The sequence below is a fragment of the Xenopus laevis genome, chromosome 8L (genome assembly GCF_017654675.1).
Source record: "Xenopus laevis strain J_2021 chromosome 8L, Xenopus_laevis_v10.1, whole genome shotgun sequence".
NCBI classification, from domain to species: domain Eukaryota; kingdom Metazoa; phylum Chordata; class Amphibia; order Anura; family Pipidae; genus Xenopus; species Xenopus laevis.
The window spans coordinates 130,805,546-130,877,634 of NC_054385.1; the positions used below are offsets into that span (position 1 = coordinate 130,805,546).

At 41.1% G+C, this 72,089-nt stretch overlaps 2 protein-coding genes across 3 annotated transcripts in view; both read left to right on the forward strand.

Moving 5' to 3' along the window:
• The first annotated feature begins 250 nt into the window (after nt 1-250).
• LOC108699447 (erythroid membrane-associated protein) lies at nt 251-37,380 on the forward strand. Of its 2 annotated transcripts, XM_018231532.2 has the most exons (9): nt 254-416; nt 2,820-3,059; nt 10,483-10,574; nt 12,366-12,467; nt 19,376-19,660; nt 28,542-28,646; nt 34,220-34,260; nt 36,680-36,742; nt 37,025-37,380. In XM_018231532.2, exons 3-9 carry the CDS (start codon nt 10,502-10,504, stop codon nt 37,031-37,033), a joined length of 678 nt encoding a protein of 225 aa, XP_018087021.1. In that variant the 5' UTR covers nt 254-416; nt 2,820-3,059; nt 10,483-10,501; the 3' UTR covers nt 37,034-37,380. The 2 variants fall into 2 exon arrangements, with proteins under 2 accessions (XP_041429656.1, XP_018087021.1); XM_041573722.1 differs by lacking the exon at nt 36,680-36,742 and having other exon boundaries at nt 251-416.
• A 31,244-nt stretch (nt 37,381-68,624) lies between these two features.
• LOC121397250 (butyrophilin subfamily 3 member A2-like) overlaps nt 68,625-72,089 on the forward strand; it is an 11,740-nt gene continuing 8,275 nt past the window's right edge. Inside the window, exons 1-2 of the mRNA XM_041573727.1 lie at nt 68,625-68,716; nt 69,871-70,203. Of these exons, the coding sequence (XP_041429661.1) occupies nt 68,635-68,716; nt 69,871-70,203 (415 nt within the window). The 5' untranslated portion in view covers nt 68,625-68,634. The remainder of the gene's footprint in view (nt 68,717-69,870; nt 70,204-72,089) is intronic.

The window sequence follows — 72,089 nt, forward strand, 5'->3', positions numbered from 1 at the left end:
AATATCGAGGGTTAATTAACCCTCGATATTCGACCCTTAATGAATCAGCCCCTAAATGTTGGCGCTATATAAATACATATTAATAATGTTAATAATAATGTATTTGTGTTCCTTTCCCCCCTTAATAGTACTGAGCAATATTTATATATTTACATATTTGTTATTGCCTGTATGTCTCTGTGCCTTTCTGCCCCTCTCCCTGACCCCCTCTCCCTGACCCCCTCTCCCTGACCCCCTCTCCCAGTTAAACTGCTCCCAATCCGCTTGTGCAGCAAATCAATTCTTGTATAATTAAATCACTGACATCCTTCATGTCTACCCCCAATTATTTGAAACGGCTGATATTACAGTGAAATGAAAGTAAAAGTATTCTTCTTGCTGCAACACAGAGAGGAGAGAGAAAACATCCGGACTGCGTAAGTAATAACATTGTAATTGATCTTTCTAAACCAAAAATGTATAATATACGTGTAATTCTTTTTAGTTTTTTGGAATGAGTTTGCTCCTAAGTTAGTGGGTGGATGTGAAAATAACATTGTTCTTAGAATCACATTCACAGCTTCAGAGACATCAAATCCCATGTCACGAGGATGAGAATGATCCACTCTGGACTTTTGTGAGACCTCATTTTATATTACCATTAAGGGGGCCGATTCAATATCTTCGAGTGAAGGATTCGAAGTAAAAAAACTTCGAATTTCGAAGGTTTTTTTGGGCTACTTCGACCATTGAATGGGCTACTACGACTACGACTTAGAATCGAAGGATTCGTAGTAAAAATCGTTCCACTATTCGACCATTCGATAGTCGAAGTACTGTCTCTTTAAAAAAAACTTTGCCCCCCCTAGTTCGCCATCTAAAAGCTACCGAAGTCAATGTTATCCTATGGGGAAGGTCCACATAGGCTTGGCTAACTTTTTTGGATCGAAGGATATTCCTTCGATCGTTGGATTAAAATCCTTCGAATCGAAGGATTTTATCGTTCGATCGAAGGAATAATCCTTTGATTGTTCGATCAAATTTTCTGCGCTAAATCCTTCGACTTCGATATTCGAAGTCGAAGGATTTCAATTCCTAGTCGAATATCGAGGGTTAATTAACCCTCGATATTCGACCCTTAGTGAATCAGCCCATAAATGTGAAGCAGAATCTGATTAACCTGTATTTCAATATTGTATTTCAATATTCAACGTTTTCCAATTGTTGAATTTAAAATACTCAAATTTCAAAATAAATTCTGTCTTGATTTATTTTTTTACTATCATTCAAAAACATTCTCAGATTGACAGAGTTGCCAGCTAAAAGTTGCCGATCTGTAGAAGTCAATGGGGTGTATTTATCAAAGAGTGAAGTTAGAGATCACCACAGTCCTCTAGAGTGAAATTCTCTTTTAAAAATACTCTTTTAAAAATCCCATAGAAATGAATGGAGAGTGGCTGAATTTCACTCTAGAAGACTGTGGAGATCTCTAACTTCACACTTTGATAAATACACCCCAATGTGAGGTGCTTTCAAGAGCTATTTTAAAATGTAAGTTTTTACAAAAAATATTTTATTTGCAGACTCTTTGGGGGGAAATCACAGAAGTGGAGAGAGAGACCATTTTTGGAATATAAAAAGTGGTGGTAAACTGGTGAAAAATATTTTATACAATTTTATGTGTAAAAAGTTTTTAACTCACACTTGTGTTATTTTACTTGTTTCAGCATAATGAATGAGGCAATATTAGCAACTTGAGTGAAAATATAATTTTAAGGAAAAGTAAAGCCTCCCAGACACTTAGGGGCAAATTCATTAAGCGTTGAATTTCGAGGGGTTAAATCATTCAAAATCCGACTGGGGAATAGAATCGAATCGGCAATTCGGGTGAATTTACGCGCTGGCGAATAGTCAAATTGGCGAATATTCGCCAGGCGAATAGGCGCTTGATCGAATATTCGCTCGAAGGATTTTCATTCGATCGAATGCCTTTTTATTCGATCAAAAACTGGGAAAACAAGCCTATGGGACTTTCCCATAGGCTTTTAAAGCAATTCGGTAGGTTTTAGGTGGGAAGTAGGCAGTCGAAGTATTTTTAAAAGAGACAGTACTTCGACTATCGAACGGGCGAATAGTCGCAGCGTTTTTACGCTCGATCCAGTACTTCGTCTATCGAATGGGGAATAGTCGCAGCGTTTTTGCGCTCGATCCAGTACTTCGACTATCGAACGGGCGAATAGTCGCAGCGTTTTTGCGCGCAATCTATTCGAATCATTCTACTCAGGCGAATTTACGCCAATTCGATAGTCGAGGAGCACAAAAAACTACTCGAAATTCGAAGTTTTTTTACTTCGAATCCTTCACTCGAAGTTAGTTAGTTAAACCCGGCGGGTCCTAGGCCCTCTAATTACATTAGTAGTTTTCTCAGGTTCCAGGGCCAGTCGATGCAGTATGTGCCGCATCACTCTACAGACTTATATCTAATAGAAGTGATTCTAAAACATTAAAGACGTCTCACTACTCCTTCAGTTCAACTAACTGGTGTGGGAAGCTCTTGGCAAATAAACTCTTCCACTAATCCATTCACAATGGCCCATTGTAACTCTTCAAAGAGGCGACACCTGAACTCACAGAGGTGTGATTCTACTGTGATAGGATTACCAATGTGTCATGTGACTCCTAGACACGGGTGTTACTTGTGAGAGTTACATCAATGGACGTGTGAAGTGTTCTGAAACCGCCGGGGTACAGATGTTAGCAATGACGTAGTGCAGTAGCAGCGACAGTCACCCAGCACTGAAGTTTTTCTCTCAATCCCTCTGTGTTTTTCTTCTCTGCAGCACGACTTGACTTTTTGCAGCTCCCCTGGCGCTCGCTCCTCCCTCGTCACATTCAATGCAAATTACTTTGTCTATGACAAGGAGAGAGCGTTAGCAGCAGCTGATTGCTGATTGGCCAGCACTGAAGCTTCCCGCCTCCTTCAGTTCACTGATTTTTTAAGCGCGGGAGAAAGTGAAGGACCTGATTATCACACTAAAGCCCTGCAGTCTACAGCTGATCATCATCCTCCCACCTACACGGTTAGTGGCTCTGTTTTTGTTTTATTCAAAACTGTGCCGACTACTGGTTCACTTTCCAGTCAAAGCCAGAGAGCAGTACAGGCAGTAAATCATGTAATAACTGTGCCAACCAGCTTTGAGTTCTGGGGGTATTTATACATGAACTTGCCACTGTGCCATCTTTTTGTGAGCTCTGGGGGTATTTATACATGAACTTGCCAATGTGCCAACTTTTTGTGAGCTCTGGGGGTATTTATACATGAACTTGCCAATGTGCCAACTTTTTGTGAGCTCTGGGGGTATTTATACATGAACTTGCCAATGTGCCAACTTTTTGTGAGCTCTGGGGGTATTTATACATGAACTTGCCAATGTGCCAACTTTTTGTGAGCTCTGGGGGTATTTATACATGTACTTGCCAATGTGCCAACTTTTTGTGAGCTCTGGGGGTATTTATACATGAACTTGCCAATGTGCCAACTTTTTGTGAGCTCTGGGGGTATTTATACATGTACTTGCCAATGTGCCAACTTTTTGTGAGCTCTGGGGGTATTTATACATGAACTTGCCAATGTGCCGTCTTTTTGTCAGCTCTGGGGGTATTTATACATGAACTTGCCACTGTGCCGTCTTTTTGTCAGCTCTGGGGGTATTTATACATGAACTTACCAATGTGCCATCTTTTTGTCAGCTCTGGGGGTATTTATACATGAACTTGCCACTGTGCTGTCTTTTTGTGAGCTCTGGGGGTATTTATACACAAACTTGCCACTGTGCAGTCTTTTTGTGAGCTCTGGGGGTATTTATACATGAACTTGCCAATGTGCCAACTTTTTGTGAGCTCTGGGGGTATTTATACATGAACTTGCCAATGTGCCAACTTTTTGTGAGCTCTGGGGGTATTTATACACAAACTTGCCACTGTGCCATCTTTTTGTGAGCTCTGGGGGTATTTATACATGTACTTGCCAATGTGCCAACTTTTTGTGAGCTCTGGGTGTATTTATACATGAACTTGCCAATGTGCCGTCTTTTTGTCAGCTCTGGGGGTATTTATACATGAACTTGCCACTGTGCCGTCTTTTGTCAGCTCTGGGGGTATTTATACATGAACTTACCAATGTGCCATCTTTTTGTGAGCTCTGGGGGTATTTATACATGAACTTGCCAATGTACCAACTTTTTGTGAGCTCTGGGGGTATTTATACATGAACTTGCCAATGTGCCAACTTTTTGTGAGCTCTGGGGGTATTTATACATGTACTTGCCAATGTGCCAACTTTTTGTGAGCTCTGGGGGTATTTATACGTGAACTTGCCAATGTGCCAACTTTTTGTGAGCTCTGGGGGTATTTATACGTGAACTTGCCACTGTGCCATCTTTTTGTGAGCTCTGGGGGTATTTATACATGAACTTGCCACTGTGCCATCTTTTTGTGAGCTCTGGGGGTATTTATACACAAACTTGCAACTGTGCCATCTTTTTGTGAGATCTGGGGGTATTTATACACAAACTTGCCACTGTGCCGTCTTTTTGTGAGCTCTGGGGGTATTTATACATTAAATTGCCAATGTGCCAACTTTTTGTGAGCTCTGTGGGTATTTATACACAAACTTGCCACTGGCCGTCTTTTTGTGAGCTCTGGGGGTATTTATACATGAACTTGCCACTGTGCCATCTTTTTGTGAGCTCTGGGGGTATTTATACATGTACTTGCCAATGTGCCAACTTTTTGTGAGCTCTGGGGGTATTTATACATGAACTTGCCAATGTGCCAACTTTTTGTGAGCTCTGGGGGTATTTATACATGAACTTGCCACTGTGCCATCTTTTTGTGAGCTCTGGAGGTATTTATACATGTACTTGCCAATGTGCCAACTTTTTGTGAGCTCTGGGGGTATTTATACATGAACTTGCCAATGTGCCAACTTTTTGTGAGCTCTGGGAGTATTTATACACAAACTTGCCACTGTGCCATCTTTTTGTGAGCTCTGGGGGTATTTATACATGAACTTGCCAATGTGCCAACTTTTTGTGAGCTCTGGGGGTATTTATACATGAACTTGCCACTGTGCCATCTTTTTGTGAGCTCTGGGGGTATTTATACATGAACTTGCCACTGTGCCATCTTTTTGTGAGCTCTGGGGGTGTTTATACATGAACTTGCCACTGTGCCATCTTTTTGTGAGCAATGGGGGTATTTATACATGTACTTGCCAATGTGCCAACTTTTTGTGAGCTCTGGGGGTATTTATACATGAACTTGCCAATGTGCCATCTTTTTGTGAGCTCTGGGGGTATTTATACATGAACTTACCACTGTGCCGTCTTTTTGTGAGCTCTGGGGGTATTTATACATGAACTTGCCACTGTGCTGTCTTTTTGTGAGCTCTGGGGGTATTTATACATGAACTTGCCAATGTGCCATCTTTTTGTGAGCTCTGGGGGTATTTATACATGAACTTGCCACTGTGCCATCTTTTTGTGAGCTCTGGGGGTATTTACACAAAAATTTGCCACTGTGCCAACTTTTTGTGAGCTCTGGGGTATTTATACATGAACTTGCCAATGTGCCATCTTTTTGTGAGTTCTGGGGGTATTTATACATGAACTTGCCACTGTGCCATCTTTTTGTGAGCTCTGGGGGTATTTATACACAAACTTGCCACTGTGCCATCTTTTTGTGAGCTCTGGGGGTATTTATACATGAACTTGCCAATGTGCCAACTTTTTGTGAGCTCTGGGGGTATTTATACATGAACTTGCCACTGTGCCATTTTTTTGTGAGCTCTGGGGGTATTTATACATGAACTTGCCAATGTGCCAACTTTTTGTGAGCTCTGGGGGTATTTATACACAAACTTGCCACTGTGCCGTCTTTTTGTGAGATCTGGGGGTATTTATACACAAACTTGCCACTGTGCCGTCTTTTTGTGAGCTCTGGGGGTATTTACACATGAACTTGCCAATGTGCCAACTTTTTGTGAGCTCTGGGGGTATTTACACATGAACTTGCCAATGTGCCAACTTTTTGTGAGCTCTGGGGGTATTTATACACAAACTTGCCACTGTGCCGTCTTTTTGTGAGCTCTGGGGGTATTTATACATGAACTTGCCAATGTGCCAACTTTTTGTGAGCTCTGGGGGTATTTATACATGCCAATGTGCCAACTTTTTGTGAGCTCTGGGGGTATTTATACATGAACTTGCCAATGTGCCATCTTTTTGTGAGCTCTGGGGGTATTTATACATGAACTTGCCACTGTGCCATCTTTTTGTGAGCTCTGGGGGTATTTATACATGAACTTGCCACTGTGCCATCTTTTTGTGAGCTCTGGGGGTATTTACACAAAAATTTGCCACTCTGCCAACTTTTTGTGAGCTCTGGGGTATTTATACATGAACTTGCCAATGTGCCATCTTTTTGTGAGTTCTGGGGGTATTTATACATGAACTTGCCACTGTGCCATCTTTTTGTGAGCTCTGGGGGTATTTATACATGAACTTGCCAATGTGCCAACTTTTTGTGAGCTCTGGGGATATTTATACATGAACTTGCCAATGTGCCAACTTTTTGTGAGCTCTGGGGGTATTTATACATGAACTTGCCACTGTGCCATTTTTTTGTGAGCTCTGGGGGTATTTATACATGAACTTGCCACTGTGCCATTTTTTTGTGAGCTCTGGGGGTATTTATACATGAACTTGCCAATGTGCCATCTTTTTGTGAGATCTGGGGGTATTTATACACAAACTTGCCACTGTGCCGTCTTTTTGTGAGCTCTGGGGGTATTTACACATGAACTTGCCAATGTGCCAACTTTTTGTGAGCTCTGGGGGTATTTACACATGAACTTGCCAATGTGCCAACTTTTTGTGAGCTCTGGGGGTATTTATACACAAACTTGCCACTGTGCCGTCTTTTTGTGAGCTCTGGGGGTATTTATACATGAACTTGCCAATGTGCCAACTTTTTGTGAGCTCTGGGGGTATTTACACATGAACTTGCCAATGTGCCAACTTTTTGTGAGCTCTGGGGGTATTTACACATGAACTTGCCAATGTGCCAACTTTTTGTGAGCTCTGGGGGTATTTATACACAAACTTGCCACTGTGCCGTCTTTTTGTGAGCTCTGGGGGTATTTATACACAAACTTGCCACTGTGCCGTCTTTTTGTGAGCTCTGGGGGTATTTATACATGAACTTGCCAATGTGCCAACTTTTTGTGAGCTCTGGGGGTATTTATACATGCCAATGTGCCAACTTTTTGTGAGCTCTGGGGGTATTTATACATGTACTTGCCAATGTGCCATCTTTTTGTGAGCTCTGGGGGTATTTATACATGAACTTGCCACTGTGCCATCTTTTTGTGAGCTCTGGGGGTATTTATACATGAACTTGCCAATGTGCCATCTTTTTGTGAGCTCTGGGGGTGTTTATACACGAACTTGCCACTGTGCTGTCTTTTTGTGAGCTCTGGGGGTGTTTATACATGAACTTGCCAATGTGCCATCTTTTTGTGAGCTCTGGGGGTATTTATACACAAACTTGCCACTGTGCCATCTTTTATATTTAAATGTTTCTTAAAAAATCAGTTTCAATGTCCAATCTGTTACTGGGGTGGTGAAAAGCAGACGAAAATATTGTTTTTTATCTCCTAAAACCAAGTTTCCCTGTAGTAATGAGTGAATCTGATCCGTTTCATTTCACCTAATATTTATTTATTACTGACTTAAGCAAAGGGATGTTTGTCTCCATATTACTGCTGTTTTATCTGCTTTCTGCCCCCCTCCTCCAACACAACTTTTATCTAGACTTATCCTGAGTGAATGAGTGATTCTTATAATTAAGATTACGAAATGACCAACGCCTTAAAGATGGCGCTGAAGTTAAAAGTATGTAAGAAACCACCTAATGCTGAATTTACCATTGGTACAGTGTGAAGGCTTGAATACGCAGTTTTACATCCTGTTTTGATAAATAAACCACTTCTTGGGTGTTGGCCAAGTGACTTCTCTCTAGACATGAAAGTGCCTGGTTATGTTGAAGGAAATATGAGGTTAGGCAATACCTTCTATTTCTAACCGAGTAAGTAAAAACTGCAAGCTTTCGAGATTAACGATGTTACATTATAGGAAACATGACATTTACATATACAAAGACAGAGTAGGGTGGGGGTTTACAAGGGTTGCAGAAGTGGGGCAAGAACAATTGAAAAGACAAGATAAGGGTCCACTAGGTGGGATAACAAATTTATCATACCAGACTGTAATAAATAAACTACAAATGGGAATGTGAATCGCCGGCGGGATGGCATTCGGATTGCTTCGATTTACCGAAGTCGCCCAAAGTTGCCTCATGAGTTAACTTTGGCAACTTTGGAAAAACGAAGCGATTCGAATGCCATCCCTCCAGCGATTCACATTCCTTCCTGTGTCGCTGGGCTACTAATCTCCCCATCTGCCACCACCCTTAGGCAATTTTCTGATAATTCTTAAAAACCACTAATGTTAGGAAAACTTTGCAAAAAATGGTAGTGTACTGATGGGAGCTTTGGATCTCCATAAAACTATACAAAATACATATCTGGTATTGGCACATTCAGGAGACACTGGGCTTTTCAAATCAGTTGGATTTGAGTGCATAAATTATTGGCAAAGTAAGAATCATCACTATCAGTGGTGGAACTACCGGGGGAGCAGGGGGTGCAAGCGGGCCAGGGCCCGCACCCCCTCAGGGCCCCCTGGCAGTCCGTGCGCTGCTGTACGGCGCATATTCCCGGCCAGTTTCCGGGTGTATGTAGGGGGGCTGGGGCCCGGCTGCGCATCCTGCTCCAGGGCCCGCCCCCCCTCTAGTTATGCTTCTGACCACTATATAGACAGAAGCCAACAGAACATCCTGCTGCAGGTTGGAAAGTGGAGTAGCTGGAGGCAGAACCAAGGGCCTTTGAATCACAGTCAAATATCTCAGATGCAAATTGGCATGGTAGAAATTCAAATTGAACAAGGAATTGTTAACAAAGCCATAAGCTTGAGGATCACTGCTACGGCATGGAGGAGGGAGTATTCAGGGTTCTTTATCTGAGGAGGCATCAGGTGTAAACAAATCACCAAATGTGGTGACAAAAGCTTGAAACACTTACCCAATGTCAATTTGCTGAACACTGTAAGCCTCCAAATATGCCATAAAGAGTATTTTTCCAGCTGTGAAGGTGGTTTCTCTGAAGAGACGGATTATATTGTCAGGACTTTAAGACTTGTATTTGGGATTTAAGAGGCTTAACACTGAAGAACCAGCCAAAGTCCAGCAGAATAGTATCCAAAGGCTAATAATCACATAGACACAATACAGGCAATGGTCAGGCCAAGCAGTAATCAGAGTAGAAACAGGAACCAATATATCAGACAGAGTGAGTGAGAACACGGGAACTTTACCAGTTGTGGGTCATGTCAATGTCCATGTGCAAAAGGAGAACCACCAAATATGGCACAACCTAACATTATAGAATAAGAATCAGCAGGTGAAAGTCTAGGTTCAATCATATTGTGTGAGTGGGATCTAGGTGGCTTAACCATCATACAGCAGACCTGTGGAAGACCTGCTTTATTGGTATGAGTAGTGGCACAGTGGGAAAGTAGGGTAGGGAGGGAGCTTGAGAGCCTAAGAATGGGGGGGCTGGCACATTGTTGTTATACTGCACTGGTTAAAAGGCTAAAGCTAAGGGGCAGATTTATCAAAGGTCGAATTTCGAAGTGAAATATACTTCGAAATTCGACCATCGAATAGCTATTCTTCGACTTCCAATATCGAAGTTTTTTTTACAGAATTTGGCCGTTTTGCATTCGAAGTAAAATCATTCGATCGAACGATTAAATCGTTCGAATTGAAAGATTCGAACGATTACAACAATCGATCGAACGATTTTACTTGGACTACAAAAAACTTAGGAAAATGCATTAGAAGGTCCCCATAGGCTAACATAGCACTTCGGCAGGTTTCATTTGGCGAACTATTGAAGTCGAAGTTTTTTTAAAGAGACAGTACTTCGATTATTGAACATTCGAATATTCGAACTATTTTACTTCGAATCGAATTCGAAGTAAATTCAAAATCGTAGTATCGTATTCGATGGTCAAAGTATCCAAAAAAATACTTTGAATTTCGAATTTTTTTACTTCGAAAATTCCCTCGAATTCACTTCGACCCTTGATAAAGCTGCCTCTAAATGTATACACTGCAGCATAAAATAAAAATCAACAATTAAAAATACAAGCAATCAATATAGTAGGTAAAATAAACTATACAAGAACTTAAAATAAGCCTCTAAATCTGAAGGTATATATTGGTTAAATCTAAAAGTACAGGTTAACCAAGAAATCATATTATGAGTCAGCCCCTATAAAGCATGTTTTTATACCAGTCCTATTGTACCTTGTGTTGCAGATATAAGTTGACAAGAGCCATGGCCAGGCTTAGACTGAACATCATCTTCAAATTAATGGTCATTTTAGCCACTCTTCACACTTCATTTGCAGGTAAGAATTGTGTTACTAATTTGTATTCTTTTATCAATATCTATGAATGTATTGTTCTGAATAATTTAATAATTTAGATGGTAAGCTCCTTGCAGGGAGCCCTTCATATCCATGGCATGTTGACATATCACGGGCAGAGCTCAACACAGTCCGGAAGCCCTGGCCAGGGGCAAAATAAATAGTAGAAAAATTACCGCTGCTGCAACTATTGGTTGCAAAAGTGAAAAGAAGTGTTTATTAGGTCAGAGAACACGCAACGTTTCGGGCTCAATCTCGCCCTTTTTAGAAAGGGCGAGATTGAGCCGAAACATTGCCTGTTTTTTTTTTCAAAACACATCAGTTAAGAGTGCTGCTCCAGCAGAATTCTGCACTGAAATCCATTTCTCAAAAGAGCAAACACATTGTTTTATATTTAATTTTTAAATCTGACATGGGGCTAGACAAATCAGTTTCCCAGGTGCCCCCAGTCATGTGACTTGTGCTCTGATAAACGTCAGTCACTCTTTACTGCTGTACTGCAAGTTGGAGTGATATCACCCCCCCAGCAGCCTAACAACAGAACAATGGGAAGGTAACCAGATAGCAGCTCCCTAACACAAGATAACAGCTGCCTGGTAGATCTAAGAACAGCACCCAATAGTAAAATCCAGGTCCCACTGAGACACATTCAGTTACATTGAGTAGGAGAAATAACCACCTGCCAGAATGCAGTTCCATCCTAAAGTGCTGGCACAAGTCACATGACTGGGGGCATCTAGGAAACTGACAATATGTTTAACCCCATGTCAGATTTCAAATTTATTTCAAAATTAAATATAAATAAATATATGAAAAGTAAGGCCTGGTAAACCTGACGAAGGATGCTGCTTGCCAAAGGACACTGCAAAAGAAAAGGCTTCTGGGACAATTATATCCAACACACATAAATGTTCTCATTACAAAGGGCCTTCCAAATCAAAAAAGAGCCATTCCAAATCGAAAAACTTGGAGGGGTATTCTGTTAATGTTTAGGCATTACTCAGTCCTTCAAGGCAATTGGAACAGTCAAATAAACCTCCAACACCCTCTTATAAAGATCATGCCTAGAGGCTGTGCCTATCCTTATGCCCAAACTCTTAAAGGGGACCCGTCACCCAAAAAAAATATAAAAAATTCTATTTTATCACATTAGTCAAGCAAAATGAACTTTAATTACACTATACAAATTATTTGAATCTTGTTTCCTTCAGTCTGGGAATTCATAATTATAACAAGCAGGCAGGAGCCATTTTGAGGACACTGTTATTAAGGCAAGTCTTGTATCATCTCAGAATCTTGTTTGTGCACCAGAATGGGGGACCTGATGTCCATCCCCATGTCCTGGTTATACAATTAAATGGTGAAGAGAATGGGGGAATGTGGGGAGAGCAGTGACATGTAGGAAGTGCTGAATGGAAAGTGAAAGTAATTGCCCATGGCATAGAGGAGGGGCAGACAATATTTGATTGACAGCTGAGATTTTTAAATGAGCTGACAACAGCTATGAACGCTTTAATAAAAAATAGAAATTGGATTTCATGTTTAATTTGAAAAGGACTTTTATTATACAGATTTTTGTGTCTGGGTGACAGGTCCACTTTAAGAGCTTCAGTGCAAGGTGCGGGACCTGACATCGCTTTCCCACAAAACATCTTTTCAAATTCAAAAAACTAAAATTCAAGTAAATATTGACAAAGAAGGCCACATGACATAACATGCTCAACCCAACTCTTTAGTCCACAGGTAAATAATCCCTCTTTTGACATGATTTAGATTGCTCCTCCAAAGATTTTGGAAGAAGAAGCTGTGGATATATAAGTAGAAAGCTTTTGGCAATGGATAAACGTAAGACAGATACAGAAGCACAGGCACCGGGTAAGTTTTGATTTCACTATTTATCCATAGGAGAGCGTCCAGTTATTTCCTTATCCTTAAGTCAGCACCATCCAGTTTTGACTCCCAATTTAACCTGGCATTATCACCCCTCCTGAATTTGACCCCTAGAATTGTTATTTTTTCGGCACATCGCAGCGCCGTCTGCGCATGCGTGCCAAGTGATGCAGAGCGGCGCTTCATTTCAAGAAGGTAGCGGGGGCCCTGCACAGGAGTCCTGGTTGGCCCCGGGCCCCCCAGTCCGCCCCTGTGAATTCGCATATGAAAATTAGGGGCGGGGCGGGAAATTGCGTGACTTTTTGTCACAAAACAAGGAAGTAAAAATGTTTTCCCCTTTCCACCCCTAATTTGCATATGCAAATTAGGATTCGGTTCGGTATTCGAATCTTTTGTGAAGGATTCGGGGGTTCAGCCAAATCCAAAATATTGGATTCGGTGCATCCCTAGTGAAAAGCCACTATTCCTCAGACCTGATCCTGAGGTTTCCTCCAGAAAAAATGTTATCGTTCCCCTAGGCAAAAACTTACTTCCAAACACACATATTAGGTTGAAAATACTCCCAGGATCCCACCCTTAGATTTTTTAACTATACTCTGAGAGTCCCTTAAACCAACAATCAAGGCAGATGTGAGCCTCTGTGCTGCCCTGTCTACATAGATCTAAAATCCCTTTTTCAATTAAAGGACTTCTGAGTTTATTTACAAATGCCCCCTGGAATGTAAATGAAAGAATGCAAGCTACGATACTTGTAGGAAGTGGGAGTTCTCTGGGGTAGACTCTCAGACCCCCTCATGAGGAAAAGGCACTTATAATGCAATGTCACCCACTATAACCTGCAGCTTTAAAGGGCACCTGTTGGGCAAAAATATTTTACTAGAGCCTGCAGTATTTTTTTTTTTTTTAATTTCCCCCCCCCCCCACCACTGCTAGGACAGTTGCACTGAGGGAGCTCCCGGCATATTGTGCAGAGCCCATAATGAGCTTCTGACGCGCAATTTGCTGCATTCGCTCATTATTCCACCATCTCCCACCATACCCACATCGAATATTGCATTAAACTTTGTTTCATACAATAATATCTGTACATTTATTGCCACCTTAAGTTTTCTTCCAATTTAGATTGTAGGCTCTATGGGACAGGGCCCTCCTTCGTCTTGTCCTGTAAGAATACCTGTCCTTGTACCTGTAAGACTACCTGGTGGTCTAGGGGGCTGGCGGGGATACCTGCCACATCCATTCTCCTCCAGGTCAAACTGCAAACTGCGCCACTTCCGGGTTTGATGCGCACTCGTGTCTGACGTCATTGCATTTGTCGCAAAAATTCAAATATTTAAAGGGGCCTCATCCAAATATTGACTGCCCATCGTAGGTCTATTTTCATAGTTCCTGGGTGCAATTTCCAGTTGTCTATTCTGCTCCTGATCTTGCCTGTCCCTGGCCATCCCTAGTTTGCAGCCTGTCCTGACCTTTGCCTGTTTATTGACTTCTCTCATTGATCCTGTTACTGTACTGCGATATTGGTGTTATTGACCTGTGACCTCGACTACGCTCTTGTCTCCTGATTTGGTACTGCGCTGCCCAACTGTTACCTGTCCCATGATCACACTCCTTCTTCCCCGTTCCTTCTGTAAAACATTTGGTTCCCTTGACTGCCCAGAACTCTCTCCTTGTTCCTCTCACTAGGGCTCCTCCCAAAGTGAAAGGCGGTTGTTATAGGCAGAAACATAGGCTGAGGCTGGGACCTTGGGGTTTGTTCTGGGTTTGGGACACCAATCGTAACATTACATTGGGCCAGAACATGCAGCTGTTTCCCCTGCCACCACGGAAGCAATCCTGCCAAGCCTGCTCCAGTGTCTCTGGAAAAAGAATCCAAACAGGACCAGATAGTCCAGTGTCTGCAAAGATTGTTGGTAAGGTTATACACAATTCAGCAATAACTAGTTGCTCCCATGCCAGCTCCGGCCTCCCCAAGCAGGTCACTACCTGCACCTCATTAATTCTACGGTAGAACCCAAACTCCCATTACCTGAAAGGTTCAGTGCTGGTTTTTAACTTTCCGGGAGGCCTGCAAGTTACATTTTAGGTTTCTACCTCAATCTCCATTCTTCCCCACTGAGGAGTCGAGGGCTAATTTTGTAATCACCCTATTAGAAGGGGATCCTTAGCTTTGGGCATTCAGCCTATCCCCTAACGATCCAGTCCATCTCACTCTTGAGGCCTTCTTCAAGGCTATGGCCATCATTTATGACAATCCCGACCACACTGCTTCTGCTGATGTTTCAGCAGATCTGATGTCAGTTACATCATATCCTGTCTGCCGAAAATGCCTTAAAGTTTGAAAAACACTGGTGACTTTTACTTTTTTTAAGTGGGAATGCCTGCAAAAATCCTAACAAACTTTTTTTGGCTTAACATTTTTCCCAGACATTTGAGAACATATGGAACATATGGATCATTCATTTTACAGTGGGCTCATGTGTAGGGCATAATATCAACTCTTTTGTCTTTATTAAGGTTCCTTGGACATTTGTAATAAAAATTGGTAACTTCAAGCATTTGCACCATCTCCATACGTCCATACAACTTTAATGTATCCGCCTTATTCAAATTGACCTAAGCGTAAGATCACTAGCGAATTTTCAATAGACACGAATGCTAGCGCATCTTCACTATGAAATGCTCGCACTGTAAAGTAAAGTAACGCTAGCGAAGAGGTCGCTGGCAACAATTCACCCCTTTAAGGAATCTGTCCCATAGAGAGAGACATCAGGAAGATTTCCCTATAGTCACCCCTCCTATTATTTCCTCAGGCTCTGGACCTAAACCTCTCTCTGAGCTCCTAGGCCCTCTGAGGAACCCATACAATTGGGATCTACCTGCTTGTCCTTTGAAGAAAAGGCTTGTAGGCTGATGGTTTATGCCTATATTGTGGGGATAAAGGGCACTTTCACAATACCTGTTCCAAGAGGCCGGGAAACGGTAGAACCTAAACAGGTCTGGGGAGCCCTGTTTGGGTTTTGCCATTTCTGATACCTAACAATTTTCTTCTCAAATACTAATCCTGGTCTACTTAAATTGGAATAAGGGTTGCATACTGTGTCCTGCCTTTTTGGATTCTGGGGTGGCTGGGAACTTCTTAGATATAAAGTTTGTGCATAGACACGGTATACCCATTAAACCGTAGTTCAAATTTTTGGCTATTGATGATAGTTCCCTTAGGAGTGGGTTGGTGTCTTCTATGTCTGAAAACCTCATTATGGCCTTGGGTAATCATTCCGAACAAATTTCCTTTTACATTATTGACTGCCCTCTTTCTGTAATTCTAGGCCTACCATGGTTGCAGAAACACAACCCCGAGTTGATTGGCTCACTAGTGGGATACAGCTTGTGAGCTCTCATATTTTAAATCTTTCCATACTCTGCTGCAGCTTCTCTAGAGGGGTTACCTCCTTCCTATTCTTCTTTCTCTGATGTATTTTCAAAAAAATCTGCCAAGACCCTTCCACCGCACAGGTCTATGACTTTGCTATTGATTTAATACCAGGTTCTTCTCCTTCGAGGGGTAGAACATACCATCTTTCTCTTCCAGAGTCTCAAGCCATGAGAGGTATATTAAGGAGAACCTGGAGGGGGGCTTCATAAGGCCTTCCTCTTCTCTGCAGGTGTCAGCTTCTTTTTTGTGTAGAAGAAAGATGAGGGCCTGAGGCCATGTATAGAGGTTTAAATAAGATCACGGTAAAGAATCATTACCCCCTTCCATTGATCACTGAACTATTCGAAAGAGTTAAGGGTGCCATGGTTTTTTCTAAACTCAATCTAAGGGGCGCATATAATCCAAATGAGGAAAGGGACGAATGGGAAGATGGTCTTTCACACTCGGGATGTACATTATGAATATTTAGCAATGCCTTTTGGCCAGGGGCAATCTTGGCCCATCTTGCAACTCTAACTTGGATACAGACCTGTAGTAAACATTTCAGAGCATGTTGGAATCCTCTAGTGACCAAACAGAGGTATAACTACATAACTTTCAAAAACTTCCAGAAACATGCTTATAGAATAAAAATACAAGTTTATTACCCCTAATGGCTCCTAATGCATTTCATGCTTACCTAGCACTTAGTCATAGGCAATCTCTGATTAATCAGCTTTTTTTCAATCCTTAAATAACAGCTCTCATAGACCCTCCCCACATTAAAACCAATCACAATCTTGCACATATGTTGTATATATTCTCAATGAGAACCAGGGCATCTTGTGACACCCTGTTACCAATAAAATTCATCCCTGTGCCTTCTATTCTAGGAAGTTCTCTCCTGCAGAGATTAACTATGATATTGGTAACAGAGAATTACTGGCCATAAAATGGGCTTTTGAGGAATGGAGACATCTTCATGTGGTTCCAGTTTTTACTGATCATAGGAATCTGTTATACGTTGAGTCCGCTTAACGCTTAAATCCCAGACAGGACAGGTAAACATTGTTTTTTACCCGCTTTAATTTTGTAATAACATATAGGCCTGGGATAAAGAATGCTAAAGCAGATGCCCTTTCTAGGAGTCTTGTCTACAGTCCTAAGGAGTAACCCAAACCTGATTCTATTCTCTCTAAGGAAGTGATTGTGGCAGCACTGAGTCCAGATCTGTATCCTCCTTGTCAGAAGCCCAGGTTAATCTAACTTCTAACGTACCTCCAAGCAAACTCTTTGTACCAGAAGGCCTTCGTAAAGCACACAAAACTATCAGCCCAATTAATTCCATCCAGGATGTGGCACTTGCAACAGGATCTTGACAAACTGGCAATCTGGGCAGCTAAGTGGCAAATGAGATTCAATGGTGATGTAACCCATTTTTGGCCACCCCCCTGGTGTCAAAGTGGTACATCACATTATTTACCGACTTACAGGTCCTGAGTCCCCTTTGCTAGGTGAAAGGGTACTGGGAATTCTTCTTTCTGGCAGTGCCTCCACCTAATGGGATCCGGGAATGCACCATTGGATGGTCCCATTAGGAAACAAATCACTCACACACTTTATTATATAACAATGTAACTTTACATGACATACTTTATATGATTGCACAGCACCACCTTGTGGTTCCTTTTGGGATCAGCCATGCTGCACCAATCCAAGAGCTCTGTCCCTGCAAAGTTCAGGGAGAAAACTTGTATCTCAGGCCATGAGGCTCCCAGGGAGGGAAATTAACACTTAGACCATAGGATTAACTCTACTGGTCCCTACATTGATAAATGTAAAGTCATGCACCTGGGATGTAAAAATATCCACTTATACCCTTAATGGGACTGCACTAGGCATAAGTACAAGTACAAGTTGATCCAGGGACTGGTCCATTTTGGAGTCAGGAAGGAATTTTTCCCCCTCTGAGGCAAATTGGTGAGGCTTCAAATGGTTTTTTTTTGCCTTCCTCTGGATCAACTGTCAGTAAGGCAGATTAAAATTGAGTTAAAAAGTTGAACTTGATGGATGTGTGTCTTTTTCTCAACCTAACTTACTATGTTACTATGATCATTTGTCTAAAGTTTGGCAGAAGGTGCTAAATTCTTTATCTTCTGCTGTAGCTGCCCAAAAGAGAGCTTTGTAGGGTATCTCCGAATTATCAGGTGGGAGACAGGGTTTGGTTATCTGCTAGTAACATTTCTTTTAAAGTCCCTTCCACCAATTTGGGGCCTAAATTCATTGGCCCTTTTCCTGTATCTGAGATCATCAATCCCAGTACTTTTCCTTTAGAACTTCCACCTGAACTTACAACTTCATACTCTTTCCATGTTCCTTGTTAAAGCCCGCCAGAGCTGTACAACAGTTTTCCTCTTTCTCCTCCAATTTCTATGGAAGGTCATTCTGAATATGAGGTACAGAGATTGGTGGATTCTTGCCTTTCCAGAGGTAGAGTACAATATTTTGTATACTGGGAAGGTTACGGTCCCGAGGAGAGGTTCTGGTCTCCTGTCTCTGATATTCGGGCTGAATGGTTCATAAGACAGTTCCATGCCCTGTTTCCTGATAAGTCTAGGGGTCTAGTGACCTGGGGGGGTAATGTCTTCCGCGTCAAACTGTAAATGATGTGCGCCTGCACCGCTTTCAGGTTTGACGCGCATCCGCATCTCACGTCTTTGCACTTCATCATACACGATTTTACTTTATTTATCATTAAAATAATCCCGAAAAAATCACATTGCAAAAAGACTCGATGAAATCGAGTGAAAACCCGAATCATACAAATATTTTGGACTTTACTCCCGAATCGCTCATTTTTTTCCGGTTTATCAACCGAAAACCGTTATTTTTTTGTATTATCAGGCAAAACCCAGCGGTGTCAGACTGGGACACCAGGGGCCCACCCAAAAACCTTAGACTAGGGGCCACTCTCAGTACTAATATTCTTCCTCTCCTCAATCAACCTCTATTCTTCTAGTTTGTTTTCTTTACATACTATAATCTATTATTCCAACTATTTAGACTTGTTGTTCTCATATAATAGGAAATGGCCAATGAAATAGGCCAAAAGTTTAGCCACTGACACTTTGGCCCACCGGGAGTTTTCCTGGAATCCCGGGGGCCAGTCCGACACTGAAACCCAGTGTAGACAACTACACTTCCAAATTGGGATAGGGACATTCTCGACAGGCTTGAGATGCTGGGTTTTCGGATTTGGGCTTTTTGCAGCATCAGGGTATGATACATCTCAAGTTTTCCATGAAAAATTCAAGTTTTTTACCCCAAAAACCCTGACCAGAAAAAATTGAGGTTTAATAAATAACCTCTTGTTAGTGTCTCTTTAATATCAGCTCCTTTTTAAGTAAAACTCTCTGGCTATTGTCACTTGACATTTATGTGATGAATATCAATCCAGATACAATCTGTTCTCTTTCAGCTTTTGGGAAAAAACCCACCATCCATACTCAAGAAAACAATGAAGCCCCAACTGGATACAAGACTAGGATCTGTGAATCTAGCGGCTGGTATCCTGAGCCCAAAATACAGTGGACAGACAGCGAGGAGAACACACTGAAATCTGAAGATTTTGTAAAATATATTGATAACATAACCCTGTACCGGGTATCATCTTCCATAAAACAAGATGACTGTTCCCCTGCGACCTGCCGGATAAGAAATGAGCGCCTGGATATAACGCGCCAGAAGTCTGTTGTTATATCAAGTAAGGAATCCAAAATCCCCACCCCCTCTTACCTCTTATGTGAATGAAAATCCCCTAAGAGTGACCGTTGCACATTCATGACAGACACACTGATCAATCAAAAATGAGGCAGTAAGTTATTGCCCTAGGAGGAAAGAGGTATAAATGAGAAGGGAACAAAACAAGGGGATGGAGGGTGAATAAAAGCAGCCAGATAGAAAGGGGTACAAGGGAACAGGAGAGAAATCAGGGAATGGAAAAACCAAGGCAACATCGGAAAGATTAAAAATGAAGTCATTACAAGAAACAATTACATTCGAATCAAATAAAAGTTGTGTTAAGATTAAAAATAAAGCAACATGGCTTAAAAGGCAGGTCAAGCTGCTTCTGCCTGCTATTATAGAGTTAAAGGAGAAAGACACCCTAAAAATGAATATGGCTAAAAATGTCTATTTTATATAGTGAACTTATTGCACGAGGCTAAAGTTTCAGCTTGTCAATAGCAGCAATGATCCAGGACTTCAAACTTGTCACAGGGGGTCACCATCTTGGAAAGTGTCTGTGACACTCACATGCTCAGTGGGCTCTGATTGGCTGTTGAAAAGCTAAGCTTAGGGCTCGTCACTAATTATCCAGCAGAAAATGAGCTTCCCTGGCTGTAATATAAGCTGATGCTACAGGTTTGCTGATTATTCAATTCTGATGCTAATTGCACTGGTTTCTGTGCTGCCATGTAGTAATTATGTGTGTAATATCTTTATTTAAGATTTTATCCATACAAAAGTATTCAAGAGGAGGGGGGGGGGGGTTACAGAAGGAAAGAAAAGGGGAGGGAAAAGGTGGGGTTTTGGGGGTAAATGCCACATAGCTTATCATATCAGTTATACAAAAAGTACTAGTCAGATGATCAAAGGGTCTGTCAAATTGATTCTTATTATACCATGTGGGTTTAACGATTCTCTAAATAGTCTATCCAAGGGCGCCAAATGTTCCAATAAATATTACTACTATTCTGTATAATATGGGACAATTCTTCCAACCTCCTGATTTCTTCTACTTTTGTTACCCATTCGGAGAACGTTGGAGGACTGGTAGATTTCCATTTTAGGGGTATCATTGCTTTAGCTGAGTGAAGTAAGTGAATGGTGAGAGAATCGGTTACTACCCTTTCAGAGCTGGGCATAATATTCAGCAGAATTAGCGCATAATTGTTAGATCTAAAATCACTTTTTGTAACCACATTTATTACATGAATAATTTCTTCCCAATATGTGGTTAAAATTGGACAAGTCAGCCAAATGTGTTCGTGTGTTCCCTTATGTTCCATACATCGCCAACAATTAATAATCAATTTCGAAGAAATTTTGTTCAATTTGGCCGGAGTAAGGTGCCATCTGGTGACCAATTTATACGAGGCCTCCCTAATCCTCGAAGCTCTTGATGATTTATGAATTGATTTAAATACTAATTCCCACGTATAATCGGATGTAGTAATGTTTAACTCTTTATCCCATGCGCTACAAAAAGTGTTTTTAGATAAAGGATAGGCCTGAGAGTTTAAGAGGATTTTATATGATTTTGCTAGAACTTTTTCGACCGCAGGTGATGTTATAAGTATTTGTTCCCAGCTAGTTGCCGGTCTGTTCCAATTTAATAACTTCTTTGGTGCTTTGTTTGCTTGAGTGTACCCAAGGAGTTGGTTATATCCCCAATTGTCTCTTGGATGACAACCCCATCGTTTTTGCATGTCAGATAATGGTATCAATTTATTAGTTATAAATAGGTCACCCATTCTTGTTTTTCTGTTATCCCACATATTCCACCTATTAAAGGAACCCCTTTCCATGCTTGGCACGAAGTTGGGGTTATACATTAAAGGTTGAAGATAGTATGGCCGGATAGTAAGTTGGTATTTATCTCTATTTCTTAACCAGACCCTCAAAGTTGCCCCTATAAGTGGGTGCTTTAACAGTTCTTTAAGGGAACTCTCGTTCTCAACCCACAAAGTGTTTTCGATAGGGTAAGGGATAAATGCCTGTTCCAGGGTGCACCAGTCCTTCTTTACTTTATCATTAGCCCAGCCATAGATCCGTTCTAAGTGAACTGCTATATAATATAGAAATATATCTGGTAATCCAAGCCCACCTTTGTTTTTGGGCTGGGTTAGGAGATGATATTTCAATCTAGGGTTTTTACCCCCCCATATGAATCTGATTAACATAGACTTTATGGATATAAAGAAGGACTGGGGCAAAAATATTGGTAGTACCTGGAAAAGGTACAAAATTTTTGGTAGTAAAATCATTTTAATTGCATGTATCCTACCAAACCAAGAAAGTTGCAATTTGTCCCATTTGTCTAATTGATTTTGAAGTGTTGTCACTAGAGGGTCATAGTTATCATGATATATTTTATTTAAGTCAGATTGAATTCGAACGCCTAAATATTTAATAGCGCTATTCGCCCATTTAAATGGGAAATTTTGTTGTATCAATGAGAATGATCTTACTGGAATATTAATATTTAAGATTTCCGATTTTGCATAGTTAACTTTAAAATTTGAAACTTCCCCAAATGTTTTCAATATGGCCACTATATTTGGGAGAGAAGTAAAGGGGTCCGAAATACACAATAACAAGTCATCCGCAAAAGCGATACACTTATGTTCTTTCCCTTCTATCTGTAACCCGTGTATGTTTGGGTTTCTCCTAATATGGGCAAGGAGAGATTCCATTACAAACACAAACAGAATTGGGGAAAGTGGGCACCCTTGTCTAGTCCCGTTGGATATTTGAACCTTAGATGATAGTGAACCATTTACCTTTAATTTTGCAGTAGGGTTGTCGTATAATGCCATAATTCTTTGTATAGTAATGTTTCCTAAACCCAGGCCCTTTAAGGTTTCTCCTAGGAAAGACCAAGAGACCCGATCAAAGGCCTTCTCCGCATCCATAGTCAGTAGAAGGGTTGGTATATTTCCTCTTGAGAGTACTTTATTAATGAGATGACCTTAGCAGTGTTCTCCTTTCCCTGTCTTTTGGGTATGAATCCAGTTTGGTCCTGATGAACTAATTCTGAAAGATATTCTTTTAATCTATTGCTTATGATTTTTGCATAAATTTTTAGATCCACATTTATTAAGGAAATAGGCCTGTAACTCGAGCATAATTGTGGGTCTTTATCTGGTTTCGGAATTAGGGTGATGTGGGCTTCTTGAGCCTGGGGGTGAAATTTCGTAACATTATTTATAGAATTAAAATATTCCAGTAGATGCGGAGAGATATCTTTTAAAAAAACTTTGTAGAATAGTACTGTATAACCATCAGGTCCAGGACTTTTCCCATTAGGCAGTGAGGTAATACAATTTTCTATCTCTGCTAAAGAGAAAGGTACATCTAGGGCTGCTGCTTGTTCCAAGGTTAATTTTGGGAGATTCGCCTCCTCCACAAACTTTTCAATTTTTCCCTTTGTTTGTTCAGAATTATATCGGGGTTTAAGTTTATAAAGTGCCTGATAATATGCTTGAAATGTTTCAGCAATACCCCTAGTGCTACATTGTGGAATATTATTTTTATCTACGATGGATGTAATATGTGTTTGTGGTTGTAACAATTTCAACGTTCTAGCAAAATGTTTGGTGCTCTTGTCGTTCAATTCGTAGTATTTTTGCTTACTACTTAAGTAGGCCTTCTGGGTTTTTTGGTCAAGGAGAGATTTTAGTTTGAGCCTTCTGCTCTCCAGGGTGGCAAAAGTTTTTTGGGCTAACGATTCTTTATGGGCCTGTTCTAAGGATGCTATTTCTTTTAGTAAGACAGTGATCTCATTTCTCTTTTCTCTTTTTAGATTAGCACCTAAAGAGATCAGATGTCCCCTTAAAACGCATTTAAGTGTCTCCCAAAGTGTGGTGGGAAGGATATCTGTACCCTTATTCAATTGAACAATATCACTTATCCAAGAACTAATAAGATCTCTTCTAGTTTTTGAATGCAGTAAATAATCGTTCAATCTCCAATTAAACTCAGGTTTCAAGGAATAGGGTATTATAAAATGTGTTATTACTGGGGAGTGATCCGAGTGTAAGGAGATCCCAATATCTGATCTAGAGAATAGATGTAGCCACTTCTGAGAAACAAAAACCAAATCTATTCTGGTATACACATTATAAACCTTGGAATAATATGTGTAGTCTCTCTTTAGGGGATTTAAAGCTTTCCATATGTCAACTAAGGACATCTCACTTAATCTCTGTTTTACTTCCCTAATTCCACTATAAGAGACACTACTCCTCTTAGAGGAAGAATCTGTCAGTGGATTTAGAGATAAATTAAAATCACCACCTAGGATTACAGTCCCATCTCTAAAATTATCCAAAACCTCTAAGAATTGTTTTATATATGCAACTTGCCCAGAATTTGGAACGTAAACGTTAGCGATGGTGTACACTTGGTTCAGTATTTTCCCTTTTATTATAATAAATCTACCCTCTGCATCTGAGATCGAATTTATGTACTTAAAGGGGAGATCCTTGTGGATAAGTATGAGCACCCCCCGTGATTTCTGTACTGGATTGTTACTTGCATAAACAAGGGGATAGAGCTTTGTTCTTAGAGATGGAACATGGTTCTCCTTAAAGTGCGATTCTTGTATCAATATTATTTTCGCTTGGTATTTTTTACATTCAGATAAAATGTGGGTTCTCTTCATCCTTTCATTGATCCCATTCACATTAAATGAGATCACTGCGCATTCTAAGCATTTTTTATCAGTCATGAAAACTTATTGTTTAAGCAGTTTGCTTTACTGCCTTCTACTGGATAGCTCCAATATATGTATACCTTTTGTAGCATTGTAAACCCGTTTATCTTATACAATATTGGCAGTGTTTTAGGCCCCCAGATATAGGGAAGAGGTTGTAGGGAGAGAAAGGGTATAAAGGAGATTTTAAGCCGCATTTGGATAGTGGGGTCTAGTTCCCCAGAATACAAATTTTTTGCGGCGGGAGAGGTGACTAGCACCTTCATGTGGGGGATAGTGGATTATTTGAGGTGGTGGATTGGTCTTCCCAGTATTTTTACCCCCCGAGAAAGAAAGAAAAGCCGTCAAGTATGGAATTTAAATATTGAGTGACAACCCTTCATCCTCTTTCCACAAGTTGAGCCTGATAGAGTCCCTGCTATGTTTCCCTTAGTTTTAAGCCTCTCTTAACCAGCAATATATCAAATAAACAGTATGCCACATATCATAATAAACCTATACCAGAAAAAAAAAAGAAAAAAAAAAAAAGGGAACAAAGAAAAAAATTCATTAAGCCCATGCTCTGCAGTTTTTTAAGTACTTATCAGTTCTTGAAGATTGCAGTCCTCCCGCTGCGATCACGAAGAGATATCATTGTCTAGTCCAGGTCTCAGCTATTTAAAGTTCTCTTCTAAAATGATCTTTAAGCTCGTTGACTCTCTTTAGCCCCGTGGACTGTTGAGATCTAAAGAGATGTTTCCAAGAATATTATGAAATCATTCTTTGGTTGATCTTGTTGTTCCTCGTGTAGATCTTGTGCTGTCCAAGGTTCTCTTGGGACCCTGTGCCCGACTCCACTCTTCTTGTAGATCAATAGTAGTCTCAGCTGCTGGATCCTCGTCGTTTGACCAACCAGGTAGATCAATCAAAGGTAACTTAAGTTTTCTCAGAAAATTTCCGGTATCGGCCGGTGACCTGATAGTTACTGTTGTCCCATCCTTGACCACCGTGAGAGAGAAGGGAAATCCCCATTTATAAAGTATATTTTTTCCTCTTAGTACATCAGTCAGTGGTTTCAGCTTTTTCCTTTTAAGTAAAGTTTGCCTTGATAGATCTTGAAAGAGTTTTATTGTATTGTCTTCATAGCAAATGTCGCTTGCTTCTCTGGCTTTCTGTAGGATCTCCTCTTTAATGGAAAAGTTGTGCAGACAACACAGGATATCACGAGGTGCATTTAGAGGGGCAGCTTTTGCTTTTTTCACCCGATGTGCTCTATCAATCTTTATCTCTGAAATTGGCTCTCTTTTCAAGAGATTGTTGAAGATATGAAGTATCACTGGTTGTATCCCGTCATTTGTTATTGACTCGGGAACCCCCCTTATTCTGATATTGTTTCGTCTGCTTCTATTTTCCTGATCCTCTAGCAGTCTATGCAATTCGGATATTTTATTATCTTGCTCTTTAATATGTTTTTGCATTGACTTTTGGTGACTAACGACCTTATCGATGTTTGTTTCCAAGTTATCGGTCCGTTCTGCAAGGGCCACAATATCTTTTTTAATATCTTGGATATCTTCTTTAATAGATCTTGTCATCTCCTGGAACATCTCTCTTAAATCAGATTTGGAGGGTAATTGTGCAATGTACGATTGTAAATCGTGCTCCTCGTGATCTACCCCTGACTCACTGTCAGTATCAGAATGATCTCTTAGGGAGTGAGCAGTCTCCTCCTCTGCATTATCCCTAGACGCCATCTTAGGGGTCCTACGGTCAGGTTTTTGCTTAAAAAATAGAGGAGCTATTTCTTTAGTTGTTGGTGGTCGCGATTTGGGTTTAACTGGGGTGTCAATTACTTTATCAACTTTATCTCCTTTTTGTCTGTGTGATTTCCCCATGTTGATACGGCTTACTATGCAGCCTTGTTAACTTGTTAACAGTTGAATGTTCATATGTCAATGGCTGACACGGAGATTAATTATCACCCCTCTAGAGTCTGACTGTGTGACTCACTAGTTTGCCAGTTGCCTAGGTATCCTAAATCCAAAGATAATCGGCAAAGCCCGGCAATTCCCAGCTCCCAGCTCACCTTAAGTAACCGGCCCCAACTTCGGTATCAACACGACCTTGGCAGCTCTCCTCATTTATATGAAATAATGATAATAATGATAATGATAATACACCTCATCGAGTAGTTCTGCTTCAGCTGTTGTTTGTCCTCTCTGACCGTTTCCTTCCGAAACTGCCTGTCAGCCAGCTCAGGGAAAGATGTGTTGAGGATAGATTGAGAAATTTAAGAGATTTGGTGGCCACTACTATGGCAAATGGTCGCGGCAGGATGAGGGGTTGAGCATCAATGGCCCCAGAGAGATGAGGGGGGTGAGCAACCCACTCGGGTTCAGTCCGACTATTGCCACTTCAGTGGCCGTGAGCGAAGCCGTCTCTACGGCGTCCTGATATGACAAACAAGAGCACCCGCCCACGTGGAGTTCACCCCAGCAAACCCGGTGCCGCGTCGGCTCACAGCACCAGCACCAGCATCGGCGCCAACTCCTTCGCTCGGCCCCGCTTCGGGACTCCGGACTCGTGATCCGAGACTCACTGCCTCAGTCTCAGACTCAGTGCCAGCACCCCCCTGTCGGCGTCTCCATGGGCCGCTCCGGGGATACGGGTTTAACACCTCCGCCCAGGCACTCGTTCAGCGGCTGTTAACCTTCACCTTTCCAACTTGCGGGTAAGAGGGCTTTTATTATATCTTAAGCGCGTCCATGGGGTTGTTTAACGATTATAACGGCTTAATTCTCGGGTGGTGTTGGGAGCTCAAACACTAAGCGGCCATTCTCCACCTCGCAGCCACGCCCCCTGCGTCATTTCAATGTAGTAATTATGTGTATTAATTACTAATCAGCCTTATAGTGTGACATTTCTATTCTATGTGTACTGTATATTGTGAGTGGCTCCCTAAGCTCAGTAAGTGACAGCAGCACAGAGCATGTGCAGTGAATCAGCAGAAAAGAAGATGGGGAGCTACTGGGGCATCTTTGGAGACACAGATCTTTACTGCTAAAGGGCTGTGGTTGCCTTGGGCTTGTACAGAAGCACAAAACATCATGTACAACATTTTTAGCTACTTCTTTAGTTAGGCTTTAGTTCTCCTTTAAATCTTAATTGCATTAATTTGGAAAATAGCAACAGAAAGTGTTTGCTTTGGTATGTGGTTCTTATCAACTATCAAGGACATTGAAACACAGATCATGAAAACAGCTCAGTGTCTCAGAGATATTATAAGTCTGCGTTTTCTTGATTTTTTTAGTTTCTTTTAGGCACTGAGATAATGTCGGTATAAAAAAAAAAAGCCCAATGAGAAATAAGCAATAATTAAATATGTGATGTACTTACCTATGAAACTGAATCAAATATGCTGATGATGTTTTGATCTTTGTATATAAAGTTGGATGAGACAGTGTAAAGAGGGCCGAGTCACTGTCCGGACCTGTGTGGTTGCGTTTTAGCTAATCTGCAGTTTGGTATATACATTTTAGCTTCTCAGTTTGAGCATTAGCTGCGTGTCTAGATAATTACCTGGGAGTTTAAAGCCATACTGACATGTAAAAATCCCAGGAACGTGTCAGTATGAAGTAAATGCTGCACCCCGAATATTTTGCCTCAAAGCCGCTCCCAGCCCTACGCACCTTTGCGCAGCCAACCGCTCACACTTCTAACGGATCTTCTGTGTTGCTTGACTTGCTTCCGTGATGCTGGGCTGGGGGCGGAGCCATCCTTCCATAGGCTCAAGTCCTGTTTTCATTGGTAATTAGCCTATGGAAGGATCGCTCCGCCCCCAGCGTCACTAAATTTGCACAGAGGCGATTTGAAGCAAAATATTCCGGCACATACTTTATACTGACACGTTCCTATGATTTTTATAGGAAAGTGTCAGTATCGCTTTAACTAACAAACTCTTCAGTTGGAATAACACTTTATAGAGAGAAACTGGAGCTGCAGGAGTCACAATACTTATGTACAGTACAGGGAAAGTGAGAAGAAGCTGCAGTTGAATGTAGGGGCAGGATGGGGGCGCTGTGGGGCAAAGGGGCACAGCTTGTACTGTATGTAATGTGGGCAATTCAGCATTTCATTGACTCATTCACCTTCTCTTTTTTCCCTCCAGTAGGCTGCTGGGCAGCCCATCATATTCTACGATTAGTCGCTGTTACCGCTGCTGTTGCTATTCTTATGTGTGTTGTCTGCTACTGTTGGTACACCTGTAAGCGCAGTAAGTATCAAACACAAACACATCTTTTACCTGAAAACTGTCACTTTTCCCAGGGCAGGAACATGACAGGGAGGTGGTTAAGGGAGATGTGGGTGTAAGGGCCATATTAGAATGTTAGTGGGTATGTGAATATCTACATGCAAAAAATCCAATCTGGGGGTATTAACCACTTAATCACGGTTTCCACTGATGCAATAATGTCTTTTCCTCATTGTTTTCCTAATAACAGTAAAAAATTGAATAGCAGATAAGAAAATAATATCCGTTTCCCTTTACGTCTTCAGGCAGCACAAGTGAGTTAGTTTACTTGTCGTGCTGTTTGGACAGGAATCAGTTAAACAATTAACAAGTCGGAGCCTCCTCTACAAATTCCCCCCCCAACGTAATGTTTTTTTCTGTCCCCCATTTCTGGAAGAGTTTTGGATGGCCCAGACATGGGTGAAGAACTAGACCTGTAGGGGTTTGAAGGCCATTGAGCACTACTTGAGAGTGGGTCCCTCAGGGGATGTGTTTCCTCCATTGTCTTTACCTGCTACAAGTGTCTCTCTTGTGGGGTGCTCTGTTGTAGCTGTGGTGATCAAGGCTGGAACTAGGGGTAGGTAGAAGAGTGGGCACAGTCAGCATTGCCTCTTCTTGCCAACGCCTTGAGCCACTGATTTGTATTCAACGTTGCTCAGCCGTGAGCTCCACATAGTACAGGACCTCACTGTTCTTTACGCACAAATCCAGAGCAAGAAGCAGTTGCGCGGTGCGACCTTCACCGACACCACATCCGGTATTAGAAAGAAGCAGCAAGCGGGGTGGACAATGGAGAGGGTGAAGGAGGGTTGACAGGAGGGTGATGGAGAATTGGGGGGGTAATGACAGCTTTGCCTTGGCCCGGCCCTAGTGGTGATGTTATTGGTAGGAGCCTGGATGCACAGGCTGATCCGCTTTCTGGTGCTGGACTTGCTGGCTGAGTATTCTCCTATTCATGGAGCCTCACTTCCCCTACTATACTCTGCAGTCCTAATGCTGGGAGATGTGATGATTCTACAGTCTGTGGGTAGGTGGAGCATTTCTCTTCCCAGGTGGAGAGGAAACCAGTGAGGTAGCACATATATTTATCACCTTTTATATGTAACAAAGCAGAGAGATTTGGGGGCCTGTCTTATTTGTGTTCCTATATATTGGGAACAGGTTCCTGGTTCAATTTGCAGTTTTGTTCACTGCCAGGTTGTAACTCCTGTGAGACTTAGGGCTGAACTCCACGAGCACTTTTGTAGGATGGTGTCGGAGTGACAAAGCACATCTCCTGGGTTAAAATATAATGGGACTGGCACAAAAATCAGATGCATAAACTACATGTAAAAATTTCAATCCAACAAAACACAACTGTCAGACGTGAACGCTGCATGCTGCCTCTTCATCCTACAAGATAAAAACGGATGGTGTTGGAAAAGTCGGATGTAAATGCATGAAAATAAGTCTCCACCCGACTTTATCTGATCTGGAGTCTGAGTTGTCTTCTCCTGGGTCTGATAATCAGGAGAAGTAAGATTTCTTTCTTTGTGCTATAGAGAAGCAGTGAATAAAAACAGTGAATAAGGAAGAGAAAAATCTGGGTTTGAAAAAAAATGATAGTTTGTCTTTTTTTTTCATCAAAAAAAAGCCCAATAAGTTTTCATTTAATACTTCTCGGCAGGAGTTATCTTTTCAAGAATGGAAAAATCCAGGGAAGAAACCTGATTTTTCTAAGAGGTTCAAATTTATGTTTCCATTAAAGGATTCTGATATTAACATTGGTTTGAACCACCAACGGTCGATATTCCAGTGTGTTTGCTTACTAACAGGACTACAATCCCTGTGGAAGATGCGTCTGGACTCAAGGATCCCTTAGATTGTCGTGCTGAGTGTGCACTCCGACTCTATATGATAGGGTCTGCCATAGTAAATCCGACACTTGCTTTTGTTTCAGTAGCTAGAACACTGAAAGTGTAGTTAGAGAGAGCCACAGTCCTCTAGAGTGAAATTCCACCACTCTCCATTCATTTCTATGGGATTTTGATTAATATACCCCTTAGTGTTGGTTGTCTAACTTTAAAAAAGATATTGAAGGTGGGATAGACAGGGATACACTCCTGGATATGGTGTCTACCATTAGGCTTGCCTCAGACTTCCTTTGCAATGCTTCCTTGGAAGTTCCTAAGCTCTGACGAAGTGCATTGACCTTATCTTCATTGATCAATGAGCTCTCTGGCTTAAGGTTTGGTCCACATATGTTGCCTCTAAGAATTCCCTCTGTGGTTTTCTGTGTGAGCATGGAAAACTCTTTGACTCAGGACTAGAGAAAATCATTGAAAATATGGCTCCTCCTTTTATCCATACACAAGACAATCTCCTACTAACAACCGGTACAGATCAAGAATCAGGTACAGACACAGGGAGCCTGACAGATGTTCTCAACTATCTAGACCTTCTGGATCTAGACCCTATTCATTAAAGCCTTAGCAAAAGTCTGAAACAATATAAAAACAAGATTTCTGACTACAGACCTCTATGCCCTTTGGGTGTAAGACTTCAGAATTTGTATCATCATTGGGCAACCATAACCTTAGATGTCTGGGTCTTATAGATAATATGAGAGAGTATTGCATACAATTTTGTAAGCAACGCATTCACAGGTATTGCCTCACTGCAGTAAAGGAAAATGTTTGTCATCTTCAGACCTATATTCAAGAGTATCTAGACTTGGAAGCACTGGAGCTCCTAAGGTTCCTATGGCAGAAAGAGGAAGAGTGGTTTATTCCTGAATTTTTCTTGTTCCCAAAGCTGGAGGAAAGCTCAGGATGATCATAGATCTCAGATACCTGAACCAGTTCATCCTCAAAACTCATTTTTGCATATAGCCAATAAGGTTCGCAACAAGTATTATTGGCCGAGATGATCTTATGGTTACTTTGGATCTGTATATCTCCGTTTTGACTTCTGCCTGCTCCACGGACACTTGATTGCTGCCTGTCTCGACCACTGCCTGCTTCATGGACCTGCTCTTGGTTGCCCCCTTGCCTGATCCTTTCCCACTTAAAGACTTTTGCCTTTCGTCCTCAATCACTGGTCATGATTAAATATGATTTGCTCACTATCATAAGGCCTCTGCCTTTTCATCAAGCCAACTATACACATGATCTTGTATATGCAGCACATAGGCTCCTACTTGCCAACCTCACACCGGAGGTAGTTCATGACACAAATGCTTATTTTCATATCCCTATCCATCCAGCAAGCTGGCAGTTTTTAAGCGTAACAGTGACCATGGAGGACTCAGTGGTTCATCTTAATTTTAGGGTGTTACCCTTTGGAATCTCTACCACTCCAAGGGTATTCACAAAAGTCATTGTTACAGCAGTAGCTGCAATAAGGCAAAGAGGGGTCTTTATCGTGCCTAATCTCGACAATTGGTTGCTAAAGGCTTTCTCCAGGCAGTAAATGTTGGAACACAAAGACCTAGTTATGCAGACTCTTACATCTCTAGGATGGCTGGTTAAGTCAAACGTGGTACCATCTACCAGGGTAAAGTTTCTTGGCCTTATCATAGACTCTTCACAGATGAAAATATTTCTTCCTCCGGTAAAAATTTCCAAGTTAACAAAGGAAATCAGACAGGTTCTGCATTATCCGTTGGTTTCTGTTCAGCAAGCAATGCAGCTTTGGGGATTAATGACATCTACTATAGAGGCAGATCCGTAGGCAAGAGCTCATACCAGAACTCTTCAGTCAGAGATATTTACCAAGTGGAACATGGAGAACGATTCTCTAGATCAGATTATTGTTGTATCCAAAGAAACTAGATCATCCCTCCTTTGGTGGTTGACATCCTCAGAATCTCTTGAAGCAAACTTCCTTTCAGAAAGTCCATCAACTTGTAATCACCACAGATGCTTCTTTAACAGGCTGTGGTGCTCACATGCAGAACTACAAAGAACAAGGTCTTCCAGTGAAGGACAAGAGATGTTCATTGTATTTAAGAGAGCTCGAGGCAGTTTGAAAAAGCCCTTCTGGGCCTGCATCACCAGATTCAGGACAAAATGGTCTGCATTCAATCAGACTACAGTATCTTATCTGAAACGTCAAGGGGAAACCAGATCTTCTCACCTGATGATTCTTTATTCCAAGCTTCTTGATTGGGCAGAGATTAATTTAGTGAGTTCATTGAACCGCAGGGACAGACCCACCTTCTTGGATGCAATGTCGATAACATGGTCATTCAATCTAGCTTACCTTTATCCTACAACCCCTATTATTCCAAGGGTCATTCAGAGGATAAAACAGGACCCCGTCATAGTCATACTGCCCTTTCTTGCCAAGGAGAGTCTGTTTTTTCAGATCTTCTCAGGTTGTCTCAAGGGGGATTTTGAATTTTTCCACAGAGCGAGGGTCACCTTACACAAGATCACCTCCATTGTCAGGTATTGGCCAAACTGAAAATAACAGCTTGAAGATTGATAACATGATATTGGAGAACCAGGGGTTTACCCCAGAAGTTATAAAGACCTACAGTAGTCCAGGAAAAGTTCCACATCATGTGCTTATTTCAAACATTGAAATGCTTTTCAAAAGTGGTGTAGCACTCACTCCAAACATCCACAGGGCTTTGGTGTGCCAGTTATTCTTCAGTTCCTCCAACAGGGATTTGACAAGGGCTTGGCCCCTTACACATTGCAAGTCCAGATTTTAGATTCATCATCTTTTTCTGTCATTAGACTCCTATAGAGAGAACATTTCTTAAAGCCATTTCAAACCTGAAGACTACAATAAGGTCCTTCGCTCCTTCCTGGGACCTTAATTTGGTTCTTAACATACGTAGAGGTCATTCTCCATCTAGTTGATGTTTCAGTTAAATTCCTGACTTGGAATTTAACTGCTCCCAGCTATCACCTCAACTCATCGAGTTGGAGAACTTCAAAGTCTAGGTGTAGATCCTCCATGCACTGTTTTTTCCAGACAGTAGTCATTACCCTTTTTCAGACCAAAGGTTAATACCCACTCTAATAGTAATTCAGAGCTTATTCTACCATCTTTCTTACCTGATCCCAGGAGTGAGGAAGAAGAAAGGCTTCATACACAGGATGTTTGCAGATGAATTCATACATATATTGATCGTACCAAAGATTTAAAAAAAAAAAATGGAACATCTCTTCACACTCTTTTGGGTAAGAAGAAAGGAGCTCCAAAGTCTTCTATATTCAGGTGGATCAGCAAAACCATATTTGAATGCTAAAAGCTAAAAGAATTGGAGCCTCCTTTGGGTGTTAAAGCTCACTACATGAAAGCTGTGGTTGTGTACTGCTTGGAGTTTTGATCTATACAAGTGAGAAATCTCCATAAAACTATATATATATTTGGTATTGGCGCGTTCAGGAGACATAGGTTGAGTAGAACCTGTTTTATTTGGGTCACACTTACCTCCCAACACAGGAATTTCTTACTGACATAAACCTTGGTATCCTCATGTCTGTCATATAGACAAATAGCAGCTGTTACTAATTAGTAATTTCTATTGATGCAATTAACATTTCTTTCTCTCTTAACAGAGTGCTGTAAAAAAAGCAAGAAAACCCCCAAAAATCCCCAGGTGAGTACCTATGATGAGAAGAACTGGTTATATTTGAGGCCACACTTACCTCTTAACACATTTTGCCCGATGTGTGGGGCAACGTGTGAATAGCCATAAGCCTCTGCTTTCTGTTTTAATCATCTGATGTTCTGGGGAGAGGGCAACAACCTCTGGGGGGGGGGCAGTTCTGGTAAATAAACACTAAGTGGTAAATTTATCAAAGAGTGAAGTTCCGCCACTAGAGTGAAATTCCACCACTCTCAATATGGGATTTTGAAAGGCGTATTTATCAATGGGGGAAAGTGAAAGTTCACCCTTTGATAAATACGCCTATAAAAATCCCATAGAAATGAATGGAGAGTGGCGGAATTTCACTCTAGTGGCGGAACTTCACTATTAACTTCACTCTTTGATAAATATACCCCTATGTGGAATTGACCCCTGCCATTATAAGTGATCCCTAGTGTCAGGGGGCCCTGCCGGGGCTGAACTCAAGGGCCTCCTTTCGCCTTAATTTTTACGTCTGATGGTCCAGGTAGAAAATTGAGAGTTGGGTCCAGTTGGGATTGAACTTGGGGTGGAAGCAGTGGGAGAGCTTGGGGCAGGGATACAGGCCAGGGCTGGAGGGGAAGGCTGAGGTTTTTCCCAGTGGCCCAGTCCAACACTGTGTTCAAATGTAACTGATTAATATAGCCAAGTAGTGACTGTTTTTCAGAACAATTATTCGGACTGGCCTGGCAGGACACCAGGAAAAAACCCGGTGGGCCCGGACCCCCACCAGGCCAGATCCCCTCTCCCGATTCTCGTTTTTAAAAAAAAAAAAAAAAAAGATTTTCTCAGTATGGGGAGCTTTAGGGGGGCCCTGGACTGGAGTCCCGGTGGGCCCCAGGCCCCCCAGTCCGACCCTGCTCCCAGGTAGAGATCCAGGGCAGTTTTAAGGCTTTGATGGGACCTGAGCAAAAAGCCAATTGATGGGCCCATATTATTCTGCTTTGAAAATGTTTTGGAAACCGTGACCACTTTTTGTCCACACCCTTAAATACAACACCCATTTTTCTGACAACACAGCCCAGATAAGCCGATATAATTACTATACAAAATTAATAATGGGGCTATTAACCCCAAATTTACCAATTTAATCCTTAAGTAAAATGGATAATGGCATATTAACCCTAGACGTGTCAGTGTAATCATACAGGAAATGAATAACCCCAGACATGCCAGTAACATAGTAAATTAGGATAAAAAAAGTCACAAGTCCATCAAGTTCAACCTTAAGGGGCACATTTACTATTGGTCGAATATCGAGGGTTAATTAACCCTCGATATTCGACCATCGAAGTAAAATCCTTCGACATCGAAGTCGAAGGATTTACCGCATTTTGTTCGATCGAACGATTGAAGTAAAAATTGAAAGATTAAATCCTTTGAATCTAACAAATCCAACGATTTTCCTTCGATCACAAATTTCCTAGAAAGCCTATGGTGAAGGTCCCCATAGGCTAACATTGGTGCTCCGTAGGTTTTAGCTGGCAAAGTAGCTAGTCAGAGTTTTTTTTAAAGAGACAGTACTTCGACTATCGGATGGTCGAATAGTTGAATGATTTTTAGTTCGAATAGTTCGAGTCGAAGGTCGAAGTAGCCAATTCGATGGTCGAAGTAGCCAAAAAAATACTTAGAAATTCGAAGTATTTTTCATTCTAATCCTTCACTCCAGCTAAGTAAATGTGCCCCTAAGTCTATATATATCCTTCCTAACTGCCAGTTGATCCAGAGGAAAGCAAAAAACCCATCTGAAGCCTCTCCAATTTGCCTCAGAGGGGGAAAAATTCCTTCCTGACTCCAAAATGGCAATGGGACCAGTCCCTGGATCAACTTGTACTATGAGCTATCTCCCATAACCAGCATTTATACTGAAGAAAATAATCAGATGTAGTGATGGGCGAATTTGTGCCGTTGCGCTTTGCCGCGAAATTCGCGAAACGGCGAAAAATTCGCGAAATGTCGTCTCGTTTTTGACGCTGGCGCCCATTTATGACGCCGGCACCCGTTTTTTCGACGCCGGCGCCCGTTTTTTCAACAAAAAATTTTTTTGACACCGGCGTTTTGCGAATTTATTCGCTGTCGGCGAATCACGCAAATTCAATTTTGCGCCTGGCGAATAAATGCGCCCATCACTAATCAGATGTGCTAATATAATTACTACAGAAACTGGAAAATCTGAATATTAACCCCAGCTGTGCCAGTATAATCAATATAGAAATGGCCAATTAGCAATCCATCAATCCTAGACATGGCAGTAAGATCACTCCATTAACTCCACACGTGCCAGGAAGATCAGTGGATGGATGAAAGCAATACCTTACTCTGCACAAGCAGAATACCAGTAACAACGTTTTCTTCTTTTCTCTCTCTCTGTCTGTTCCATATGATGTAGAAATATAGAAGATTGATAAATCTGGCGGAACAGCCCTATGTGTACAACAACAGGGAATCATGGGTAAGGAGGGCAGCAGGAGCGGCGGTGACAGTTGTAAGGGGAGTAGGGAGGGCAATAAATTCATTGGACCCCCCAAATCAGTGGGCCCGGGGCAGATGCAGCCTGTACAGACCCGTATTGAAAACGATTAACATAAAATGAAAATAAGGCCCAAGGGCTCATATAATATTTGTCTGTATCATGTGGGTGAGGAGGTGACCCTATTAACGACTTGCTAATAAAGGGAAAGAGCTGAGTGGAATATGACATAATACTCATTATATTTTGTTTCTTCTCTTCTAGTTACTGTGAGAAGAACAAATGTGACCTTGATGACTTGATTTCTGTGGCCCTGACTGATGTCCCCATGAAGAATCATTTCACCCACAGGATCACCACTTCATCCCTTTCATACCAGTCATATATATATAAATCAGGATTTCATCTATGGTCGGTATGAAAGGGATGGGGTAGAGTTCTGTACCTGACCCACAACCCACAGTTTGACCCGCATGTTCCCCCTACCCACCCCCGACCCACTTACTTGCCTCCTGGACCCGACCCGATGGTCTGATGCCCGTCTGCAGCGCCCCCTACTGGATGAAGTTACTATTCCAACACATTTATGTAACAAAATAAAGTCAAGAGTCAAGAGTCAAGATTGAGTTAATTGTCATTTCATCCGTATACGTTTGTACAGTACACAGTGAAAGGAAACAACGTTCCTCTAGGACCCTGGTGCTACACAACATAGTTGTACCGGACAACTGACAAACATATGCAACTCCTGCAAGACAGGACAGTGTAATGCAGGGACAGGACAAGACAGCGCACACTCATCATCATCATCATTTATTTATATAGCGCTGTCAAGATACGCAGTGCTCAGCAGATGTAATATGTTAAGTAAATAAGGCTAAATGTCAGACATGATGGTGTATAAACATGATAAATCCATACAATGGCCGTACAGTGACTGTGTAAGCTAAAACGAGGGATATATTGGCAGACAGTCTTTTCCACATTTATTGGTTCAACTTCAAATAAGACATTCTGGTTACATTCAGATCATTGTCATTGTTGTTGCATTTGTTAATGAATGATGAAGAATTTAAGTTTACAAAGTGCCTGCCTCAGTGTCGGACTGGGACACCAGGGGTTCACCCAAAAACCTTGTACCAGGGGCCACTCTCACTATTGTTATTCTTCCTCTCCTCACTCAGCCTCTATTCTCCTAGTCTCTTTTCTTTACATACTATAATCTATTATTCCATGTATTAAGCCACTTAGTTCTCATTGAAATAGGGAATGGCCATGAAATAGGCCAAATATCAGCATGAGGGGCCACTGACACCTCGACCCACCGGGACTTTCCTGGTCTCCCGGGGGCCAGTCCGACACTGTCCTTGCCTGTCTGATTGCACATAAGAGAGGAGAACTATCTGTCCTGTTAGTACACACTGTTCTGTCCTCCCTATGTGTTACCCTGGGGCAGTGTGTAGTTCCACATGCAGCTAATCCTCCCCACACTCCAATAAAGAGACTGTGAACTGAAGTCTGTAGGTTTTACTGGATAGGCAAGTGGAAAAGATAAAGAGCTGAGTGGAGAGGTAAAACTGTAACACAAACAAAAGGAATGAAATGAGTACAAAGAATAATAATGCAGAAACATAGCAAATACATAACTATAACACTAGCTGGCATGATATATATATATATATATATATATGTAGGGATGTGAAAATCTTAGACACCCTTACACATTACAGACAGGCACATCCCTAGTAATATGGACACCTCAGTGGGTCCTTATGGGGACCTTGTGCTTATGTAACCCCTGCAGTTCACACAGTGTACACCAGATGGCACTGTGCCAGAGTATAAAAGGTTTAGGAACCATGTGCTCTGGGTCCATTTCTTTAGCCCAACCAAGCAGGCTGGAAGGGAATGGGTAGTGTCGACCCTAGGCGCCTCAGCCCTAGTAATTAGACAGCTATACTCGTTTTATAGATCACTCTAGGAGTGATAGAGAGGTTATTTATTTGAGCAGCTCAAGGCTCCGCTGAGGAGATTAGAGGGATTAAGATCCCAGGGTATTACTGACCCGGAGTAAGGACTAAAGTGTTGAGATAGGGATGATAGGAATTCCCCTAGTCTGCCACTGGAAGATATCCTGAAACTGGGCAATACCCATCACACGCTGTCAACTTACTCTCTGCTGTATATTCCCTGGCCTGTGGGGATTCAGCCTATACGTGCTGTGAGTATATGCTTCCTTTATGCTGCTGTGTATGTTCTATACTCCATTGTGGATCAATGTGCTAAATGATCTATGTGCTATTGTTCAATAAATATTGTTCTTGGTTCAACTGTTAAAGAACAACTGGCGCCCATCATTGTGCTATCGCATCAGGTTACAGTTACACTTTACCCTTGCCTCCACCGCGTTGCGAGGGCTTACCCCTGAGAAAGAGAGCTCATCTGTGGTCTCAGCCCACCAAGGAAAGTAGAGTAAACGGCCCTAGCACAAGTCAGTTTACTATAGCGCTACATATATATATATATATACATCAATGTCTCTGGGGGTATATATGTGGAGGTGATTTGGTGCAATTATTTGAGAAACTATTTTGTGCTTCTTCCACAGCACAGACTGTAAAATGCTCCCACCAGGCACTGTGCTGGGCCACATAGTAAGACTACGGTAGCCGCATAAGTCCAAATGCAGTTCTGCCATAAGCCATGTGGAGGTGCAGAATAAACATGAATGGCCTTGTGTAATTACAGCAAGCGTCCAGCGGAGGGAGCCCACAGAATGTGAGTCGGGAAATCCCAAAGCATGGGAAAAGCTGATGCAGGAGACATGACAACACACAGAGAACTGCCTATTATAAATGTGTACAATTTTCTACATTTGTACAGTGTGTGTGTGTTTGCTGCAACAACAGTAATGGATATAGTCACTAATCACTGTCTTCCTCTACTAGAGCAGTTATTCTTAAAGGAAAACTATACCCCCAAAATGAATACTTAATTAACAGATAGTTTATATCAAATTGAATGACATATTAAAGAATCTTACCAAACTGGAATATATATTTACATAAATATTGCCCTTTTACATCTCTTGCCTTGAACCACCATTTCGTGACTCTATCTGTGCTGCCTCAGAGATCACCTGACCAGAAATACTACAACACTAACTGTAACAGGAAGAAGTGAGGAAGCAAAAGGCAGAACTCTGTCTGTTAATTGGCTCATGTGACCTAACATGTGGTTTGTATGTGTGCACAGTGGATCTTACGATCTCAGGGGGCGGCCCTTATTTTTTAAAATGGCAATTTTCTATTTATGATTACCCAATGGCACATACTACTAAAAAAGTATATTATTATGATAATGGTTCATTTACATGAAGCAGGGTTTTACACATGAGCTGTTTTACTCAGTATCTTTTAATAGAGACCTTCATTGTTTTGGGGGTATAGTTTTCCTTTAAAGGAGAAGTAAAGCCTGAGCTGTGTTTCAATGTCCTTGATAGTTGATAAAACCACATACCAAAGCAAACACTTTCTATTCCTATTTTCCATATTAATGCAATTAAGATTTAAAATACAACTAAAGCCTAACTAAAGAAGTAGCTAGAAATGTTGTACATGATGTTTTGTGCTTCTGTACCAGCCCAAGGCAACCACAGCCCTTTAGCAGTAAAGATCTGTGTCTCCAAAGATGCCCCAGTAGCTCCCCATCTTCTTTTCTGCTGATTCACTGCACATGCTCTGTGCTGCTGTCACTTACTGAGCTTAGGGAGCCACTCACAATATACAGTACACATAGAATAGAAATGTCACAATATAAGGCTGATTAGTAATTAATACACATAATTACTACATGGCAGCACAGAAACCAGTGCAATTAGCATCAGAATTGAATAATCAGCAAACCTGTAGCATCAGCTTATATTACAGCCAGGGAAGCTCATTTTCTGCTGGATAATTAGTGATGAGCCCTAAGCTTAGCTTCTCAACAGCCAATCAGAGCCCACTGAGCATGTGAGTGTCACAGACACTTTCCAAGATGGTGACCCCCTGTGACAAGTTTGAAGTCCTGGATCATTGCTGATATTGACAAGCTAATACTTTAGCCTCGTGCAATAAGTTCACTGTATAAAATATGGCATTTTTAGCCATATTAATTTTTAAGGTTTAGTTCTCCTTTAAAAACCAGAGCAGGCCAGAAGAACTGGTGAGGCATTATCGGAACTGTGGGACATTTAAACCACAATCTGGGACATGTTTCTCACCAAGCATAGGGACATTTATCTCAGCACTATGTGTCATGTGGTTTGGCTGCGTCGAAACTTTTCTCAAACTCACAAAACTGTATTTATGTTCCAGCCGTTCTGCAGTCAGACAGTCACAAGTGCTTGGTGTTAATGCTCGGTGCAAGGAGGATTCATGGGCGGGTGTCATCTTCATCAGGAAGGACTTTGTTCTCATTATGAGGCTTTGGGAAGGTTGAGTATCTGGAAGGACTAGAGCAGGGGTGTCCAAACTTTTTTCTCCAAGGGCCATATGCGGTAAAATATACAAACAGCTGGGCCACTCACTGGCCACGCCCATTTTGTGACCACACCCCCTGATTAACATGTTCATTTTACAAATTGTAAATAAGTAACACACACACAGTGAAACACATACACACACAGTGACACACATACAGACAGATACACACACACACAGTGACACACAAACATACAGTGACACACACAGTGAAACACATACACACACAGTGACACACAAACATACAGTGACACACACATACAGACAGTGAGACACACACACAGTGACACACAAACATACAGTGACACACACATACAGACAGTGAGACACACACACAGTGACACACAAACATACAGTGACACACACATACAGACAGTGAGACACACACACAGTGACACACAAACATACAGTGACACACACATACAGACAGTGAGACACACACACAGTGACACACAAACATACAGTGACACACACATACAGACAGTGAGACACACACACAGTGACACACAAACATACAGTGACACACACATACAGACAGTGAGACACACACACAGTGACACACAAACATACAGTGACACACACAGTGAAACACATACAGACAGATACACACACACAGTGACACACACAGTGACACATACAGTGACACACACATACAGACAGTGAGACAAACACACAGTGACACACAAACATACAGTGAAACACATACAGACAGATACACACAAACACACACAGTGACACACAAACATACAGTGACACACACACACAGTGAAACACATACAGAAAGATACACACACACACATACAGACAGTGACACACACACACAGTCACACACAGTAAATCACACACTAGATCTGGCCTCACTAAATCCACCCCTCCCCCAAGCCAAGCACAGAGCAGTTACTCACAGTTCATCAGATGCACGAAATCCAGGCCAGGTTAGGCAGCAGTGTAGAAGGGGAATGGAGCCATGCTTTCAGTTGTTTACTGCCCCCCTCCCTCCCCGCACTACACTAAACTCCAGTCACGGGGAGGGGAGGGCGGAGTTTAGGACAAGCTTCCTCGAGTCTACACTGAAGCACTGTAGGTTACGCCCCCTAATGACACGTGGTAGGAAACTTTTTTCTTCTAGATGCTGAGAGGGGGAGGGATTTTTGCACGCTGCGGGCCAATATAAAATGGATATCGGGCCGCATTTGGCCCGCGGGCCGTAGTTTGGCCCGCGGGCCGTAGTTTGGGTGGATAGGAATAATCTACAGTGTTGGACTGGCCTGGTGGGAACCGGGAAAAAACCTGGTAGGCCAGACCCCTCTCCCGATCAGTTTGTTCAAACAAAAAAGTTTTCTTTAGGAGCCACGCAGCGCCATCTGTACATGCACGCAGCGCCATTCATGCAGGAGCACTGAGCATCACGGTAGGGGTGCGGGGGGGTTTGGAGGGGGCCCTGGACAGTAGTCCCGGTGGGCCCCGAGCCCCCCAGTCCGACCCTGATTATCTAACAATGAATAAACAAGAATAATTATTAATAAAAATTTGATTCCAAAATGTCATGGCATTTTGAGGTGAAATGTCAGAAATTGTATCGGTGGAGATTTCACCTAAATAAAAATGTGCTGCTTGCAGTGGAAAGAACTGCTGGTTAATGTGTTCCTCTTGGCATTCACTCTAATCCTCTTTAACGGAGCTTCCAGATACCAGAACTCCTTCTAAACTCTTCTGTTAAATAGTTTAGTGTCTCTTCTAAACCCAAAGTCATGTGTCTCTACTGCCACCAAGTGACCAACATCTGCCATACAAATATGTATTCTGAGTGGGTGCCCACCCTTTTAGGAAGTGGCTCCTGTGGGGGCTCCAGGTAAGTATCTAAACAAAACTCTGACACTAGTGATGCCAATGGTTTGTATAAAGGCAAAGTATTAAATACAGACACACAATATTTGTATGAACACAATGCAAACACAACTAACACAATATACAAGCGCGACACACACTTCAAACATAGTCAGGCACCAACCTTAGCACTATAATGAATTATTTAACTCACCTATACAAACTGTGCACAGACGATTATATTATATATATTATATTCATCGGCTATTTACATCCATATTATGACATTTTAACCATTTAGTGATGAGCAACATTTTTCACCAGGATTGTGCCACGAAAATGTCGCCCATAGATGTGGGTGAAAAAAATATTGGCGCCCATAGACTTCAATGCATTTCAGCAAAATCTCTTTGCAAATGGTTTGGTTGCACCATGGAGTTACGGTGAGAAAAGATTTGGTTACTCAACCAATTCTTTTCCTTTTTACTAAAAATGTAAATACAATAATAATAAATAATGAATAAATACATTTTTTTTTAATAAAAGGGGGAAATACATAGGCCAACCATTATTAGGAGAAGTATTTTCCATCCACATCCTTTACCCACAGAATCTAATAGACAATTGCATTTTTATTTGGTGCCAAAAAAGATTAAAAAATACATGTTTGCATTAGTTGTAATTAGGGATGCACCGAATCCAAATGAGAAAAAAAAGTTTGGAAAAAAATTTGGTAAAAAGATTCGGCCGAATACTGAACCGAATCCAAATCCTGATTTGCATAAGCAAATTAGGGGCAGAAAAGGAAAAAGTAGAAAAAAATCTTTTGTGATGTCACGTGATTTCCCAACCCGGACCTAATTTACATATGCAAATTAAGATTCGGATTTGGTTCAGCCAGGCACAAGGATTCAGCCGAATCCGAATCCTGCTGAAAAAGGCCGAATCCTGGATTCGGTGCATCCCTAGTTGTAATAATTACAGCTTGTGGTGAAGGAGAAAACTACAAATGTGATCCTTGTGCATAAAGAGAATTAACCTGGAACCCACTTAAAGCAAGAAGATACCAACTAATGAGTGGCCCTAGTTTCAGAAGAGAGTTTTATTTGTTTTAAGGGTTTAGATTTTATTTAAGCCAAGTCAAATAAACCAGTGTTGTCCATTAGTTTCCATAGAGTGAGTCAATGAAGTCATATGTGATGTCATCAAATAAGTCTGTGGAACTCACTAGCAGTCTCCATGGGTGGAAATCCTTACTGGGTCACATGGGGAGGGTTATTTGCTAAAATCTGAATTACCTCATTATTTTAATAATAAAACCACAAACAAACTCCCATAGCCAATTTGATCTTATTTATTATTTAAAAAGCTCAAAATAATCGGTTTAAACTCAAAAAAAATTATTGTAAGATTTTTTCAGGCTCTAGTCCCCTGTACTATTTTATGCACGAAACGCCCAAAATGATCAGGGCGTTGATTCAGGTGAAACCCAGCACAGACCATGATAAATTCCAATAAGAACCTCTGCTACTGACTTCTACACAACTTCGGCAGGTGAATTTTCAGATTGGGGCTTTTTGCAGCATCGGACTTTACTAAATCTAAAAAAAAATTTCGTTTTTAATTAAAAACTGAAACATTTCAGTTTTGCCCCAAAAAGACAGACCGGATAAATTAGGAGTTTATTTAAAAAAAACCAAGTGTCACACACAAGTAGTCCTTTAACCAAGCGGCATTCAAACTCTATAAATAGATAATAGCAGATAAATAAAAAGTGAAAGAAATTCCATCAGATGTTACAGAAAAATTGATTCCCCCTTTCCAAACTGAGTATCACCTGGGAGAGATTCAATCTATCATTCCTACCAGAGCCGAGTCCGCCCAACAGGCATGCGCGGAAAAACGAGTGCGCATGCGCAAAAAAACCTGCGTGATAAAAGACAAAAAAAGAATTGGCACAAAACTGCCAAGCGCGCATGTACAAAAAAGACCGCACACGCGGGAAAGAGCAGCAATCGGGAGCGGACTAGGGGTAGGAGGCAGTGAAGGTGCGTGCCTGGTGTCCCTCCAGCTTTGCTCCCTAGGCACGTGCTTACTCTGCCTACCCCTAGTTCCGACCCTGATTCCTACGTTGGATCTCAGTGCTGCTCTATCTAGCTAAGTCTCTCTAGCTTACACTTGTACTTTGTACTATAACAGAATGCAAGTCTATCACTTTCTCTTTACCTCATTTTTCGGGTCCCTGTTCCTCAAATTACACTAAAGAGTACTAAAGAGTTCCTTTTTTTGGTGGATTTTTTAAATTATTTACCCAACTTGTGTATTATAATAAATAAAGTACCCCGAGTTGCAAAATATGAGGATATTAGAAGTTACCTCGGAGTTCCATGACCTGTATAAAAACACTCGGCCTTCGGCCTCGTGTTTTTATATGGTCATGAAACTCCTCGGTAACTTGTAATATCCTTATATTTTACAAGAGGGGGTACTTTATTCACTATATATGTGTGTGTGTGTGTTATTGGCTGGATCTCAGTCTCTGAGCCTTTCTGCCCCTCTCCCTGTCTGAGCAGCTTGTGTGTAAGATAAACTCTTAGGTGGGTCACTCACTAGGGGCTCAGAATCAGCTCCATTACCCTCTTATTCAGTAATATCTGGTGCACGTACAATTAATGGCGACAGTCCATTCAATACTGAAGAAGATTGACATACAGCACCTTGTTTCAATGGAATAAAATACCTTTATTTGATACACATGGAAGGATCTTGATAACAGAGATGTTCCCCGGTCGGACTTTTACCAACCACTAGATTAATGCAGTGCAGTGAAATACTGTAGGTCAGTCTGAGCAAGTTCCGTTTATACTGTAAATAGGGCCCTACTGTAGGATGAAATAAAAGCTGTAGAATTCCAGTGTTCTGGACCCTGGTGTACCACAATCCTAGGGTCACATGAGCCAGGTACATGATAAAGGGGTAACAATGCTCTTGATATTGGGTGTTACAATGATATGGCTCCAACTGTGTAGGCTAATACCAATGGGACTGTCATATGGACTTCAAATATGAACTTACAGCTGGACTGGACCCTAAAGTGGAGGCACCTCTGTCCAAGCTTCAACATTATCCTGGAAACCCTATGATTGTCCAGCAGGTCAGTAGAAAAGTTTCTGTATACTGTATCTTTTGGTGCCCTACAAGCAGGGCCAGAAAAAGGTCTTTATTGGGAGAAGATGTTTCCATTCATATCCTCCGACTTCCTTGGAATTTCACAGACAATTTAATTTTCATCCTGCACCAAACAAGATTTTTAAAAATTTTTTATTGCATTAGTTGCGGGGAAACAGATCCCTGTGTGTACAGAGAATTACCCTGGAACCCATCTGAGAAAGCCATAGAGTGTCTTATGTACTTTATGTACAAGAGAATACTTATATTTAATGTGGACAAATATCAGAATTCATTCCAGCCTCCCACCTCTCTTTGGCCTCTCATATTCAGTCCCTTCTGCAAGACTTCCCTACAGTTAAAGGAACCCCAAAACAATTAAATGGAACATTTCTCACAGATTTTCGAAGCGCTTTTTGCAATTTACCTGAACAATTTTTTGTTCTCAGGATATTAGCAGTTTTTTCATTGCATTTGAAACAACAGTGTCACCTGCTGTTCATATTGGCCAGTTGACTACAGCTTGTTTAGAACTGACCAGAGAAATGTCACGTGACTAAAAAAAAAAACTATAGGGCCAATCAGTGTTGTCCAGTAGTTTCCACATAATGGGGCTAATTAATAAACACTGGGATTTGCCCATGGGCAGTAACCCATAGCAACCAATCAGTTACTGGCTGTTTTTCATTGTGGAACAATGAAAGCAAACATTTGATTGGTTGCCATGAGTTACTGCCCAGGTACAAATGTGCCCAATGTTCTTAAATGAGGCCAAGTGAGTCATAAGTGATATTATAATATTAGAAGTCTATTCAACCCACTGGCAGTTTTAATTTCCAGGTCACATCAAGTCACATACAAGTAGTCCTTTAACCAAGCAGCATTCAGACTCTACTGTTTGGTATTTCATTTACTCTGCTTCATTTGGCCCATGCAGATTAGGGCTGTGAAAAACTCCATAAGATCTTTTAGAGAAGTCCATGCCCCACCCCCAGCCTGAACATGGGAAAGAGAGCAGCCCAGTTGGGACAGCGATGGCCAAGAAGGTTTTAGCTCCCACATCACTGGGCCAGAATTAGGGGTCTTAACCATTTTGGGAAACAGTTCCATGTTCTTCATAAAATGCCTATTACTGCAGTTATGGTTCCTCTGGTGTTCCATGGGTGCTGCACCCTGGGGATTCACTTGCACGTGACCTGGGTGGGGGTGGAGGTGCAGATTGCTGTTAGTTAGGGCCCGCAGTCTTGGTTGGCTTGAGTTTTAATTCTTGCTCCTTGCCACTTCAATACAGCGTAGGTGACATGTCCACCCTAAAGATGAATCTGATCAATAAACAGCTCACATATGTAACTCATGAGTGCGACAGATATCCTAAATAAGCAACAAGCATAAGGTAAAACCTTACCAACACCACCCAACCATTAGACTTCTGCTGGTGTCTTCCCCTGACTGTAGGTAACACTATGTACTATACATTATAAGATGGCACTTTCTGGGTCACTTGCCATTGACTTGGCAGACCTGACAGAGAACTGCAGTACATTTCCCTGTGTGAGGGCAAAGTTGTGATTGGCTAAGAGTCATAACACCCATATCCTGCTGTATTTCCTGGCAGGACCAGTAACACCCATTTGTAGATAAACAAGGACCAACTGGAGAAGACCAATGGTCCGTAACAAAGGTATAATTTTTTAAGATAATTATTGGTTGGATCCCAAATTTAAATCAGGCACCCCTTTTTTACTTCAGAGTGTCTTTTTCTAAATTTTTTAAAAAGTGTCATTTTTTTAATTTAAATTAGTGCCGTAAGGATGCCAGCAACATTACATTTAAAGGGGATCTTCACCCACAAACTGATTGTTCTACCAGGGTCTAACTGGTGGGTGCAGGGCTCACCGAGGCTGCTGCCCCAGGGGCCCCAGTGTGCCCACACCCCCCTACAGGGGCCACCACCTGTCCTCCCCCTAGTGAGTATAAATGAAACCTATCTTCAGCACATCAGGAGAGGAAGATCAGCGGCCTTGGGGAGTGCCAGAAGGGTTCAGGTCTGGGCCGGTGGGGTTTGGGTCAGGACCGACCCACTGAGTTTTTTCCTGGTGTCCCGTTGGTCCAGTCTGACCCTGTGTTCTACTGCCAGGGTCAGACTGGGAAAAAACCTGGTGGGCCCGCGGTTCTTGTGGGCCCCGCCGGCCAAGATCAGCACCCTGAGCCTCAATCTCCCCTCTTTGTCGTGGAAAAACAGTGTGCGCACTTTCACGTGCGTCTCTTCCTCTCTGCCAGTCGCAGCAAAAGCTGTACGTGCGCGTGCTTTCTCGTTTACGCACACGCACAGAAAGTGGGGGCCCTGAGGCAGAGCCCTGGTGGGCTCCGGCCCCCCAGTCCGACCCTGTCTACTGCAAGTTAGAAGATGATCTCCCAGATCTGATTGATCGCTAGCCATAACTGCGCCAGTGCAATTTAGCACCTATAGCACCTATAGCACCTATAGCATTTATTTGGGGACAGATATGTTTCAAATAAAGGGAAACCAAGTGTTTATACTCACCGACATCTTTCTGTCAGCTGGATGATATGGAAAAGAAATAACACATTATATTGGCTGAGCTACTGGCAAATGAGTGAATTAGTTGCATTCAGATTTTATGTACTTTTTGGCTGCATGTGATAAAATGATGTATTTTGTGGGGTTTGTGTATTAAACAGCGGTGATTTCATGTATTCCAGATGCTTCATTGATTTTATTATTCAGTAAAGCAGAAGGTTTGTCATTTGTAATGATAGTGCGGCCATTGGAGGGCACTTTAAATCTAAGAAGGAAACAACATTATTGGAAAACTCATATATGAAGGTAGAAGAGGCTCCTTGTTGGCCCAATGTGACTAAATGTGGATTAAGTACTTCTGAAAATCTGATTTGCCTTTCTGAGCTATTTGTGATGAGGTGGAACAAAGACCACCCAGAGGTTGGATGGAGCATTGATGAAGTGTAACAGATACTGTGGGATCATGGAGAGATAAATGGGATCAACTAGTGAGTACAGAAGCTGGAGTTCCAGCTAGGAGTTGAGTGATCCTCAGTTCTATACTCTGAGAGGTGGGACCCCAGGGGATGCAGATGGAGCACATTCAACATACTCAACATTCCACTCCATTCCATCAATGGGGTTCCAATGTATTACAGCCATTAAAGGGGTGATTCACCTTTGAGTTAAGTTGTTTTAGAATGGCTAATTCTAAGCAACTTTTCAATTGGCCTTTTTTTATACATTTTTTTAATTATTTGCCTTTGTCTTCTGACTCTTTCAAATCGGGGTCACTGATCCCATCTAAAAAAACAAATGTTCTGTTAGGCTATAGATGTATTGTTATTGCTACTTTTTATTACTCCTCTTTCTATTCAGGCCTCTCCTATTCATATTCTAGTCTCTTATTCAAATCAGTGCATGGTTGCTAGGGTCATTTTGGACCATAGCAACCAGATGGCTGAAATTGCAAACTGGGGAGCTGCTGAATAAATAACTCAAAAACCACAAATAATAAAAAATGAAAACCAACTGCAAATTGCGAATTACAGAAAGGCCGTCCCCAATTATTGAAAAATTGTAAAACCTATTTCCGTTTTCCCCTGTAATAATAAAATGGTACCTTTTACTTGATCCCAACTAAGATATAATTAATCATTTTTTAAAGTAGAACCAGCCTATTTGAGTTATTTAATGTTTACATGATTTTCTAGTAGACTTAAGGTATGAAGATCCAAATTACGGAAATGCCGTCTCCCATTGACTCTATTTTATCCAATTAATACAAATTATTAAACCTTATTTCCTTTTTCTCTGTATTAATAAAACTAAGATATAATTAATCCTTATTGAAAGTAGAATCAGCCATTTTCTAGTAGACTCAGGGTATGAAGATCCCAATTACGGGAAGATCCATTATCTGGAAAGCCCCAGGTTGTGATCATTGTGGATAACAGGTCCCATATCTGTATATTATTACACAGAGTATTTATACTGACCTTTAGGATATCGATTAAAATCAACATAAACGTAACACAAATCTTCCCCCGCCGTGTTGTTTCCGACTATGGTGAGAAATAGGATTCAATAGCAGGAACTCATTATTATTCACTTTAATTCCTAATACCATTAATAACATTTACAGGAACAGCGATACCTCCAAACTAGCGGGACTGGGATTTACTGTCTGAAACCAGTCAATGGCCAATGGGGTCAGTAAAAAAACAAAAACTGTGCTGATTATTTGCATTTATGAGTATGGAGAATATTAGGCCAGTGATAGATGTGATAGACCTGCACCTCCTTCTCCGTTTCCTTGCCATGTACTTAGACAATTGCAGATGGAGCCCTGACTATTCCAGGCAAGCTCTTTGGACATTTCCCATTAATTATGATCCATTCAATCAACTGAACCTGCTAAGAATCCAGTTCAGAATATTTCAGTTCCAGGAAGATTCTAAAGAATCACCTGAATCAGCCAGGGCTCCATCTGTAGCACAAGAACTAATAACCAGTCTGTGATCAGCTCTAGACATGGGCTCAGTTACCTGCTCTGGGCGGCTCTTCACTATTGTTGCTCCTGACTGACAATTTACGCTTCTTCCTCCGTTTAATGAGTCCAGTGGCCCACATGAGAAATACTAATAGTACTGGCACTGCTGCTACCAATGGGATAATCACACCTAATGGTGAACCTCCGTCTTCTGTGAAAACAAAACATTGCTACACTGTATTTACTCTACTAGGATACTATATGGTACTAAGCACAATTCAGCAGGAACAGTCCCCTAAGTTTGCTCATAGTCTGTACAGAGAGATCCCATAAAACTATGGCAGCATAGGTATTCCCTGTACTAAGCACAATTCAGCAGGAACAGCCCCTGAATTTGCTCATAGTCTGTACAGAGAGATCCCATAAAACTATGGCAGCATAGGTATTCCCTGTACTAAGCACAATTCAGCAGGAACAGTCCCCTAAGTTTGCTCATAGTCTGTACAGAGAGATCCCATATAACTATGGCAGCATAGGTATTCCCTGTACTAAGCACAATTCAGCAGGAACAGTCCCTAAGTTTGCTCATAGTCTGTACAGAGAGATCCCATAAAACTATGGCAGCATAGGTATTCCCCTGTACTAAGCACAATTCAGCAAGAACAGCCCCTAAGTTTGTTCATAGTCTGTACAGAGAGATCCCATATAACTATGGCAGCATAGGTATTCCCTGTACTAAGCACAATTCAGCAGGAACAGTCCCTAAGTTTGCTCATAGTCTGTACAGAGAGATCCCATAAAACTATGGCAGCATAGGTATTCCCCTGTACTAAGCACAATTCAGCAGGAACAGTCCCCTAAATTTGCTCATAGTCTGTACAGAGAGATCCCATAAAACTATGGCAGCATAGGTATTCCCTTGTTCTAAGCACAATTCAGCAGGAACAGTCCCCTAAGTTTGCTCATAGTCTGTACAGAGAGATCCCATAAAACTATGGCAGCATAGGTATTCCCTGTACTTAGCACAATTCAGCAGGAACAGCCCCTAAGTTTGCTCATAGTCTGTACAGGGAGATCCCATAAAACTATGGCAGCATAGGTATTCCCTGTACTAAGCACAATTCAGCTGTAAAAGGACTTTCCACCTTCAGCAGAGTTTCCAGAAGCCTGTAGTTACCTGGTTCTTTGGTACTAGTGGTATTAGGATCCATTGTACGTTCCATTACTCCTCTTGTTACGAGAGGAGAGTTAAGAGAACAGTGATCAGAATACAGAGTGATTAGCTGTGCCTGTATAATAGGATATACATTAGTATCTTTGGCCCATGCCAGTGAAAAAGTCAGTTTAGAAGAAATAAAATTAAAAATATAGATACATTAATGACATGATTTGGTGACAGACAGTTCATATGAAAGGGGACTTACCTGAGCCCCCCCCCCCCATAACTAAAGCTGTAAAGAGGGGAAGAGACAATATGAATAAATAACATTTCATTCGTTCTCTAATTGTGAATTCCATATTAAGATGTGCAAATAAAATGGGATGGGGGAAAACATATTATACTGACGATCATTCGCCACCACCCATTTAGACAATTACTTTAGTTGTGTAATGAGGCTGACGTGGTTGGAGCAACATGTCGCTCAGCTTGGGATGACACCATCTTGGATTATAACCAATGATCCCCAGTAGTTGCCTAGTCCCAAGGACCAAAAGCAGACACAGAAATGTTTTTCAAGGACATGTACCCTGAGCTGAATGTAATTGTAATTGACATCATATATAAATGATATATATCATAGTTGGTTGTATGCACCAGTGGTGTAATTACCCTGTGATTTCTATACAGCTATAGAGGGAGAAGACTATTTGCCCTGGGTCCCCCTGTGATTGAAGGATCTGGAAGCAGAAATGCATATAGAATGCAGGATCAGCAGTGCACGTAGAGTGTAGGAGGCAGCTGTGCATGTAGAATGCAGGAGCAGCAGTGCACGTAGAGGGTAGGAGGCAGCTGTGCATGTAGAATGCAGGAGCAGCAGTGCACATAGAGTGCAGGAGGCAGCTGTGCATGCAGAATGCAGGAGCAGCAGTGCACATAGAGTGTAGAAGGCAGCCGTACATGTAGGGTGTAGAAGGCAGCAGTGCATGTAGAATGCAGGAGCAGCAGTGCACATAGAGTGAAGGAGGCAACTGTGCATGCAGAATGCAGGAGCAGCAGTGCACGTAGAGTGTAGGAGGCAGCTGTGCATGCAGAATGCAGGAGCAGCAGTGCATGTAGAGTGTAGGAGACAACTGTGCATGTAGAAAGCAGGATCAGCAGTGCACGTAGAGTGTAGGAGGCAGCTGTGCATGTAGAATGCAGGAGCAGCAGTGCACATAGTGTGTAGAAAGCAGCTGTGCATGTAGAATGCAGGAGCAGCAATGCACGTAGAGTGTAGGAGGCAACTATGCATGTAGAATGCAGTATCAGCCGTGCATGTAGAATGCAGGATCGGCCGTGCATGTAGAATTCAGGAGCAGTAGTGCACACAGAATGCAGGAGCAGCAGTGCATGTAGAATGCGGGAGCAGTAGTGCATGTAGAATTTAGGATAGAGAATATTGTGTGTTCTTCAACCACCTTATTTAACCTTGTAGGTTGGGTGCAAAGCAGTACGGAAACGCTGCAGCACCTCTTTGTTGCGAAAAGTGAAAACTTGAATTTATTAGGTCAAACAACCAGGCAACGTTCTCTTGCCCTTTCTCAAGTCTGATTACCAACGTGTCAGGCAACTGCTAAAAATAAGTGTTACTTATACAAGTTGCATGAATGGATGTGTGAAGTGAAATGTTCTGAAACTGCCTGTTCGGAAAATAGTTAGGAAATACAAAAAAGTCCTTTAAAATCGCTTTCACTTGCTGATCTTTCCACAGTCTCTCAGCTGCACAAAAAGTATCCAAAAATGTACATGTAGATCAGCGCCTGCGGCAACAGAGAAAGAAGCAGAGACACAAAATAGTGCAACATATTTCAATATCACACCGCCACCCAGTGTCCAAGTTTTTTTCCTGAGGTGTATTTCCCCTTTAAACTGCCACTCTTATTGGTGACATGCAAAGTTTTTCCAGTATCTTTCCACCACCGTTTGGCTGAATTGCCTACTTACAGACTGTGGGTGTAATATGTGGCCTGTAGCAGGTCTCTCCCTCCTTCTCCTGTCAGATTTAGTATGAAGAACGATCACACATAGGTATATGGATTTACACAGGCTGCAATCTCTGTATGGGGGCCCTGCCGGCGGGTGTAGTCCCCTTGTGGCTCTTCCTGTGTTCCCTGCGTGACGTCACTTCCTGCCTGACGCGCTTCGCCAATCAGCTGGCTTGATGCGGAAGTCAGCTGATTGGCGAAATGCATCAGGCAGGAAGTGACGTCACGCAGGGAACACGGGAAGAGCCACGAGTTCCCACACCAATCAATTGAACTGGAGAAGCTGCTCGGATGAGTAGAGAAACGTCTTCATTGATTACTTAGCAAGTCTAGTTGCTCTAGAATCACTTATATTAGATATAGGGCTGCTCCTTGTGTATCAGACTCCAATAAACAAACTACAAGTTCCTTATAAGAAAGATTTCCAGACCGAGCTCTTGTGCAGGATAAGTTTCCCCGACCAAACCTGACCCAGTAAGGTCAACAAAGCTAATAAACAAATGCAGTGAGTTGTACAAGAAATGTCCTATACTTACCCATTAGAATGAGCAGCCTGACTCAACAACCTAATTCCTTGAATAAAAGAGACATATGAGAACAAAGCGCCTTCCTGTGTGTCATTTCATTGAGGTCGAGAGTCTGTGCCCTCCTTGTGGGGCCTTTTCCTGTGTAACTACATCTGCCTTAGATATATACCTATATAACAGATACTGCTCTCCCTTCTATAATATATTATGTAAAGATATGCTTTCCCCTCACACTTCAGCCACACAAAGCGTAAATGTGGCATTAGTGGTTAGTTACACAGAACATTGTGTTAACAGTGACGTTAGGAGTCCATCCATCAGGGCCGGAACTAGGGGCAGGCAGGGGTCTATGGTGAATTTCAAGGGGGGGGGTTGAAATGTAACACAGTTCCCACTGCACCCTCAAATGGTGGCAGCCAATGAGGAGTGGGTGTCTGGCAGCTAGTGACTTGTGGTGGCAAATTAGTGGAAGGTTTGGGGGGATCAGGGGCAGAGCTTGGCTTTGGCAGCCTGGGGGCACCTATTTCTCAATTAGCCCAACTCTGATATCTGTAGTTCTAAATTCCACAGCAGATTCCTCCTTTAATGGTTCTCTGTCTATGTGATGTGGGGTCAGTCCTGCACACTCCCCACAACCCTATGGTACGGAGAGCACTTTTGTTAAAGCTGGGTGAGAGCAACCCCATGTAGGGGTGTGTGAGATACAGTGTAAGTAGTTCTGTGCTCCAACAAAGAGGTGTGTTGGGGTAATTCCCCAGTAGACACCACCAGATTGTTGGGATTCTGGTGTAAAACCTTTATGGAACTTCCGCTGTTTCTCAGAACCCCCAGGGCCAATGATTGGATCATAATAGGAGCCAGTTTAGACCCACTGCTGTGTTAACAGCACAATACAGTCCTCACCTAAAGCTGGCCATAGACGCAAAGATCCCATCGTACGAATCGAGAATTTGTACAATTTCTGGACCGTGTGTGGAGAGTCCCGACTTTTTTCGTCCGGCGGAGATCGGTCGTTTGGTTGATGGGACAGGTTAAAGGATTTCTGTCGGCTGCCGATAATATCTCTGCGTGTATTGCCGGACATACGATTTTCAGTGGGAGACTGTCACCAGCTTTGGTCGGACATAACTTTCGTACGATTGCTGTCAGGGGCAGAACATCGGCTGATTTGTTCTTTTACTACTTTATTTGATCTGAATGGTAAGACTTTGATCTGAATGGTTAGGGGCAGGTCGGGAGATGGGAAAGTCCGATCGTACTTTGATTCCTACGATCGGATCTTTGCGTCTGTGGCCAGTTTACTGGTATTTCTAGACTAGACTATTCCCCCACCAGATATTGGTAGGAAAAGCCTTTGTATGAATAACTAATGTAACAGTAAAAGTACGAGAATCGTTGGAGTTAAGTTAAGAAGCAGATTGTAACCACAAGCAGATTGTAACCATAAGCAGATTGTAACCACAAGCAGATTGTAACCACAAGCAGCCCGTAACGGCAAGATTTGCACAAGAGTAAAACATATAATATTGGCGAGTGGCAGGTACCTCCGAAAGTGCCAGTTCTCCCTGTCAGCTCCTCCTCAGCCCCAAAAAATGTCAAAGTTAATTGAAATGAGGAGCATGGACCTACTGATTGGGTTGTTTTTTCCTTCACCAGCATTCATTTGAGATTAGACTGCTCTTGGGAAGAAGATATTACATAGTGTTTTCCTTTTAGTTTTTATGCTTTCAGGCCTTCTGTTCTGAAAAACATAACTGCCTTCTATTCTGAACAATTGGCTCATTTGCCCCATTACAGGCTAAAGGTGGCCATACATGGAGAGATCCTCTCGTTTGGCGATGTCGCCAAATGAGCGGATCTCCCTCCGATATGCTCACCTTGAGGTGGGCAATATCGGGCTGATCCGATCGTGGGCCCTAGGGCCCAATGATCGGATCCTAACGAAGCCCAAACGGGTGGTCGGATTGCGGGACCGCATCAACGAATAGATGCGGCCGGGATCCTACGGGATTTTCTGTCCCATCCGATCTAGATCTGGCATTGGTGAAGCCCGTCGGGGGGGCCCCATACACGGGCCAGTAAGCTGCCGACACGGTCTGTCGGCAGCTTTTATCGGCCCGTGTATGGCCACCTTAAGTGTGCACCTGCTCAAAACCCATGGCCCAGGCGGAATTCACAAACCAGATTGTTACCCTCTTGTACAAGTGAAATGTATGTGGAAGAAATCCTGTATACCAGCAGTTTTATACATTATAAATTTGTCATGCCTCATCTCTGACTTGGTGAAGGCCAAACAAGAGAACAACAGTATCCTTATAAACAATAACAAATCCTGCCATGACACCTGTTTTCTATATTCAATACTCTTCTCTATTCAATAATCTTCTCTATTCAATAATCTTCTCCATCCCTCATCAACAGTATCAGTCAACCTGACTTTCCTCAGGACTTTGCTGATTTTTTTAAAAACAGAGTAGAGTCAGTGTCGGACTGGGCCTGTGGGACACCAGAAAAAAACCTGGTGGGACCCCACCAGCCAGGCCCTCTCCCCTAATCTGCAGAGCCCCAAAAATGAAATGTGCATCGCGATGCACTGGCGTTAGTGATGGTGTCTGCGCATGGACAGTGTGCACCAGCATTCACGCATGTGTGGTACACGCCAGTATTTTCGCGCATGCGAGGTACGCACTGGTGTGAATAAAACAAAAAATAACTTATAAACTCCTCCTCTTAACCTTCAAAGCCCTTCATTCCTCCGCACCTGACCTTGTCTCTCTATATGTTCCTGGCCGACTCCTCCGCTCCTCTCAGAGCAACCACTTGGTTGTACCCTCCACTACTACTGCTGTTTCCCACCTTAAATCCTTCTGTCTTGCTGCTCCTTATATTTGGAATGCCATTACTAATTTAATCTGGAGAGAATCCTCTTTCAGTCTCCCAGTCCCCCAATTTGTGTCAGTAAATTACCCTCCAATTTAGATTGTAAGCTCTACTGAGTAGGGACCTCTATCCTCTTGTCTCCTTGACACTAAGCTCTAAATCTTTTTCTAACTGTACTTTGTATGTATTATATTTATTATTGTAATGACTCCCTGTTTGTTGTACTAATTTATAGTTCTGCTGTACAGTGTTTGTGCTTTGAAGTAGAGCTATATAAATAAAGATATACATAGATATATATTCATACATGCCCTGGGTGATTCCAGTTGTTAGTTATGGCTTTACTTCTTTTCTTTCATCTCTCAGTGTGAAGATGAGATAATGATGGAAGTTGAATATAACTCCGTGTATACAGATTCCCCCCTGAGAGCCGCCCTTACTTGGATGGATTATGTTCTCACGCCAGCCTTGGTCACTAGTAACCTGGCCTTAAGGGCAGAGCCACCTATTTGGTTGTAAAGGGCAAATTCACTAAGCGCCGAAGCGCCTAACGCTGGCGTCAATTCGCTAGCGCTGGTCATTTTCATTACTTCGCAAATTCACTAACGAACGCTGGCATAAATTCGCTAGTGTTACTTTGCACCCTTACGCCTGGCGAATTTTCGCAAAGGACATAACTACACAAATTCACTAACGTGCACATTGTTCTTGAACGCTACCTTTTACGCTAGACTTCCTTCGCCACCTCAGACCAGGCGAAGCGCAATAGAGTAGATAGGGATTGTTTCAAAAAACGCTGGCGTTTTTTCTATATTATGGGTGATAGGCTGAAAAAGACTGAAAATTTTTTTGGGGCTCCCCTCCTTCCCCCCTACATTTCCTAACTCATGGCACCTTAACTATACAGTGGGCACATGTGTAGGGCAAAATAAACATTTTATTTGATATTTTGAAGGTTTCCCAGGCTTGTGTAGTGCTGCTACATATTCCTCCATTGAAATTTGAATTTGGCACCGTATGCAAATTAACCATCGCTAGCGTAACTTCGCTTAGCGAATCAACGCTAGCGCAACTTCGCAACCTTACACTACCCCTGTGCGCAACTTCGGATTTTAGTGAATTTGCAGAGCGCTGGCGAAACTACGCATGGCGAAGTGTGGTGAAGTGCGGCGAAGTGCAGCGAAGTTACGCCTGGCACAACTACGAATCTTAGTGAATTTGCCCCTATGAGCGGTTCTTTGTCTTTCTATGCTGTGGAGTGATATCTCCCACCAGTAACTCTCTATGTACAATTCTATAGAAACTCTGTGATGCCTTTGTTCAGGGTTCTGACACTTTATGCATTCAGAATCCACAGAACTCATGTCAAATGAACTTTGTCTTTCACCTCAAGTGGTCTCTGGCTCCTGAAATTCCATGAGAGGTTCTATGCAGAGCATTGTAATCAGCACTGTAGTCTAGGAACAGCATTGGACATTTGTGTTAAGGTTCCTCAAGGTTTAGCAACTGCATCTTCTATGGATCTCTTTGGACCATATGCAAACTGGAGTAGGTCTGAAGAGATGGGAGTTTATATAGTTGACAACCAGGCTCTTTCTAGCAACTAGTGATAAGGCAACATATATTTTTTGGTCAGATCTGTGAAGGTATTGATAGGTGACTAATTGCAAGAGGGCTATGCATGAAGGTCTGTTTCCTTGAAACCAAAACCAAAGAAGAAATGTTCCACTGCCCCCTAATATACCCTGCCCAGGTGATCCCCTTCTGAATGAACTGAGAGGGAACCTGCTCTAAGACCTTCTCAAGGGGAGTCCTTGCCTCACTGCAGCTGGTGTTTCATTGTTCAGCTTCATATTAACACGTTCTGTTGATAGAAAAATAAACTCATTGACCTTTTGAAATTGTTAAACCACATGGACACCAGGAGAACATACAGTAGGTCATTTATTAACACTGGGCAAATTTGCCCATGGGCAGTAACCCATGGCAACCAATCAAATAGCTGCATTCATTTTTTTACTTGCAGGTGGCTTTAAAAAGCTAATCACTGATTGGTTGCCATAGGTAACTGCCCATGGGCAAATTTGCCCAGTGTTGATAAATAATCCCCACAGACTCCTTGCAGGTAGTTCCCTGGCTTAAATCCAAACAGGGACCCCAATGCTGCTAGTTATTTTGCCCTGTAACAGCCTTGGGGTTGTAATCGCTGTCTGGTTGCTAGGCCTTATTTTCCCCAGCTACCAAGAACAACCTGGAAATCTTTACAAAACAAGGCATTCTGGGAAACAAATCCAATAATACAGCCAGAAGCCTGAATATTTCTTGGAATTCCCTTTTATCTTGTAAGAATGAGGTTCTACCCATGAGTAACTGCCATAAACTAAACAGACTGCTGATAGACAAACCCAAGAACTTAATGTATAAGCAGGTTCCTAGAGCCGTACCAACAAAGAACTCAGATAAAACATTCTATAAGGCCTTCCTGCCATTCATTGCATTCATTTTCAGCTGCCTTTTGGGAGCCCGACTAATGCATAACTTCAGCAAATCTGCAGCTGATCATTTTGTGTATGGATTGGGGTCTCTATATATTTTTTGAGTGTTAGGCTTGAAAACAACTGTAGCACATTCTTGAGTGCACTTAAAGGAAAACTATACCCCCAAAATGAACCATATTTATGACATATTAAAGACTTAACAATCTGGTATATATTTAAGTAAATATTGGCATTTTGCATCTCTTGCCTTGACCCACTATTTCAGGATGGTCTGTGTGCTGCCTCAGACACTTTCCAAGATGGTGACCCCCTGTGACAAGTTTGAAGCTGAAACTTTAGCCTCGTGCAATAAGTTCACTATATAAAATATGGTATTTTTAGCCATATTCATTTTTTAGAGTTTAGTTCTCTACTTTTTTAAAAGTTCTCTCTTTAAAATCTAATTTGCTAATTGCACTGGTTTCTGCGCTGCCATGTAGTAATTATGTGTATTAATTACTAATCAGCCTTATATTGTGACATTTCTATTCCATGTGTACTGTATATTGTGAGTGGCTCCCTAAGCTCAGTAAGTGACAGCAGCACAGAGCATGTGAATCAGTGAATCAGCAGAAAAGAAGATGGGGAGCTACTGGGGCATCTTTGGAGACACAGATCTTTACTGCTAAAGGGCTGTGGTTGCCTTGGGCTGGTACAGAAGCACAAAACATAATGTATAATATTTCTAGCCTACTGCTTTAGTTCTCCTTTAAACGCTGCCACCTACTGGGCAAACCTTAAACTACAACGGACCCAGGAGAAGGGACATAGCTGCCCGGGTATATTAAAGGACCACTTAGGTGTCCGAACTATATAGGAGAACTGCCTGAGCAAACCATAACTAAACCTCAGGGTCCCTCAATGTAAAATTACGCCACACTTTTGTCATTTGCACGATTTGTTCTCTTTTGTTTCCAAGATATAGACCAGGGATCCTCACCCCGTTTATACCCATGAGCAACATTTTGATATAAAAAGAGTTGGGGAGCAACACAAGCATGAAAAAGTCCCTGGGGACACCAAATAAGGGCTGTAATTGGCAATTCGGTAGCCCCTGTGTGGCCTATCGGCCTACAGGACACTCTGTTTGGCAGTACAGCTGGGTTTTATGCAACAAACTTGACTCCATGTCAGGAATCCAAAAATTAGCACCTGCTTTGAGGCCACTGGGAGCATCAAGGGGTTGGTGAGTAACATGTTGTGAGTCACTTGTTGGGGGATCACTGATATAGACTGTTTTAGACTGCTGTCATGCTGCTGTGATGTTAGAAGAGTCATCTTACCCATCTCTAGTCTCTAGTAGGGAGAGCAACATCCCAGACTCGTAGTTAATGTGTTTTTGCTGATCCTACACAGTCCGACAAAATGGCCATTAGGCAGAGTTGTTGTTGTTGTTACAAAATTCATTATATTAACCATTTAAAATTGTCTAAAATGGTCTAGAAAATTGAAATTGAAAGTAAATTGAAAAAGTGCTTGGACAAGCAAGTGATTTTAATACATTTACACATTAATTAATATAATCCGTTAAGTCGTATTCAGAGTTGACATATCCTTTATAGGATTTGTAATTAAAGGACCGTATTAACAGCACATGTATCCCTTAATATTTTGAAATTATAAATAAATCAATAATGAATTGAAATGAGAAAAGTGCTTAGAATAGCCCCTTTATCAATGTGACATTCACTTATTTTAAAGGTTTACTTATCCTTTAAAGTTGAAAGAAAAGGGTGAAAAGAAAGGGGGAAATATACAGAGAGAAGGTGGGAGGAGAGGGAGAGAAGAGAGACAGAAAGAAAGTGTGTGTGTGACATTATATTAGGGTAATGTGCTTTTATATCACATGACAATTCCTGGCAATCTGTCTGTAGAAGCTGCTGTCTGTACCCTGCACCTAATTCAAACAATCTATTCCTGAGCAGCTGCTATAACCTCTCAATTACCCGTTTATCTTGTTTTCTGTTTACTTTTGTCACTTGAATGTTTCATTTCGGGTGGAATTTAACCCCGGGTTATCTGACAGCAAACAGCTTTTTTTTTTATTATCATTGTCCTTTATTTTTACACTAATACTCAGGGACCTTTGGAATTCAAGGCTACAAAGGGTTATAAAATGCGGGTGTCACTGGAATGGAGGAGGCCCTTGTTCCAAGAAAACCCATGTTTCTTTTCTTGATTTTCATCAACTTACGGGAAACTGAAAGCTGCTGTGAGAGTGAAAGTGAAAGAGAGGGAATAGGAACTAAAGGGTGGAGATTTCTCATTGAGCAAGAAACAGACTGAGAAGTGAGAGAGCTGGAATATAGTCACACGTAGCAGCTTTCTAGGCAGCAGCCTTATACTTAGCCTGGACAACCCAGCAGGGATCTTATCATTGGCCTGGACACCCCACAGGTAAGTGCTGAGGTTATAGGGGAGTTTCAGGCTGAACTTATTCATTTCTATGTCCCATGGTCATTATCAACATACTCTGTATCTCTGCCAATCCTGGGCCGTGTTCCACTTACGGCCTTCATAGACATTTCTGTCGAATCTGAGCCGCAGGTGATGACCCCCTAGACTTTGAAAGTAAAATTATTGCTGTGTTTGTTGGGCTCCACATTATTTTCTTTATCAGGTTGTGTCTTATTTTCAAATACGTTTGCTGTTCTTTTTGCATATTTTGAGCTGTAACGTTCTGTAATGTAATTGAAACTTGTTTTTTATATTATGCTGATACAAAGAACATGAAGTGTATTCTGTACAAACAAGCCAAATGCTCCCATGACTTTATTATTTGCCTTGGTGTTTGCATTAAAGAACCGGTAACACTGTATAGTAGAGACATAGATTAATGGAGTGCTACCATACTATAGTCATTCTCATTAACAGGCCCTCACGTATGTTGGAGGCAGGGTGTTGCAGAACTACAGGTTGAGTAAATAAATTGGGTGCCAGTTGTCCTTAAAGCAACAGTAACATCAAAAAATTAAATAGCCATTCAAACACATGATACAGAGTAGATAACAGATCAGTACTACTATAGTTTATATAAACAAGCTGCTGTGTAGCCATGGGGGCAGCCATTCAAGCACAGGATACACAGTAGATAACAGATAAGTACTACTATAGTTTATATAAACAAGCTGCTGTGTAGCCATGGGGGCAGCCATTCAAGCACAGGATACACAGTAGATAACAGATAAGTACTACTATAGTTTATATAAACAAGCTGCTGTGTAGCCATGGGGGCAGCCATTCAAGCACAGGATACACAGTAGATAACAGATAAGTACTACTATAGTTTATATAAACAAGCTGCTGTGTAGCCATGGGGGCAGCCATTCAAGCACAGGATACACAGTAGATAACAGATAAGTACTACTATAGTTTATATAAACAAGCTGCTGTGTAGCCATGGGGGCAGCCATTCAAGCACAGGATACACAGTAGATAACAGATAAGTACTACTATAGTTTATATAAACAAGCTGCTGTGTAGCCATGGGGCAGCCATTCAAGCACAGGATACACAGTAGATAACAGATAAGTACTACTATAGTTTATATAAACAAGCTGCTGTGTAGCCATGGGGGCAGCCATTCAAGCACAGGATACACAGTAGATAACAGATAAGTACTACTATAGTTTATATAAACAAGCTGCTGTGTAGCCATGGGGCAGCCATTCAAGCACAGGATACACAGTAGATAACAGATAAGTACTACTAAAGTTTATATAAACAAGCTGCTGTGTAGCCATGGGGGCAGCCATTCAAGCACAGGATACACAGTAGATAACAGATAAGTACTACTATAGTTTATATAAACAAGCTGTTGTGTAGCCATGGGGGCAACCATTCAAGCACAGGATACACAGTAGATAACATATAAGTACTACTATAGTTTATATAAACAAGCTGTTGTGTAGCCATGGGGGCAACCAATGTGTATAAGAAACAGATCCGCACACACGCTGATTAATGCAGTCGGGGAATATCCCCTTTATTGAGCCACCAAACATCAACTTTTCGGGGGGGAACACCCACCCTTCATCAGGATACAATTATTTGTGCAGTAACCCATATAAACCCAACTTCCCACGCCTTCTTTTCCCATCATGCAACTTGCCACAAAAATCAACCCTTATGTGGAATACAGGAAATTTAACCTATATATAACATACAATGAAACAATCAATTTTGATAAGACAGGTTACAAAATGATCTTTTTCTATCTTAAAGTGTTCAAGTGCAATAATTATTATATATAAAAATGTAGTATCAAAAAAAAATTTTAAAAAAAATATTCACATACATTAAACAACATATTGTAAAAATCCATGTTTTTAAATTGCTCTTTTTCTTTCTCTTTTTTCTGACCTATAGTAACCCCTTAACTTTTCTCTTCAGGTTTATAATTCCTTTTCTTTTCTTTTCTTTTCTTTTCAAATTCTTTTTATTAAGTTTCAATAAGTTTCAATAAAACATTGAATCATGTATGTATACAATCATGAAGTCTTTCACATTAAAAGAAGAACAGTTCAGAATATTAACATGAAAATTTTATCATGTGAACAAAAAAAAAAAAAAACAAGCTAACATAACAAAAGAAAACAAATTGACCTGTAATTTACCAAAATTCAGTATGTAGTCAGGTAACATAGATGAATTTGCTTAAATTTTAGATAATAAATAAATAAATAATAATAATAATGGCACATTCATATACATATAAATATAAAAGAATATTAATTCTACCCAATTCATTCATTCCCAACATCTTGTCCCATCAGCTTAAGAATAAATTCTCTTTTAGCATTATCTAAAGATGAGATATATATGGACCATCTGTATTTTACTTTATTCCTCTGAGATAAATCATCCATCCGGAATCTGATTACCTCCTGCAAACATAAATTATGTAAGTAAGAAAGCACATCATTCACAGACGGAGGAGTATCCCTGATCCAGCACAAAAAAATAGCTTTCCGAGTAGCTGCCATAACTAGCCAACAGAAGGATGAAATCTCATCAGAAACATTCGTAGAAGAACCATAACTAGACACCAAAAGAGAATCTCTGACATCTAATAGTGCAAACTGAGGATTCAATATTATATCCAATTTAACCACATCCTTAATATGACGTTCAATTAAATCCCAAAGAGTTTTAATGAATGGACATTTCCAAATATAATGAAAAAAATCAATATTTTGTTCTTTGCACTTCGGGCAATAGGAAACCCTCCGAGAATCTTTGTTACTCTGGAATAATTGTCCGTATCCTAAGTGGATAAATCTGAATTGTTGATCTCTCCTGCAGTAACCCATATAAACCCAACTTCCCACGCCTTCTTTTCCCATCATGCAACTTGCCACAAAAATCAACCCTTATGTGGAATACAGGAAATTTAACCTATAGAATTCCTTATTCTACTCTTATGTTCATTCATCCGGGTTTTAAACGCTCTGGAAGTCTGTCCCACGTAACATATGAACATAAGAGTAGAATAAGGAATTATTAGTGGGTGAACTTTCTGAAACATTTGGGCTATATAGAGGAACTCGTCAAGGTTGTCCTTTATCTCCACTTTTATTTAATATCTCTATGGAGCCACTAATTAGATATATAGACTCTTCAAATTTATTTCAAGGAATGAGGTTTAATGGCAAACATATTAAATCATTAGCATATGCTGACGACCTTCTCTTATTTGTTAGTAATCCTTCACATTCTATTAAAAACATTTTTGATTTTTTTGATTACTATAAAACTTTCTCGGGATACAGTATAAATTCTAGTAAAACAGACTTATTGAATATTTGCTGTACTATTCCTAATCAAGTACTTGCTGATCTTAAAATTAAGCCCCCATCTGGCAAATTGAAGTATCTAGGGATATTGGTTTCTTCTGATCTATCTAGATTGTATACTTTGAATTTTACCCCATTAATTCAAGTAATGAGTACTTGTTGTAAAAAATGGATTGATAGTCCATTGAATTTAATGGGAAGGATTGCATTGTTTAAAATGTTGATCTTTCCAAAAATTGCATTTCCTATTTTAAATCTTCCAATATTGATAAAACATTCAGATGTGCAGAATTTGGACCGAATTTTGAATAACTTTATATGGCATAATAAAAAACCTAAAATTTCTCTATCCAAGCTTAGAAACCCTAAATGTTTAGGGGGACTTAATGTTCCAGATTTTAGAAAGTTCAATGTAGCTGCCAATACTAGATATATTGTGGAATGGTTATCGGGTAAAGAGAAATTTACTAACCTAGATTTAGAGCAATTTTTAGATTCAAAAGAACATATTATCTCTTCTATTCATAGTAGATGGTCTGAGCAGCATATAGATGTAAGGAGAAACCCGATTTATAGGGATACAACTAGCACTTGGAAAATTCTATGTAAAAATAATAATTTAAACTTTAATGTTTCGCCTTTCTTATCTCCATTCTTTTTGGGAGGTTTTCCTAAGAAGAATAGAAATCAAATATCTTGTAGATGGAGAGGATATGGTGTCTTTCAAATTAGTCATATTATTGATCCAAGTTCTGGAGATCGTTTTTCTTGGGAAGTTATCAAAGGACTTTATGATCTATCGGAGAAGGAAAGGCTAAGTTATATGCAGATCAGATATGGTTTCCAAATAATTGATAACAAAACAAAATCGCAATTAAGACATCATCCGTTTTATGATTCATTATCACAATTAGTTGAAGATCTTAAACTAAATAATATTTCATGGATTTCAGCACATCTTTTAAACTTGAGGACTTGTAATTTAGATCCACTTGAAAATGCTAGTAAAAAATGGTCTTTGTTTTTGGGCGTTGGTGTGTCTTCTAGGGATCTTCTAAATTCTTTTAAAAATTTTAGGAATAATATACTGTCTGAGAGTTGGCCCACTGTCCCACTACCATGTGCAGAGGGTGCTGTGTGATATTGCCATCACTGTTAATCTTTCATATAACCAACAGAGGGCGCTGTGTGATATTGCAGTCACTGTTATTCTTTCATATAACCAACAGAGGGCGCTGTGTGATATTGCAGTCACTGTTATTCTTTCATATAACCAACAGAGGGCGCACTGTTATTCTTTCATATAACCAACAGAGGGTGCTGTGTGATATTGCAGTCACTGTTAATCTTTCATATAACCAACAGAGGGCGCTGTGTGATATTGCAGTCACTGTTATTCTTTCATATAACCAACAGAGGGCGCTGTGTGATATTGCAGTCACTATTATTCTTTCATATAACCAACAGAGGGTGCTGTGTGATATTGCAGTCACTGTTATTCTTTCATATAACCAACTGAGGGCGCTGTGTGATATTGCAGTCACAGTTATTCTTTCATATAACCAACAGAGGGTGCTGTGTGATATTGCAGTCACTGTTATTCTTTCATATAACCAACAGAGGGCGCACTGTTATTCTTTCATATAACCAACAGAGGGCATTGTGGGATATTGCAGTCTCTCCCCAAGTGTACTGTTGGTATAGGAATGATTAAAAGTGACTGCAATCTCAGCTACTCGGTCGGGTACAGTTGACCCGAGTATAAGCCGAGGTAGACTTTTTCAGCACATTTTGGATGCTGAAAAACTCGGTTTATACTCTGGTATATATGGTACATGAATTGTGGTATAATTAATTGTATTTATTAAATTGATATTTGTATAACATTTTTCACTGTTTTTGTACTTGGAATTAAAAAACCTCAAAAAATTAAATCAAAAATTTTTGGGCTCTCTGAGGATTTATTAATTTTGATTAATATATTACATGAAGTAATCTACAGTGTGCGGAAAATGAGATCTTTAAAAACTTTTTGTGGTTGCAACTAATTATATCTATCTTACGCACCGCCGTACATGGCTTTGTAAGCTTCTAAAATTTTAAATAGTAGTGTGCGCTGCCGACATATATACAACTTGCTAAGAATAGGCCATACTAGGGGGCACATTTACTTAGGGTCGAATATCGAGGGTTAATTAACCCTTGATATTTGATTGTCAAAGTTAAATCCTTTTTTTTACCGCAATTTTTACCGCAATTCGAAGGATTTTAATCCATCGATCGAACGAAATTCCTTAGATCAAAAAAAGCTTAGAAAGGCTATGGGGACCTTCCCCATAGGCTAACATTGACCTCGGTAGGTTTTAGATGGCGAATTAGGGGGTTGAAGTTTTTTTTGAAGAGACAGTACTCCGACTATCGAATGGTCGAATAGTCGTACGATTTTTAGTTTGAATCATTCAATTCAAAGTTGAAGTCGTAATCGAAGGTCAAAGTAGCCAATTCGATGGTCGAAGTAGCCAAAAAAAACATTCGAAATTCGACTTTTTTTTATTCTATTCCTTCACTCGAGCTAAGTAAATGTGCCCCCAAAAGTCACCCTGAAGGTGAATCACAGCTTTAATTATTCAGACTTCGAGCAATCAGTCGTTCCTACATACGGCACCTTTGTCCTCCCCATACAAAAATATCACCCTCTTCTCATGACAATATTGTAGGTGGTGAGGGATAAATGAAAGTTCAAGTGAAAATTGCTTGTTGTCCTTTATCCAAAGACAAAATCAGAAATTCCACACTTGTTACATCTTTAAGGAAGAGTTTACCAACCTGTAACAATTCATTTTTTTTAAATCAAACCCTATATACCAGCATTCTTTTATAACAGTTCTATTGTACCTTGTGTTGCAGATATAAGTTGATGAGAGCCATGGCCAGGCTTAGACTGAACCCTGTCTTGACATTAATGGCCATTTTGGCCACTCTTCAGACTTCATTTGCAGGTAAGAAATTCAGTTACTGGAGATCACTTGATGTAAAAGTTCATTTGCCACGAGCTCCACGGAAGTTGAGCTAACAAAGAGTCAGAAACCTGAACAAAGAAATGACAGGGTTTTTAAAAATTTGTAAAGGGAATTAGTGATGGAAGAGCATAGAGATATCACTCAACAGCACAGAAAAACAAGGAACTGCTCTTACATCCGAACAGGTGGATCTGCCCTCAGGGCCAGGGTACTAATGACCAAGGATAGCTTCAGAACAGAATCCATTCAAGTCGGTGGGCTCCCGGGGCAATACACAGAATTTTTTTGTTTCTCCCTCAGTTAAAAACACACACTAAAAAAAAGGTTTTACAATATAGTTACAAGTATAATATCCTTATCATTTACAGTAGGGGGTACATTATCCCTTATAATACATGAGTGATACTCAGAGTTCCCTGTATAACTCAGCCTGTAGCCTTGTGCCTTTATATGGTCACAGAACAACCCCTCAATGACTTCTAATATCCTTATCATTTACAGTAGGGGGTACATTATCCCTTATAATACATGAGTGATACTCAGAGTTCCCTGTATAACTCAGCCTGCAGCCTTGTGCCTTGATATGGTCACAGAACAACCCCTCAGTGACTTCTAATATCCTTATCATTTACAGTAGGGGGTACATTATCCCTTATAATACATGAGTGATACTCAGAGTTCCCTGTATAACTCAGCCTGCAGCCTTGTGCCTTTATATGGTCACAGAACAACCCCTCAGTGACTTCTAATATCCTTATCATTTACAGTAGGGGGTACATTATCCCTTATAATACATGAGTGATACTCAGAGTTCCCTGTATAACTCAGCCTGCAGCCTTGTGCCTTTATATGGTCACAGAACAACCCCTCAGTGACTTCTAATATCCTTATCATTTACAGTAGGGGGTACATTATCCCTTGTAATACATGAGTGATACTCAGAGTTCCCTGTATAACTCAGCCTGCAGCCTTGTGCCTTTATATGGTCACAGAACAACCCCTCAGTGACTTCTAATATCCTTATCATTTACAGTAGGGGGTACATTATCCCTTATAATACATGTGTTTGCAGTAAGGAGTCTGTTGTGTTAATTATCTGTTTATTTTATCTTATCATTTGCTTTATTTTGCAGATAAATTGAAGGTTATCGCCTCCCACACACCAGTTATTGGCCGCCTGGGTGATGATGTAGATCTGGGTTGTCACCTGGTACCTGCAGTCAGTGCTGAATTTATGACAATCAGGTTTTATGTGGGAGACCTATTTGTTAATGTTTATGACAAGACACCAGGTGGATATTTTATTCAGAGTGAGAAGTATAAGGACAGGACGGAGTTACTGACAGAGAACATCACACGAGGACAAGTCACAATGAGAATAAAGAATATTCAGGTGTCGGACACAGGGAACTATATGTGTGAATTTGATCTCGTGGGCTCAGCAACACTGGAGCTAAAGATGGCCGGTCAGTGATCTCCATTTCTATTTCTTTTATATTGTAGAGAAACACTTTATCAGAAGGAATTTGTGTCATAAAATTGTGTCAAACTGTCAGTTTTCCACTCTCATCAATGTTTTCTTTTTGTGAAAAATTCTAGTGAAGAAGGGAAAACATTAATAATTCCCCAATCTTTATGAGGTTGTTTCCTTGCTGAATTAGCCAAGGATAGTGGGTTGGCTTGATAATTCTTCATGGTTTATGTTTTAACTTTATTTTCCTTCTTCTTCTGACTCTTTCCAGCTTTCAAATTGGGGTCACTGACCCCATCTAAAATAAAAACAGATGTATTGTTACTTTTTATTACTCATCTTTCTATTCAGGCCTCTCCTATTCATATTCCAGTCTCTTGTTCATGTCAGAAAAAAACTATTTAGAAGGCGCACACCCTATATTTAACTGTGGGGTGCTTATTCCATGGAGACCGCCCAAATATAATCTCCTTAAGCTTCAATCAAATATATAACATAAGGATAGCACATCCAAAAAGGCAAAAATGTATTCCATCAAAAAAATACACACTTAGGGGCACATTTATCAAGGGTCGAATATCGAGGGTTAATTAACCTTCGAATTTGACCTTCGAAGTTAAATCCTTTGAATTCTAAGGATTTACCACAAATCCTTCGATCAATCGATCGAAGTAAAAATCCTTCGATCGAACGATAAAATCCTTCGAATCGAAGGATTTTAATCGAACGATCAAACGATTTTTCTTCAATCAAAAAAGCTTAGAAAAGTGATCGGGAAGGTCCCCATAGGCTAACATTGTACCTCAGTAGGTTTAAACTACCGAAGTATGTAGTCAAAGTTTTTTTTAAAGAGACAGTACTTCGACTATCCAATGGTTGAATAGTCGAACGATTTTTAGTTCGAATCGTTTGAATCGAAAGTTGAAGTCAAAGGTCGTAGTAGCCTATTCGATGGTCGAAGTATCCAAAAATATACTTCGAAATTTGAAGTTTTTTATATTCCCCTATATTTTTATGTGCCCCTACCATATCAGCTTTCGCCCAATAGTGGCCCAATGCGTTTCGACCACAGGAGTGGTCTTCATCAGGGGCAAAATCCATCAAATACAGAAAAAAGTATAAAAAGGCAGAACGATTGCTGGCACTGGGTTTAAATACCTTTCATTGTCTCCCTTCGACCTGAAAATGGCGTGTGACGTGACATCCGCGTGTCGCATCTACATCACTTCCGCCTATTGCCAGACGCTGACAGTGGAAGTATTCGAGGTGTCCCATTTGGAAGGCATGGTGACGAAACACCCGAGTGCCATATTATAATTCACCTTCAATAACAATATAAAGTGGTATATGCGACATAGGGGGGCAAAACAATGGATACTTCCACATATCTGCAATTCCTGGAAACAATTATCATGTAAATAAACAAAAAAGAAAAAATCTTTCAAGCAAAAACACAACTTATATTTAAGGAAAAAAAGACAAAATAAACATCTATTTCATACAATGTATGTCTTGTGCTGAATGTAATAATCATGAAGTCCTATTCTGGATAGTGTTCTAAATAACTATTATTACAAGAGAGAAAAAAATTAGTAAATATCTCAATATATAGGAATTATCAAAATCAACTTGATACGCCAGTCATACCCACCCAGAGGCAGCATAAAGTATTCACCAGCATAGACGCTCGTTGTGTACAGTAAAATGGTTTCCATCAGAATAGATTGTTGCGAAGAGCAAATCTCAATTTTAGACAAAAGTTATCTGTTCTGTAAAAAACACGATAAGTTTAACGAGTCCATGGGGCCTTACGGTATTTAATCGATAAATCCACTCTTTATAAACTCCATCAACTGCACTTGTTATTGGTTCAATGCCCAT

Coding starts and splice junctions, on each gene's coding strand:
- LOC108699447 (XM_018231532.2), top strand. CDS start 10,502: ATGGCCAGGCTTAGACTGAACATCATCTTCAAATTAATGGTCATTTTA. Junction 12,468..19,375: donor TACAGAAGCACAGGCACCGG/GTAAGTTTTGAT, acceptor GTTCTCTTTCAG/CTTTTGGGAAAAAACCCACC. Junction 19,661..28,541: donor GAAGTCTGTTGTTATATCAA/GTAAGGAATCCA, acceptor TTTTCCCTCCAG/TAGGCTGCTGGGCAGCCCAT.